Source organism: Labeo rohita, chromosome 18 (genome assembly GCF_022985175.1).
Source record: "Labeo rohita strain BAU-BD-2019 chromosome 18, IGBB_LRoh.1.0, whole genome shotgun sequence".
NCBI lineage: Eukaryota > Metazoa > Chordata > Actinopteri > Cypriniformes > Cyprinidae > Labeo > Labeo rohita.
In genome coordinates, this window is record NC_066886.1 from 4875970 (window position 1) to 4948058 (window position 72089).

Here is a 72089-nt window from a genome sequence, read left to right on the forward strand (position 1 = left end):
AGGTGCGTTGCTGTGTTAAGAGTTTAGAAAAAGTACTTTAAGTTTTGGTAAATGCTTGTTAGCAATTGAAAAAAAATGTAATTTCCTGACCTACTGTGAAGAAATCGCTATGTAAAACGACGCTTCTTATTATATTTATATATTTGTATATTTAATACGAGACCTGGTTAACTCTGTATTTTTAAAGAATCAGTTGAGTGAATGATTCACACAACTGATAACCAGGAGTAACTGAATGAATCAGTGATTCAAATGAATCTTTTGAAAGTGACTGAGACTCTGATTCTGCCTGAGGTTTGGAACAACATGAGGGTGACTAAATGATGACAGTATTTTAATTCCTTTCTAACTATTGCTTTATTTATTATATGGATGATTATACAACATATTGCAATTTATGTTTATAAACAATGTTTGTTTTAAAATATTTTCCACGGTTAGTTCGTAATAATTACACTTGAGAGGGATATCTTGTGTGTTGTGTGCGTGTGTGTGTGTGTGTGAGGGGGAGGGGGGTTGTGTCGGTTGTCACTGTTCTCTCGGTGCACGCGCACTGTGTCCGACTCTCGCTGGAAGTTTGAGCGTCTCGAGCTCCACGGAATTAACGGCAGCAGCACGAGCGCGTTAAGCTGCGCGGGGCCGCGAGCGGATTGTCCACCATATCACCGGGAACATGAACATGGCACTGAACAGGTCGCCCTCTGCCACGGGTGAGTACCAACCCTGACATTCCTGGGTTGTTTGTTGATGTTGTTGTTTGTGCGCGCTTGCATTGGTTTCTCTGAGCCAAAGGGAAAATGCATTTGGTATCTGTGCAATTGGCACTTCCATAAATTGGCTTGTTTGATTATCGTTTTATATTAAACTGTTGCAAATGCACGCATGTTATTTCACGTACTCGCGCATTTATAGTCACTTAGTCTGAAAACTGAACATTTGAGTGGCACCAAACTGGTCGTTCATGTTAATTGCAATGAGGAGCGAGCTATTATTTGCCCCTTCAGATGGGCTATCACACTTTAACACTCGTTAACGTTCTAACTAATTGTGTTAGAATTCATCCTTTTGCTTTGGAAAACAATAAGAGGGCTCAGTGTGTTCGGAGGGGGTTTGTATAATTAGCTGGGGCAATAAGCTGGAGCTATTTCAAGCGCCATCTGACGCCATGTGTTGTTTTATCACAACAATCAAACGCACTTTATGATCTTTTTTTCTTTTTTTACACTGACGACAGAATGCAAATTGTGATTTGATATGCACAAATAGACTGGTGTGATGCATTGTTGCAGTCAGGTGGTGTAAATGCGCTTAGCTTTCTCTAAGAGTCATGAATCCCTGTGTTTGTTTACCTGAAGGCATGAGGCATATTTAAGTGACGCTTTAGTCAGGTGTGAGAATATTTCAAACGCGTCGCTGTTTGTGTGATCAGAGTCAGTTTTACAGGTTTTGTGCATTGACGCACAGCCTTCAATTATGTCGCTGTCCTTGGTGCTGAAAGGTTTTTAGCCTCTACTTTTAAATGGATGCGCTCTCTCTCTTTCTCTGAATTCCATTTCAATTTCAAGCAATTCAGTGGCATGATTGTTTTGCATGCAATGTTATCAAAGCACACACACTAAAAACTGTGACATGCATAATAAAAGAGGGGAAAGAACAAAAAGATGCAATGGAAGACTTTCCGAAAAATAGTAATAGACATTTAAATTAACTTGTGAATATCTTGTTCTAACAGAAAATTGGAACGGGGCTCCCGAGCGCATGCGTGTTTCCGCTGTGAAGAGTGAGTCCTCTTCAATGCAGAGCGAGAAACTCCGCTGTCTTGCCCGCGATATCTCTGAACTGGGCCAGCAGGGCACGGCCAGCAGCGGGCACGATGCCAACGACATTGCTGAGGATACGGTTCGTGACTTCTGTTGTGTAATGCAGGATTTAAGATGAAATGTTGTTGATTATCAAAGACAGGTATTATTTTTTAGAGCACTTAAATTATTAACTAACATTATTGCAGTAAATAATCGTTCTGGTAAGATTGTATTAAAATGTTCGGATTGAATATGTTATGCATATTGCATCTTCTTAATAGACCCCATGCAGTACCGTCACAGACCCCCAGGGGTCAAGTAAGGTGACATAAGAAAATGCAAATATTTTGCAGCTGTAAGCTGGTGGGTTGGAGCTGACTAGAACAGATTTCTAGACATTGCCATTGACCATTGAAAAATTCATATCACTGCAGTTACTGTTTCAGAATTCATTCTTGAGTAGAGGAAAAAAACTTCCCAAGATCCCAACATGCTTCGGTGGAACCTTCAATGTGTTTTCCACATAAAATAAAAAAAATCTTATTTGCATTAAGACTTATATATATTAATGATTAAAAATGGAAGGAAAGTCTTATCTGCATAATTATAATATTTATACGTTGTTGTAATGACATGTTTTATTTTTATGTTTTATTATTTTTTTATGTTTATTTATTTATTTATTTATTTTTGCATTTTTGGCTTTATGTATATTGGAACTGGGATGGAAGTCAGTAATCTCACAATGCAAAAACTAATTATTTGCATTAAGACTTTTAAATTATATATATTTTTTATTTTTTAATCATTAAAAATAAAAGGAAAAAATCTTATCTGCATATATTTATACATTGTTGTATTTTTTACTTTTTTATTTATTTTTTATTTATTTATTTATTTTTTTTTTTGCATTTTTGGCTTTATGTATATTGGAACTGGGATGCAATCAGTAATCTCACAATGCAAAACATACATTATTTGCACTAAGAAGTTTTAATTATATATATTTTTAATGATTAAAAATGAAAGGAAAAAATCTTATCTGCTTAAATTAAATTTATAAATTGTAATGAAATTAATCTATTTTAATTTATTTTATTTATTTCCTTTTTTGCATTTTTGGCTTTATGTGTATTGGAACTGGGACCACCAATCAGTAATCTTACAATGCAAAAAGATAGACTTTAATTACATATATTTTTATTTTTTAATGATTAAAAATGAAAGGGAAAAATCTTATATGCATAAAGTAATTATTTATACATTGTTGTAATTAGATTTTTTTTTTTTTTTTTGTATTTTTTAAATATTATGTATTTATGTATTTATTTATTTAATTATTTAAGCATTTTTGGCTTTATGTTTATGGGAACTGGGATGCAAGTCATTAATCTCACAATGCAAAACATATGTATAAGAAATTGCAATGCAATTATTTGCATTAAAACTTTGATTAAAACTTTAAAAAAATTTAAATTATTAAAAAAAATAAAAAAAAAAAAAAAAAAAAAAAAAAATATCTGCCTAAATCAAATATTTAGATGCTGTATTTTAATATTATTGTTTAAAATTATTTTATTTTATTTTTTTCTGCATTTTTGGCTTTATGTTTATGGAAACTAAATGCAAGTCAGTAATCTCACAATGCAAAATATAGTTTGCAGGGTGGAGCCCACAGATAAAGATTTCTATATTTTGCCACTGACCATTGAAAAATCCATATCACTACTGGACAGTTGCAGTTTCAGATTGCATTCACAAATGAATGAAGCACGTTCCAAGATCCCAGCATCCTTCAGTGGAACTTGCAATGTGTTTTCAATGCATCACATTGGAAAGCATCTGCTAAATTTTTTTTTTTTTTTTTTTAAATCTAATATTTCTGCATATATGCAGTAAACTGTCATTGCTTTGTTTTCTTTACAGTAACAAGAATTATTAATTCATTCATAAATGTCTTTATTTATTTATGCTTGCTTTCTAATGGGAATTGGGGTGCATGTCATGAATCTCATAATGCAAAAAAAAAAAAAAAAAAAAAATCACAAAATATCTTTTTTCAAATCAAGGTTTTGATTTTTCTTTTCTTATTTGGGGTAAAAATATTATCTTATATATTCTGAATGTAATATTTTTGGAGATCTTTTTGTAGTGTGAAGAGAACATTATGCAAACCACAATGTCAGTTTCAGCTGGTGGTCTTATCCACTAATTTGCAAACCACATGGGACATCCTAGTTATGCACCTTGCTCAAAAGCAGAATTCAAATCAAACATGACTATGACAGGAATCATCCGACTGCTTTGAACTACCAGCCAATCAGTGGATGACCCAGATCCTCAGTTTTTTTGCTGAAACTGCCAACTATACGCTATGCGGCTTTGAGAGAGCTCCAGGAATCTGTAATTACAGCTTTCACTGTAGAGTCATGCAGATGTGTCTAGATGTTACTGAGCTGAAGAATGCTTGTGTGTGTTTTCAGGAGGAGCCAGGCCCTGGTCCAGGAGGAGGGCTGTGTTTTGCAGACGGCCGCAGAAGAGTGGACTACGTTCTTGTTTATCACTGCAAGAGACGCCAGTCCCAACACCGCCACTCGGTTGTCTCTAATGGAAACGTGCCGTCTCAAAGCCCCACCCCTTCGCGCAGGAGTACGAAGGGTGATATTTCAGAGGCGGTGCTGGAGGCGGGGCTTGCGACAGAACCCACCAATGAACTACAAGATAAAATCAGGCAGGAATTTGAAAGAGGACTTCAGGAGGAAGGCTTGGAGATCGAACATGACAAAGAGGTTTGTGTTTATGTGTGCATGGTTATGTTCAGAATACTAGAATACTAGCATTAAATACTGCCTGCTATATGTAAGAAACAATGCATTATGCAACATTTCAAACAGTAGAATAGTAAATTGTTGTCATATGATCTCTGAACCCCTCTGCTCACAAACGCTCACAAAGGCTGTATTTATTTGATCAAAAATACAGTAAAATCAGAAATATTGTGAAATATTATTACAATTTAAAATTACTGCTTTCTATTGTAATACATTTTAAAATGTAATTTATTCCTGTTATGCAAAGCTGAATTTTCAGCTTCATTACTCCAGTCTTCAGTGTCACATGATCCTTCAAAAATCGATCTAACATGCTGATTTGCTGTTCAAGAATATTTTCTTATTATTTGAAATAGAAACAATAAATATTGTTACATATAAATGTATTTTTATTGTCACTTTTTATCACTGCATCCTTGCTGAAAAAAGCAAAGCACTTCCCAAGATCCTAACATGCTTCATGGGACCTTCAGTGTGTTTTTTAGCATAAAATAAGACAATATTATTTGCATTAAGACTTTTTACTGTTTATTGATTAAAAATGAAAGGAAAAAAAAATCTTATCTGTGTAAATTAAATATTTATACATTGCTGTAATGAGGTTTTTTTTTGCATGTTTATATTATTTATTTATTTATTTATTATGCTTTTATTTGCATTTTTGGCTTTATGCATATTGTAATTGGGATGCAAGTCAGTAATCCCATGATGCAAAACATACATATTAGAAATTATTATTTGCATTAAGACTACAATTATATGTAAAAATGTAATTTTTTAATTATTAAAATATACTGTCTGCATGAATTAAATATTTATACAATATGATGAGAAGGGTTTTTTTTGCATTTATTTATTTATTTTATTTATTAATTTATTTTTTGTTGCATTTTTGGCTTTATGCATATTGGAATTGTAATGCAAATCAGTAATCTCACAATGCAAAACATACATATAAGAAATTATATGTATATATAAAATGAAAGAAATCTTATCTGCATAAAATCAATATTTATACATTGCTGTAATGAGATTTCTTTGCATTTTTTATTTTTATTTATTTATTTATTTTTAATTATTAAAAATGAAGAGAAAAATCAATCTTTGCATAAATGAAATATTTATGTATTTTATTATAATTTTTTAATGATTAAAAATTAAAAGAAAAATCTTTTCTGCATCGACTAAATATTTATACATTGTTGTAATTAGATTTTTTTATTACTGTATTTACATGTATTTACATTCATTTCCTTAAACAAAAACTGACCCAAAACTTTTGAACAGTAGTGTATTTAACTTTGCATGTGGTGTCCAATTATCATCTTTGGAAATTAAATAAGCTTGTTTTGCATTTATTTAAAATCCATTTTGTGTGAAATGTCTTAATTCAATTAGTCTGATCAGATAATGAACAAGCTGCTTAAAACAGGCCAAAATATGCTAAATTAGTGTGAGAACCATAGTAGTATGCGATTCTGAACAATAGCCTATGTGTGTTCTTGTCTACCCATGCATGTCTCATTTTCCTGTATCATCATCTCATGTGTCGAGCCATGAATAATCAGGCATGAGCTCAGTTTTGAGTGTAACACCAACAGAATGAACACAATCAAGAGATTCCCAAGGTGACCTTGGAAATTAAGAACTGGAGACCCAGTTTAGAAAAGCCCAAACCCTCGCACACCAAGGCAAAGTCTATCTTTTGTTGAAGGGGGAGCTACTTTTCATTTTCAAGCGATTTTAATACTAGTTAACAGCTGCCAAAAAGCATTTTTTGCTTTCCTGCAATGCAGCGGTAGTCGCCCCCCGGGAGTATATTTGCGACAGATGCAACTGTGGTTGTCACAATAGATGATCGGTTCCCCCTACATCATGGATTTTCCCAAGTTGAAGCAGGGAGAGCTTAGTATTTCTGAATAGGAGTAGATTGGTTGACTCATACAGCTTTTTTCCACAAAAATAGCTTATAGTCAGGCAATACCCTCATGAATCCAAATAGAGTTCCTATTATTATACAGGTTTGAGAACACCTTAATATACACTACATGCTCATGTGTGAAGAAACATCTAGATATTTCAACCTATTTTGCATAAAGAAAATAAAGCCCGTTTTAAGGACCATTATGATTTTTAGATTTTTTAATTAATTGGCATAAATTGAATTTAAAACAAATTCTACCATGATGCAAAACATGATGCTTTTTTGATATTGCATAACTAGATATAATAGTAGATTAATTTTAAGATGCAACAACATCGTTCCTATGTCTGATGTCTGTATAGATTGAAGTTGGCCCTAGGGTTCATTTTAGCAGGAAAGCTGTGACGTGGGTGTACGTTTGATTGTTGGTGGTGTGATGGTGGTAGATCAGTTGTGTTATGTTAGTGTGGATTAAATTTGAGTGCTGCTGTCTCCAGCCGAAAGGCAGATTATGGTTGATCCTCATTGCCAGAGGTGTTTGTGTTTAATGTGTTTGTGTGTGTGTGTGTCATTCATCCACGCTGAATAAGACCATTTTAGGAACAGCTGCTTCTTAGACTCTGTGTGTGTGTTTGCACCTCTGCTTGTGTTAATCAAGGCTGCTAAATCACCTTATCTTGAACTAAATTTTCAGTTGCAAATTGACTGCACTATTCAAGGGTGCTTTACTCTTTTTCTTTCAAGATGAGAACGGTCCGGTTTACCCGACTCCACGTTCCCTGGTCCGTCCTCAGTCGTGAGGCAGAACTTCTTAAGATCAGAGTGCCGACTAAAAAGGTGAGCTGCTATAAAAGGGAAACAGACTGATAAAAAGATTGCCATTTGAGAATAAAATCTAAAGATGTCTTAGAGCTTTAATGCAGTGAGAAATTCGTGACTTGTGAGGGTTATAAAGCTCTCGGGGACCTAAGTGAGTCTGGTCTGTATCACATCCTGATTCCGTTTAAGCCTTGACTTTCTTTAAAGGGATAGTTCATCCAAAAATGACAATTCTGTCATTTTTCTGAAACTGTTGAATAAAGTCGTTATTTTTGTTTCTCATAGCTTCTTAAAATTACAGTTGAACCACTGAAGTCTCATGAATTATTTTAACGATGTCCTTACTACCTTTCTGGGCCTTGAACGTGTCAGTTACATTTGACAATCAAACTTACAATAACCTTGTGTTGCTAGTATACTACCAGTCAAAAGTTTTTCAACAGTATGATATTTTGTGTTTTTTAAAGAAGTCTCTTCTGCTCACCAAGCCTGCATTTATTTGATACAAAGTACAGCAAAAACAGTAAAAGTTTGAAATATTTTTACTATTTAAAATAACTTTTTTCTATTTAAATATTTTGTAAAATGTAATTTATTCCTGTGATTTTTTAAAGCTGAATTTATAGCATCATTACTCCAGTCACACAATCCTTCAGAAATCATTCTGATATTCTGCTATTGAATAGTATAGTGTATAAAGCTTTTTGTTTCAGTTAAATGCTGATCTTTGGATCTTTCTATTCATCAAAGAATCCTGAAAAGATGTACCCAACTGTTCTAAATATTGATAATAATAATAATAAGAAGAAGAAATGTTTCTTGAACACCAAATCAACATATTAGAATGATTCCTGAAGGATCATGTGACACTGAAGACTGGAGCAATGATGCTGAATATATTCAAATAGAAAACAGTTATTTTAAATATTACATTTACAAATTTCAAAATTTTACTGTTTTTGCTTTACTTTGGATGTAAATCTTTATATATATATATATATATATATATATATATATATATATATATATATATATATCTTAACAATTTTAAATTGTAGTAATATTTTACAATATAACTATCTTTGATCAAATAATTTTAGCCTAGGTAAGCATAAAAGAGTTCTTCCAAAAAAAAAAATATATATATATATAAATTTAATTTATTGAATAAACTGATTACCGCAAATGTATGTATTTAAATTCTGATGCCTCACAGATGTATTTAAATTAGCTTTTGTCTCTAATTATAAATGTAACAAAAAAATTCTGCTATTCTAAAATATGTAATGTTTATTTTTTGATCAATATCTTGAAAATAAAATATAAAGTTTGACCCATTTTACTAATGCTGAAGTCTCAGGCTGTCACACTGCAACTCATGGTCACTTGTAATGCAGGTATAACGTTAGGATGTTTCACACCGTATGTGAATGATTTAGCATTATTCAATAACTCTGAAAGCAAATCTGAAAGACCAAAATGTTATATATATTATATACATATAAGTATAATAAGTTTTACTGCACTGTTTAACGGTTTCAGAAAAATAAGCTAATGTTGATGATAGAAACCAACACGTTCTCACTCCCAACTCGTCCATGGTCAGGACCCTTTGGCATCACTTTTTGACGCTCAAGGTACCCCTTTAGCGCCAGTTTTGGATGTGCAGTGTCCTCCATTGATTTCAGTTGTTTGCCTTAATTTAATGATTTGCATGCATTTGTAAAAATATTACTAAATTTATATAAATGTATACTTTTATTGAAGCACCTAAACCCACCCTTATCTTAAACGTACCCACATCTGAACAATATAAAACACGTAACAGGCAAATATAAGTACAGTCACAGGTATTGCAGAAACTGACCATAAACAAGCAGTATAAAAACATCACAAACAAGTTGTGTTGCATTCCGAGTCTTCTGAAGCAATATGATATCTGTATGCAAAGAAGAAAGTAAAACATAAGGTTTTAATCGCTAAAAATTATCCTGCTCCGTTAACACGCTCACATCTCATTCAAAAAGATGCTCTCGAACATTAGCATGATGCAATCGATCACGAGACACACAAGAGCCAGTGGCATTTCACAACCAAGGCTGACGTAATGCTTCCTCTGGCAGACGGCCTTTCTTGGATTTATTTACACACAAACAGACTGAGCTTTACAACTCTATTCCTCTCACAAATCAATCGTTTTGCCTCGGAAGACTTGGAATATTAATACTTTTTGAATAAATTACAACTGTAGCTGTATCTGCGAGTTATATCTTGTCTTTTATTGACAAATGGTAGGTTTAGGGGCAGAGGTTGGGTTACGTGCTCATAAATGTGTAAATAATGAAATTTAAATAAAACTTGTGACTGTTTACATTGAAAAACCACACCCTAACATATATGCAGTAATGGCAATATTATTACCCAATGTATAATTTAATGATGACGATGAAATTCCCAGTGCCTTTTGTGTCAGCATTATGATGCCAAGGGTTTCTTATTTAAAGCAATGAAGGACCCTAAAAAATGATGCCAAAGGGGTACCCTGTGCATCAAAAAGTGATGCCAAAGGGTCCTGACCAAGCGTCAATATATGACGAGTTGGGAGTGAGAACGTGTTGTAGTAACAGTGAAACTCATTCCAGTGAGAGCCCAATGTGCCAATCCAAGCTGTAAAGACTCCACAGTCACTCCAAATATGGACACTGGCACAGCCCGTGAGTGTCATGTTTTTGGTGTTAAGAGCTTTGGCTCCATCATGATCTTTGTAAGTGCTCTGGATTGGCGCGGTCTAAGAGGAGTTGTAATGCCAAAAGTCAATTCACAAAGTCTGAGCACTGCAGAGAAAAAAGTGATCTGATTACACGCTCAGCAACCCGATTACTTGTCAAATGTTTTTAAATTCCTGCAATTGGCATTTGTCATATACGCTGCGTAGTAAAATGATTGTTACATTTATAGATGTGGCTTTTCCTTTGCGGTTGTGAGTTGTATTAAATGATATCACCTGATAATGGTGGATTAGCTGTTGAGACATATGGACTCACATGATGTGCTTTGTTTGCCTTCAGAACAAGATATTTCTATTCCACACATGTGGTGTTAAATCGTCTGACCCCGATCTCAACTTCTAGCATGTCTCGTCTGTCTGTAGCTCTGGATGTAAGTGGATTAATCTCTGTTTAATTTCAGTTCCGTTATGGTTGTTTTTCCAGACGTATCAGCTGAAAGAGAATACGGGGCTCATGGGCGTATTAAGCTCGTTTTGGACGAAGATCAATCAGCCGTTTCAGCCGGGCGTCCCGGAGCCCCAAGACCCACGCACAAGGGTGCTCACCCAGCCGTTCAGCAGAGACAAGCTACACCTGTGAGTGCCAGCATTCGCAGACAGCCAGACTGTCATAAAAGAGCATTTACGAAAAGCAAGCCCACGCGTCGGCCTAATTGGTTTTCTTTAATTTTGCAGATTTGATATAAAGTCGAAAAACAGCTTGTTCAGCAATGCAATACGAGGTCGAATTGTAAGTATCGGTAATAATGAAACAATGATTATACACAAATTTTAAAACACCCAGAGATGAAAACTGTTGTTCTAAAGGTTTGTTTATCTGTGGAACACAAAAGGAGAAATTTTGCAATGATGCAATGGTCATTTTTCCTCATACAGTCACAATGATTGAGGGCTGGCTCTTTGAAGCTGCACAAATTTGTGCACAAATACCATTTGTGCCATACAATATCAGACAAAATTACGTCTGTATTCATTTCCAGTAGGATTTTAACCTCTCTGATGGGATCATTGAGTCAGTGAATTGGATGAATCAAGAATGAATCATTCAAATTGGTTTTGTCAGCCAGTTCGCTGTAAAGAACTGACTCAGAAAGAACAATTTATGAACTGGACATCACTGCATAGCTCATGAATGCACATGAACATGCCCGTTACGCATCTTTTGACTCATATAGGCCATTTTTACAATACTTTATGGTGCTTTTTAGTCATTTCAGAGTCCACATTTATTATACTGCAATAGTGACTAGATAGAAATAGATTAAAAAATGAAAATTCTGTCATTAATTACTCACCCTCATTGTGTTCCAAACCTGTAAGACCTTTGTTCATCTTCAAAACACAACTTAGGATATTTTTTATAAAATCCGAGAGCTTTCTGACACATTCAAGCGTGTCAAAGACTGATACAGAAGAGAAGAAATTGTCATTATTTTTGTTTTCTTTGCACACAAAAAACTTTTCTTGTAGCTCCATAAAATTACGGTTGAACCACTGATATATACATTGAATTTATTAAATAAATTGTTTCCTGCAAATGAATGTATTTAAATTCTGATGCCTCACAGACGTATTTAAATCACCTTTTGTCTCTAATTATAAATGTAAAAAAATTCTGCTATTCTAAAATATGCAATGTTAATTTTTTGACCAATATCTTAAAAATAAAAATTAAGTTTGACCCATTTTACCAATGCTGAAGTCTGAGTGTGTCACACTGCAACTCATGGTCACTTGCAATCAGTTTTGGGTAAGTTACTCTAAAAAAGTAATTAAATACTAGTTACTAATTGCATCTTCAACAGTGTAATTAGATTACTGTACAAATTACTCTCTCTGAAATATATATATATATATATATATATATATATATATATATATACATGAAAAAGTTCTATTAATTCATTCAAATAAATAATAGATAACTACATAAATTCGTCTGGTCACACTTGAGATTAGGGTACAATTCTCAATATTAACTAAGTACTAACTATGAACCAACTATATTTTTGCCTCAATATATTCCTAATTACTGCTTATTAATACTTTGTAAAGTAGTTGTTGAGAGAAGAGAAGAAATTGTTGAATAAAGTCATTATTTTTGTTTTCTTTGCGCACAAAAAGTATTCTCATAGCTTCATAAAATTACAGTTGAAACACTGATGTCACATGGACTATTTTAACAATGTCCTCCCTCCTTTTCTGGGCCTGAACATGTCGGTTGCATTGCTGTCTATGTAGGGTCAAAAAGCCCTTGGATTTCATCAAAAATATCTTAATTTGTGTTCTGAAGTTGAATGAAAGTCTTACGGGTTTGGAACGACATGAGGGTGAGTCACTAATGACAAAATGCTCATTTTCAGCTAATCTATCCCTTTAAAGTTTCATTTTTGGGTGAACTATTCTGTTAATGTATGCTTTTTTATGTATTATTGTTTTATGTTCACAATCTTTCATAGGTTTATGAAATTCTGAGGCGTACAGCCTGCACTCAGACCTGTCAAACTATGGGTACGTTCCTGAAGAGTCACACTAAATGTGTTAATTTATTACTAGTATACTAGTGCAAATACAGGGTGGGTCATTTATATGGATACATCACACATCAAACTTATTGGGAATTTCACAAGAAAAACAATGGTGTGCTAGGTTTTAACGTAACTTTATTCTTTCATGAGTTATTTACAAGTTTCTGACCACTTATAATGTGCCACAAACAGGACGTTAATATCACCAACCATTCCCATTTTATTAAGGTGTATCCATATAAATGGCCCACCCTGTACATTTACATATTGTTATATGCTTAAAAATAGCCTGCAATTTTGGGTATAATAATGCACTTTAATTGTGTGGAAGTAGAGCTGAGGTTCAACTAAAGCTATACTGAAGTATACTTGATTGTGTTAAAGTGGAACTATTGCAAGTATACTTCAGGAACAATTTAAATATCTTGCATTTAAAGACTGATACTATACAGAGATCATACAATCCTTATTAAAAGTGATATTAAAACACAGTTTAGGCATAAAATTAAAAAATGTGCATTGTTCAATAAATATATACTCCAAATAGTTTAATTATAATTTTATATCAGTAAGTCTTAAGTAATATGTCAATAAATAAAATATAAATTATTTTAAATAAATTATGGCATAGATTTTTTCTACTACACTGTAAAAAACAATTTGTTGAGTCAACTTAAAATAATTTGTAACCTGGCTGCCTTAAAATTTTAAGTTCAGTCAATTCAAAAAAAGTTCATTCAACTTGAAATGTTAAATTATACTAAGTGACAACTTAGATATTTGAGTTGAATCAACTTTAAATTTTAAGGCAGCTGGGTTTCTTACCCACCTGTTAAGTTTAGCAAACACAAATATCTGAGTTGTTACTTAGTACAACTTAACATTTCAAGTTGAATAAACTTATTTTAGTTGACTGAACTTAAAATTTTAAGGCAGCAGGGTAACAAATTATTTTAAGCTGACTCAACAAATTGTGTTTTTTATTTTTTACAGTGTAGGGTTTTACCTACAGATATTCAAATTCTCTCTCTTTTCTGTCTCAGGTATTTCATCATTGCTAGCTAAAGGGGTTTATGATTCTGCCTTCCCGCTGCATGATGTAAGTGATTCATTGTACACAGTTTAATACAGATGATTTGTAATTCGTCTGTTAGTTCAATGTAAATATGTGATGAGATTTAGACAGAGCTCTGTGTGTGCTGTCATTGCTGCAGGGAGACTTTGACAGCTCAGAAGATAAAGAGCATCGCAACGACAGACAGGTAAGTCCTACAGCTTGCTGCGATTGGACAGCAGCGTATCAAACAGTGACATTTAGGAAAAGCGTGATTGATAAAATGGCAATAAGCTGCTTATTCCTGTAAGATATACTATACTTGTGTGTCTATTCTAAGAAGATGCAAAGAATATGTTTTTTAATAAAAAAACTGAACTGAGCGGTATTTCTGTGTATTGCAGATGTTGCATGAGGAATGGGCCAATTATGGAGCATGTTGCAAATATCAACCAATGGACCTTATAAGGTATCAGACATGATGTACATAACTAGCATCTGGTTCTGTGAAAGATGTTATTCAGTACACAGATGGTTATTCACTGGTTCTTCTTTCTGAGAACTGTCAGGTGTGTGTGCGTTTGTGTGTCTGTGGACTGCTATAAATAGTTCTTAAATCTTGTGGCTTGTCGAGGAGAGGTGTGTCACTTTTCATTTTCAAGATTTTCACCTGGCTGGCAGGTGATAAAACACCTGACAAAAGTCTCATTCTGCCCACCCCAAAATGCTTATCAAACAAGCACAGATGATTACATTTTTCAGGATAATAAACATTATTAAATGACCTACAACTTGCTACAACCCAAGCTTAAATGCAGATGCTTTGCATCTGGTGAATTTAATATGCCATCTGGATATCACAAATATTACATACATGTACACTGTATAGCATGCAAGCTGTGAATGGCAAACAGTACAATACTAAGACTACTTAGTAAATGTATTACTTGTCAGTTGGCTCACACAGAGTCTGCAAACTGACATTTTCTGAGCTGATTATGGGAAATGGCTCCGGAATATGGGATATGGCAGAACGTAGCTACTGTTGCTGAAAGCATAATCAAAATAGCCAAAATATTTTAGGTGACATATGAAAATCTGACTTTTTCCATGTTTACTGGGTTCCCAGTGCATATACCAACCCAGAAAATATGAAAAAGGAAAACACAGTAACTTTGTTTTGGTAAGCTTTTTTTGCAAGCATGTGAAAAAACAAGCACAACATATTATGCTCTGCCTGTGACGTAAAAAGGGGATCTTATTATAATATCACCGCCCCTTAATCTGCACGCTTCATGCCTAACATTGCCCCTTAGCTGTTTTAAATTTCTTGTAAACCACAGCTTCTTGGGGTCTATTGCTTTATTGAAAGTTTAAACTAATATGGTTTAAAATGCATGATTTCAACGTGATAGATATGATAATCACTACCAAACAGATGTGTTTTGAGAGTGTCTGTACGAGTTTGAAAGGCACAGCCCTATTCTTAAAAAAAGGGGGCGGGGAGCAGCAGCTCATTTGCATTTAAAGAGACATGCATGAAAAATGGGCACAGACACATTCTGGGGACACCTGAGACTCACATATTGTAAAAAGGGCCATAATAGGTCTCCTTTAATAATGATTTTATATAGAAGAGGTGGAGGATGTGATCACATTCCATGTCATTTTTTGAAACAGCATTTTTTGGGTTGGTGTTCGGTAGCGGTTTACCCTGTCAAATCTGTAACAGTTCAGTAACCCGTTTACCTGCATTTAACAGGAAGTACTTTGGAGAGCAGATTGGCCTGTATTTTGCCTGGTTGGGAGTGTACACACAGCTGCTGATTCCAGCCTCGGCTTTAGGAGTCGCAGTATTCCTGTACGGCTGCCTCACCGTAGACACCAATGTGCCCAGGTAAACACTTTTACATTTTTGATTTCTATGTTTTTTTAACAAACAAATATTTGTTTCAATCCCCTAATTGTAAATCTAACCCTCAGAGATGTTCATTAAGACTTTATTTAGAGTGTTTAAGTCTTTTTCCTTGTGGAAAAATATTCAATATTCCTTGTGGGAATATTGAAATATGTTTTCTTAATACAAGCTAATTGCTTTAGCTCAAAGCTACAGTAACTCTAATCTGTATTTAAAAAAACAACATTGATTTATTTGCTTTATTAAGCCTTTTCTAGCAATGTTTCATGAGTTTTTTTTTTTTTTTTTTGTTTTGATATATTTTGTGAGACACAAGTGAAAACATAATTTTTCAAAGAAAATAAATGTTTATGCATCGCAGCGATTTTTTATGACATAATCAATCATTCATTTCTCCCTCTCTTACAGTCAAGAGATGTGTGATGAGCGTCTTAATTTCACCATGTGTCCTCTATGTGATCGTGTGTGTGATTACTGGCAACTGAGCAGTATCTGCAGTACGGCGCGTGCCAGCTATCTGTTTGATAACCATGCCACCGTGGGCTTCGCCATCTTTATGTCCCTCTGGGGTACGAGCTGTATGAATATGTGCATTTGATGATAAACTATGTGTTTACTGTACATTTATAATATATTGAGAAGAAATAAGGTGGTATAAAGTGGAATAGATAGTCTTGTGATAATTGTGCGTGTGTGTGTTTGTGTGTTTAGCGGCAGTGTTTCTAGAACACTGGAAGAGGAGGCAGCGATGTTTACAGCACAGCTGGGATCTGACAGGCATGGAAGACGATGAGGTGAGAAAAGTCCAAAGCATTTTAGAATACTAGAAACATGATCAAAGTTGCGGAACATCTTTAAAGGGGTCATCGGCTGCTAAGTTCACTTTTACATGTTGTTTGAACATTAATGTGTGTTGGCAGTGCATGTACAAATCTACCCTATAATGAAAAAAATCCATGCATTGGTTTTTAATTAATGTAAAAATAATATTCCCTTTTTCAAATCGAGCCATTCTCAAATGCCTGTTGTTGTGGCGTCACACCGACAGAGGCCGCTCCCACGATAGTTGATTGACATGAGCGTTTTACCTCAGATCAGCTGTAACAGTCCGACCTCTTTGTTTCGATGCCGGAGCAGGGATGTAAGTTAGACAAGTATATCTCTGATTGAGCGATTGAGGTGTTATGTTGCTGGATGTAATAATGAACATAGTGGTCGTCATTTACTCCTGACATCTGAGTAGCTGAAGATGCAGTAGATTACGTTTGTTTGTGAAGGGAATGCGCCTTGAGAATTTGAACCAAAGTATATTATAGACTTTTCATTAAGACCCTAAAGAATCATATCAACTTGTGGAAAATGGACATCCGATGACCCCTTTAATATTTATTATTAAATGGGTGCATCTCTAAAATATGATTTTAAAATGTAAAACGTATTCACATCTGTGATTGCATCATTAATTCTAAAAGGGACATTGCTGACTGGACAAAAACTTGTTTGTGCACGATCTGTCAATATCGTGCAATATTGCAGTTTAAAAGAAGTGTATTCTATTTTAATGTATTTTAAAATATAATTTATTCATCTGATGCAAAGCTGAATTTTCAGCATCTTCAGAATTTTTCTGTCTTCAGTGTCACATGATCCTTCAGAAATCATTCTAATATGCTGATTTGGTGAATTCTAATAATTCCAAATTGCAGTGTTTCACTATTAAAATAACAGCTGTAAGTGCATCTATTCAGCAACCACAATCGCAGACAATACAGTCAAGGTCTCATGACAGAGCACAGACAGGCTGAATGACACTTTCATTTAAGATGAACATCTCACACGGAGATTGCTAAACTTTAGCTTTCTTGTCTGTCTGTGTTTTCATATCATCATCTGTGCTTCTGTAATAAAGAGTGAGTGTGTATGCATGGTTGCCAGATTGCAAAATAAAGCAAAAAACTGGGCAGAAAATGTATCCTGTTAAAGGATTAGTTCACTTGCAGAATAAAAAATTCTTTTTACTCACCCCCATGTTATCCAAGATGTTCATGTCTTTCTTTCTTCAGTCGAAAAGAAGTAAAGGTTTTTGAGGTAAACATTACAGGATTTTTCTCTATATAGATATAACTTCAGTGGGGATCAATGCATTAAAGATCCAAACTGCAGTTTCAAAAGGGCTCTACATGATCCCAGTCAAGGAATAAGGGTCTTATCAGTCATTTTCGCACATTGGAAACATCAAGCACGGTTAGTTCTTCGTCTGTGTACTTTAGTTCAAAAAGTTACGGTAGGGTAATAAAACTCAAAAATCTTATTTTCTCCTCCAACTTCAAATTCGTCCTACATTGTTGTTTTATCTTCTTTTTGTAAAGGGTGTTTGACTTTCTTTGCATGTTCACTTTGTAAACACTGGGTTGGTACTTCGGCCTACGTCATGCTTGACCTTTCCACCGTGACTATGTAATGCGTGAAGTGGAGCTAGTGCAAGACTAGCATTTGTGGTTAAAAAGTATATTAATGTTAGAAAATGACCAATTATTTTATAAGATAAAACCCTTATTCCTCGTCTGGGATTGTGTAAAACCCTTTAAAGCTGCAATTTGAACCTTTAACCTGTTGGCCACCATTAAAGTCAACTAAATGGAGAAAAATCCTGGAATGTTTTCCTCAAAAACCTTAATTTCTTTTCGACTGAAGAAAGAAAGACATGAACATCTTGAATGACATGGGGGTGAGTAAATTATCAGGATTTTTTTTTCTGGAAGTGAACTAATCCTTTAACAGAGAAGCTCTGATTTGGGGATTTGAATTCTTGATATCTGGCAACCATGCACATGAAAGTTTGCATAGTACAATGGTCTGCAATAATAGTTTGCCTTCTTTTTTCGACGATAATAAAAAGAGATTTAGGTATAGTTTTTTATTTTTTAAAATACATTTTGGTTTCATCTTTTTGCATTCCGTTGATACAGTCACAGTTATCATTTATCGACCTTATTGTCATCTCATCAGAACATTTTTCGTCATAGTTTTCATTAAAGAAGTTAACTAGGGTGACCGTTCGTGCAATTTCTCCTGGCCAGGATTTATATATACAGTTGAGTTCAAAAGTTTCAGAATCTACAATATGTTAATTATTTTACTAAAAGAAGAGGAATCATACAAAATGCATGTTATTTTTTAATTAGTACTGACCTAAATAATATATTTCACATAAAAGATGTTTACATATAGTCCACGAGAAAATAAAAGTTTAATTTATTAAAAATGACCCGTTAAAAAAAATTTCATCCCCTTGATTCTTAATACTGTGTTGTTACCTGAATGATCCACAGCTGTGTGTTTTTGTTTAGTGATAGTTGTTCATGAGTCCCTTTTTGTCCTGAACAGTTAAACTGCCTGCTGTTCTTCAGAAAAATCTTTTAGGCCCCACAAATTCTTTGGTTTTTCAGCATATTAGTGTATTTGAACCCTTTCCAGTTATGACTGTATGATTTTGAGATCCATCTTTTCACACTGAGGACAACTGAAAGACTCATATGCAACTATTACAGAAGGTTCAAACGTTCACTGATGACTCAGAACGAAAAACCATGCATTAAGAGCCGGGGGGTGAAAACTTTTGGAATTTGAAGATTAGGGTAAATTTAACTTATTTTGTCATCTGGGAAACATGTAAGTAACTTCTGTAGCCTCTGAGGGGTGGTACTAAATGAAGAAATATGATATTTAGGGAAAATAAGAAAATTGTACACATCTCCATTCTGTTCAAAAGTTTTCACCCCCCAACTCTTAATGCACTGTGTTTCCTTCTGGAGCATCAGTGACCGTTTGAACCTGCTGTAATAGTTGCACATGAGTACCACAGTTGTCCTCAGTGTGCAAAAATGGATCGGATCTCAAAATCAGTCATTGTTGGAAAGTACACAAAAATACTGGAAAACCAAAGAATTTGTGGGACCTGAAGGATTTTTCTGAAGAACAGTGGGCAGTTTAACTGTTCAGGACAAACAAGGGACTCATGAACAACTACCACTAAACAAAAAACGCAGCTGTGGATCATTCAGGTAACAACGGTATTAAAAATCAAGAGGATGTAAACTTTATAAATTCAACTACTATTTTCTCATATGTAAAGATCTTATGTGAAATATCTTATTCAGGTCAGTTCTAAGTAAACAATAACATGTATTTGTTAGATCCCTTATACTTTTGCAAAATAATTAACATTTTGCAGATTCTGAAAGGGGGATGTAAACTTTTGACCTCGGCTGTATCTTTTTTTTGGCATGTATGATCACCCTAAATAAACACTATCACCTATGAACATCAGCAGAAACTCGTACCAACACATTTCATAAAGCATTACGAAACATAATCCTACATAATAGCCAATTCTCTCTAGTGCAGACTCCAGCCTGCTCTTCATTATGTTTATCAAAATTCATACTTTCACTGTTCTTGAGGGTTTGAACCGTTCACCTGGGAGCTGATTCAGTCTGAACTGTGTGTGTGTGTTGTGTAAGGGGTCGAAGATGGTGGTGTGTATGTGTGTGTGACAGGACATGTGTATGTAATGAGATTGTGTTCTGCTTAAAGCATTGAGCTGAGTGGATGAAGGACTGCGCTCTCAACAGGATGCCATGGAGATCATGAGCGACACGCTAATGTGAACGATAATGAACTTCAATTACCCCGCATATTAAATAGTGTAAATATGTGTGTCTAACTCCATGTTTTCTTTGCTTTCATGCTCACCGATAGGAAAGGGCTGAGGTAAATCTATCTCTTGCTCTCTTTCTCTATCTGTGTTTCTATATGGTTTCCGACATGCTCAAATGCACAGCGTATTTGTCGCTCACACTTCCCCCACTCTCATCATCGCTCCATCTCCCTTTGCGTTTTTCTGCACAGCAGGAGGGTCAATTTTGCATTGAAGTGTATGGTGATGCTGTTTGATGAATCAATTTTGAATACGTAGGAAGAAGGGAGATTTACAGTGGATTAACATTGTAGTAACCTGTGTGTCAATGAATCCTTTATTGTGATTTTACGCCATTAACCTCAGTGCCATAATCCTGACCGCAATGTTCTTGCCAGATAATCACAACCTTATTTGAGACATTGAAAATGCTGCTTGAAACACATTTTATGTCATAAATATATCAGCTTAAGCATTCTCTGTTGAACATGCAACTACGTACCATGCTTGTACAGGATATTGGTCCGATAGATTGTGTCTACAGCACTGTTTTACATATTAACCAGAAAAGCCCTGCGGGTTACGTGCTTTTTAATGAACTTGCAGTTTTGCACCATACTGGCGTCTTTGCCTCAAGACAAGAAAACGCTTTAATGCGGAACCGAGATAATTATTTCTATTTGTGCATGTGTTTGTGAATCCTGTTTCTATGGAGACCGTTTTGCTTATGCATGTCTAAGGAACTGATGTTGGATTTGCTGCTTTTTCACATCTTTGGAGTGCTTGATCACTGAGTTTAAAGTATGTGTATGTGTGTGTGTTTGTATCACAGAATGAGCTACGACCAGCATATGAGGACTTCCTGCTTAAGAAACAAGAGAAGAAGGCAAAGAATAAGAAGAAGGAAGAGGTAAAATGCACATTTTAAAACTATAAGGTTTTAACCAATGAATTTCCATTATCTTCCATAACATTTCTAATTGACTGAAAAACATTTTTTTAAATAAATAAATAAAATAAAAAATACAGTAAAAATACTAATATTGTAAAATATTGTTACAATTTGAAAGAAGTGTATTCTATTTTAATATATTTTAACATTTAATTTATTTCTGTGATGCAAAGCTGAATTTTCAGCATCATTACTCCAGTCTTCAACGTCACACAGTCTTTCAAAAATCATTCGAATATTCTGATATACCCATAAAGTCTAATAATTATATTATAACAATTTTAGTTTATCCAGTCTATTATTAAATTTCCCATTAGGATTTTAAAAAAGAAATAATACATTTTATTTATAAATAAATAAATAATATATTATTTAAATTTAATAATTTGTATATTTTCTGTAATGTGTAATATTTATAGTAATTTTTTAATGAATAACTCTAGTAAAAAAAAAAAAAACATGGATTTTTATTTTGAATATATTTAAAAAAACTAAATATAATATAAAAATATTTTGTCAATTACAATTTTAATTTGTTTAGTAGTAGCTTTATTTTTAAAAATTAAATAAATTATTTTAATGTAATAATTTGTAAACATTTTTATCATATATAATAATTATAGTCATTTTAATGAATAACTAGTAAAAAACTTGAAATGTCTATATATATATTAATAGGAAGTCTGTAGGAAAGTCTATAATAATTTGGGTTTGTCTAGTAGGATCTTACTTTATTTTAATTTAAAAATATCAAATAATAAATAATTTTTAATTTAATGATTTATATATTTGCTTATAATATATAAGTACAGTAATGTTTAATGAACAACTCTAGTAAAAATTCTTGGAATGTCATTAGGAATTTATTTTTTATATAATTTATATTTATTTTAATTTAATATTTGTCTATTTTTTGTAATTTATAATAATTATTGTAATTTTAATAAATGAAATCTCTAGTAAAAAAAATCTTGGAATGTCATTAAAAATTTTAGTTTATCCAGTTTCTTATTAAATTCCCATTAGGATTTAAAAGGATTTTTAGGATTTTTTTATTATTATTATTATTATTATTATTTTTTTTTTAACACACATTTAATATATGTGCTTTTACTGTGAGGTTCTTTTCAATCACTATTAATCACTATTACCATCACTATTATCAATTCAGGATCTCAACTCTTAATTTTCACTTTAATTGAATTATTGCCTAAAAATGCACTGAGCTGAAATACCCGGAATACCTCACAAATTTTTCCAGGTAGATGTAAGAGACTGAGTGTGCGTGCGCAGTGCTTTTAATCTGTGCTCTGTGTTCTAGCCGGACGCAGGAACGGATGACAAAGGAAGAGAGAAGCTACTGTCAGCTAAAGGAGGACAGTCGCCGGTGAGGAGGGGGGAGATAATTTGAGAGTTTACTGTGTGTCTGTCTAGGAGAGAGCAAGCTAATCAACTTAAGCAGAAGAGGCGGGGCTTCAGGGATAATGCAGTTAGTTCTCAGCTGTCAGTCATCGAGTGGTCACTGCGCTGACCTCCGCCAGACCCCTCCTGCCCACCCGGCTCACATCCGACTTTCTCCTTATCACGCCCCTCATTAGCACTCTCATATCTTTTTCTTCTCATTATCTGACAATTTAATTAATTAGATAACAAATGACTCAGGACAATGTTGGCGCTGTGTTTTTCCCGTCTGAAATGAGCAGTTCGGTCGCAATTTCACTTGATGTGATTTTGCGGATTTCTGTTACCGTCATTGTGCCCTTGTACGTAGCGGCGCATACACACGACACACGTATGCGCTCAAACACTGTCTGCGGCGTACACGCTCACTACACACGGCACTCAAAGCAGATTACCTCTCTGGGTATTCCACACTAGATTATGCAGGATTAGAGTCAGAGCTGGATTAAAACGCGCAAGTTAGAATGGTGTCCTTCCTCTAATCAAAGACACATGTTCGCTGTGTATGTGCGTGTACCTGAGAGAGTGTAGTGTTTTAATTCAGATTTCATGCATGCGCGTCGGGGGGAGGGTTGGATCCGTGCTGTTCATTAACTTCAGCACCTCAATCAAATCACTCGTACTTAGTTTCAGTGATTAGTTTGTTCCAAGGCCAAAAGTAGTTCCTGTCTGATGCACAAAACCTCCACAACAGTTGTAGATTTTATAAATTAATATTTAACTGTTTTTAACTTAAGAGCTACACTATATATTGAAGGCCAAATGGTCAATATTAGCATATTTTTAAAGATGTGTGGAATTTTTTAGGTATAAGCAACCAACTAATAGGTTGATTTAACAAAAAATGCTAAATACTGTGGTGTTTTTTTAATGAACTTAACTAAATATTAAAAAAATAGATTTAAAAAATGTGATTACAAGTTCAAAATTTATAATTTTCTAACATTACCTTTTAAAATTATTTACTTTAATGTAATTCTATTTTTGATGTTATTTTATGTAATTTATTTTTAGTCATTTTTTTCTTTTTTTTCCCCAAAAGCAGTTATCATATTAGCATAATATTTTTCCAGAAGCATATAAAAATTTTCAAAGATGTGTGTCATTTTTTTTAGTTATAAGTAACCAATTAATAGGTTGGTTTTACCAAAATGTTAAATACTGTGGTGCTTTTATTTATTTATTTATTTATTTATTTTCCAAAATCCATTTTCTCATATTATTATTAATTATTTATTTTACAATTAACACATATCATATTAGCATCATATTTCAGCTGTACACTATAACGTTTTGATGCCATATGTAAAAAAATCTATAGATGTGTATCAATTTTTAGGTATAAGTAACCAATTAATAGGCTGATATATATATATATATATATATACATATATATGTATATATATTAAAAAAAATTGATTAACAGTTAATGTAATCTGATTTCCTAAAATTACATTTTAAAAGTCTTTTTTATTATATTTTATTTAATTTTTTATTTATTGTATTAATTTATTTTATTTTTTCACCAATTTTTTCATGTTATTTCATCTAGTAATTAATTATTTATTTATTCCCCAAAAGCAGTTATCATATTACCATCATATTTCAACTTTACACTGTAATGTTTTAATGCCGTATTAGTCCAGAAGCATGTAAAATTTTTTAAAGATTTTTTAAATATAAGTAACCAATTAATAGGTTGATATTACCAAAAATCTTAAATACTGTGGTGCTTTTAATGAACTTTAACTAAATATTTAAAAAAAGATTTTTTATTATTTAAATTTAATTTTTATTTAATTAATTAGTTTTTTGCAAAGTTCACCAATTTTATTTTCATGCTATTTGATTTATTAGTTTACTTTTAGTTTTTTTTTTTTTTTTTTTTTTTTTTTTTTTTTGCAAAAGCAGTTATCATATTAGCATCATATTTCAACTAAGTAACCAATTAATAGGTTGATTTTACCAAAAATGTTAAATACTGTGGGGCTTCTTTAAAGAACTTGAACTAAATATATATAAAACATATCAGAGATTCATTTAATCTAATTTCCTAACATTACATTTTAAAAGTCTTCATTTTAATTTGATTTATATATTTCATTTTTTTTGTGTGAAATACAACAAATTTTTTCATGTTATTTTATTTATGAATTTATTTTTAGTTTTTTTCTTTCTTTTTAAAGCAGTTATCATATTAGCATAATATTCCAACTGTACACCATAATGTTTTGTCATAATGTCATATTTGTCCAGAAGCATGCAAAAGTTTTAAAAATGTATTTGTCATATAAGTAACCAATTCAATGGTTAATTTTATTAAAAGTTTTAAATACTGTGGCGCTTTTTTAATGAATTTTAAGTAAATATTTAACAAAAAAAAATGTGACTAAAAGGTCATTTAACCTAATTTCCTAACATTACATTTTAAATGGATTTAATTTTATTTTATTTTAAGTAAATTTTTTTGTGAAATCCAACAGCGTATAATGACCAGTCTTAGGGGCTGTTCACATGCACCATCCAAAAAAAAAAAAAAAAAATTATAACGAATAATAATTATTAAAATAATCTACGAGAACAGGTAAATCGGTATAGTTATAGTTATTGTTCTTGGCATGAACAGACCTTTATTCTTAGTTTTCTGTTGTTTGTTTCTTTTTTTCTGTTTTATTTTATTTATTTATTTATTATAAATTTTAATTATATTATACATTTCATTATTTCATTAAATATTATTTATTTTTATTTATTATTAGTTTTTTCTCTCCCCCCCCCCCCCCCAAGTAGTTATAATATTAGTACATTTCGGCTGTACACTAACATTTTTATGCTAGATTTGTCCAGAAGCATGTAAAAATCCTAGAATAAATTCTAGATTTAGTTTAAACATTGATATTCTGTTTAAAAGGACTCCTGTTTCTTGAAGATCCAACTACCTGCAGAGTTCACTTTCAACCCTGATCAAACACACCTGTCTGTAATTATCAAGTGCTCCTAAGTGTTTAATTAGCTGGTTGAGGTGTGTTTAATCAGGGTTGGAGCTGAAATCTGCAGGCACAGTAGGTAGAGCTCCAGGAATGGGATTGGGCATCCTTGGTATAGACTTACAGTATTGGCCATCATATTGGATATTGCCATTACATACTGTAAAAATAACAATAGCTTATCAGTTTCAGACAAAATGTGATTACTGATCTCCAGTAGCTGGTGTATTCACAGCTGACATGTTGAGCATTAAAGGAGAAGTCCACTTCCAGAACAACAATTTACAAATAATTTACTCACCCCCTTGTCATCCAAGATGTTCATGTCTTTCTGTCTTCAGTCGTAAAGAAATTATGGTTTTTGAGGAAAACATTTCAGGATTTTTCTGCATATAATGGACTTCATTGGTGCCCCAAATCTGAACTAAAATGTAGTTTAAATGCAGCTTCAAAGGGCTCTAAACAATCCCAACTGAGGAAGAAGGGTCTTATCTAGCGAAACAATTGGTCATTGTTTTCGAAAAATACAAATTTGTATACTTTTTAAGCACAAAAGCTTGTGTGGCACAGACACTGTGATGCGCGTCCAAGGGTCGTTCTTGAACGATTCGTTCATTTTGAATGAATCTTTAATGTATCTCGGGAAGAACGAGTCGTCTCGGGAAGTGATTGGTTCAGTCGCACATGCGCAACATCCTATTAGGTTCTGTACTGGAATTAGTTCACCTGTTTCGAGTCTTCGGGTTTTCCGAGTCGTTCGTTCATCTTATGGGGCCGTCACGTGATGCTGATTTTGCTAAAATGAACGAAATGACTAGAAAAAAGATTCAGCAAAATTAACTACCTACGTTTAACAACTACTTCTTCGATCCACCACAAGTTCATCGTCTGTGTACTCCAGCTCAAAAAGGTAGAGTATGTTGAAAAACTCCTGACTTACTTGCACTTTCTTAGTCTTTGCGCGTTTACTTTGTAAACACTGGGTCTGTGGTTCCGCCTACCTTTTGATGTGATTCAATAGTATGTGAACGCACATACTGTGCTACACGAGCTTTTGTGCTTAAAAAGTATACAAATTTTTATTTTCCGAAAACAATAACCGATCGTTTCGCTACATAAAACCCTTCTTCCTCAGCTGGGATCGAAGACTCAAAGGTCCGAGTTGGTAAAATGATCCGAACTTCCCATCACTACTATGAATCATGTCTAAGTTCATCGTCTGTGTACTCCGGCTCAAAAAGGTAGAGAATGGAGAAAAACTCCATCTCATTTTCTCCTACAACTTCAGAATCGTCCGACATCGTTGTAGCTTTTTGCTTGTAAACAGCATTTCACTTACTTGCACTTTTGTTAGTCTTTGCACATTCGCTTTGTAAACACTGGGTCTGTGGTTCTGCTTACGTTCCACGTGACCTTTTGACGTGATTCAGTACGTAGTGTCGTGAATCTCAGAGCCTGTGCTACATGAGCTTCTGTGCTTAAAAAACACCTTAGATGACAAGGGGGTGAGTAAATAATTTGTGAATTGTTGTTCTGGAAGTGGACTTCTCATTTAAGTAACATCCTGTTGTTCTTGTAGCTTGCCTCCGAGTCTTTGTCATGGACAGACCGGCTGCCAGGATACTGCATCAACATATCCTCTATACTCCTTATGGTGAGTATCTTTCCCCAGAAGACCATTTGTCACAGTGTTTCTATCATCAAAACTCATATTTATCTGTTTTTTTCAGGTTGGGGTCACGTTCTCTGCCGTATCTGGAGTGATTCTCTACCGCATCATTGTGTTTGCCGTTATGTCAATGAACCCTGATCACGAGGCCAAGGCTAACGTGCGTGTAACCGTGACAACCACCGCCGTCATCATCAACTTGCTGGTGGTTCTGGTGCTGGATGAGATCTACGGCGCTATAGCGGCCTGGATTACAGAGCTCGGTGTGTGTGTGTGTGTGTATGTGTGTGTGCATTTACATGACAAAAGATGAAATGTGTTGCATTCAAAAAATGTTTGGGTGACTCTAACCAAGGAAAGATCATGCATTACTATTATAAATGTGATGTTAATGTCATACTTTCAGAGATTCCAAAGACTGAATCGACATTTGAGGAGCATGTGATCTTGAAAGCTTTTTTGCTGAAGAGCATGAATGCATTTGCACCTGTCTTCTATGTGGCCTTCTTTAAGGGCAGGTAAAATGGCATCCCATTAGCATACCCACCCAAACTAATGTGACGTTCCGTCTCTGTTGCGACCAGTGATAATTGGATTATTATAATGTACTCTGTTGTTGTTTATCATGTCCAGTGTGTTGCAGTGTAGTTGTGTGCTTGCTGTAGTATTGTGTTGTGTGTACACTAGTGGTGTCTATAATGTATACTGTAGTGTTGTGTGTCTGTCCTGTCTACTCCATTTTTGAGAACGTTATCTATGTTTGTCTATATTGTATATATCACTTTGAAGTGAGCATTTGTTTCATAGAAACATTTTTATATATTTAAAAAAAAAATTGTTGACCTAAAATCATGCAACACAGAGAAACAAAAAATATAACACTTTACAATAAGGCTCCATTTGTTAACATTAGTTAACTACACTAGTTAACATGAACTAACAATGAGAAATCCTTTAGTAATCTTAGTTAATATTTCAACATATACGTTATAAGATTGTTATAAAGTCAAAAGTTATGTATTTGTTAATATTACTTAATGGACCTGAACTAACAAGTATTTTTATTAACGTTACCAAAGTTTAATAAGCACTGTGACAAATGTATTGCTCATTGTTAGTTAATGCATTAACTAATGTTAACTAATGGGGCCCTATTGTGAAGTGCTAGCAAAATATGATACTCTAGAGTAATTTTATACATATATATATATATATATATTATATATATATATATATATATATATATATATATATATATATATATATACTTAATCATTTTGTTAACATGAACTAAGAATGAACAGTACTTCTACAGTATTTATTAATCTTAGTTAATGATAATTTCATTAATTATTAAAATCACAAGTTTTATTTGTTATCATTAGTTAATGCACTGTGAACTAACATGAACATACACTGAAAAACTGCATTTTTTTATTAACTAACATTAACAAAGATTAATAAACAGTGTAATGAATGTAATGTTCATTGTTTGTTCGTGTTAGTTAATACATTAACTAATGTTAACACATGACACCTTATTGGAAAGTGTTGGTAACACCTTTAAAGTAAAGTTCCATTTATTAACATTAGTTAACTACACTAGTTAAGATAAACTAACAGTGAAAAATCATTCAGTAATCTTAGTTAATTTTAAAAAATTGTATTTGTTAATATTATTTTTTTAACAGACCTGAGCTAAGAACTATTTTTTAGTAACATTAACGAAGTGTAATAACCATTGTAACAAATGTATTGGTCATTGTTAGTTAATGCATTAACTAATGTTAACTAATGGAACCTTATTGTAAAGTGCTGTCAAAATATGATACTATAGAGTCATTTTATATTTATATGGTAACACTTTACAATAATATTCATTAGTTAACTACAAGGTGCGTTTTTATAGCATTAGTTAATGCACTGTGAACTAACATGAACAATGACTGTATTTGTATTAACTAACATTAATAAAGATTAATAAATAGTGTAATAAATTATAAACATGTTTGTTTTATAAACAAGTGTTACCCACTTTACAAAAAGATTTCATTTGTTAACATTAATTAACTATATTAGTTAACATGAACAATCATTATATTAGCAATTATTAATGTTAGTTAATATTACTAATACAATTATTAAAATTTAAAGCTGTACCTATTAACATTAGTTAATGTACCTTGAATTAACTAACATTAGAAAAGATTAATTCTGTAAAAAATATATTATTCATTGTTAGTTCAAGTTAGTTAATGCATTAGTTAACTAATGGGACCTTACTGTAAAATGCTGCCAAAATATGACACAGTAATTTTCTATTTTTTTGGTAACACAATAGTAATACAATAAGGTTTATTAGTTAACATGAACTAAGAACTAATACTAATACTTCTACAACAGTTGTAGTTATGTTAGTTAATGTTTAATTCAGCTTTTACTAATGCGTTATTAAAATCACAAGTTGTGTTTGTAAACATTAGTTAATGTACTGTGAACTAACATGAACAAACAATGAACAACTATATTTTTATTAACTAACATTAAAAAAGATTAATAAATAGTGTAATGAATGTATTGTTCATTGTTTGTTCATGTTAGATAATGCATTAACTAATGTTAACAAATGATACCTTATTGTAAAGTGGGTAACATTTGTTTGTCAAATTAACTATATTAGTTAACATGAACAATAATTATATTAGCATTCATTAATGTTAGTTAATATTACTAATACATTAAAATTTAAAGTTGTTATGTTAACATTAATGTATTGTGAATTAACAAACCTTTTAATTAACATAAAAATTATACATTAATAAATGCTGTTCGTTGTTAGTTCATGTTAGTTGCAATAACTGATGTTAACAAATGAGACCTTTTTGTAAAATGTTACGTTTTTTTAATATTTTCATTTTATTTTTGTATATATATATATATACTTATATGTATGTACTATATATTACTTGTTAATGATGATCTTTTATATAATTATTGTATACTTTATATTTTATATAAGTATTGAGACCTATTTTGTGCACTTGAACATGCATTTTTCTCAAAATTATTTGTACCTCATTTTTTACCCAATTCAAAAATATATAATCATTTTATTAATATATTACTTTTTTTCATGTCTAAATTTCTAGATGCAAATTATAGTTCTATAACAACCTGTTTTGTGGTGTCTGTGTCTTACATGTAGTGTTGTTGTGTGTCGTACATATACACAATTGTGTTGTAGTTTACAGTGTAGTGTGTCACTGTGTAGTATGTGTGGCTTTAGTGTGTAGCACCAAAATGCTGAATTTCTGGGTTACATGGTTTAATCCAGAGAATAGCAGCGTTGTTTGCATTTCAAAAAATCCTTCATAACTCTGATGTGCTAATTTAGGTTTGCCGGTCGTCCGGGTGACTATGTTTATGTCTTTAAGGATTTTCGCATGGAAGAGGTAATTATTAAAACGATAATATGTTTGTCTTCAGCGTTTAAGCCTAATGTAACTAACTATTGCATGTACATGTGTTTTTGTTCTAGTGTTCTCCAGGTGGCTGTCTTATTGAAGTGTGTATTCAGCTGGGAATCATTATGCTGGGAAAGCAGCTCATTCAAAATAATGTGTTCGAAATTGCCATTCCGTAAGTGTTTTACACACACATGCAAAGTCTTCCCCGTAGTCCTCCTTCTAATTTTCTTTGATTCCGCAACATACCCTCAGTATATTAGAGGAAGCCCCTAACTCTCTTGTTAAATTAAATTTTAATTCTTCACACTGTTTAACATTACCAACACAGTGCATGCTGAGTGGATGGAAGGAAGTGTTTAAAATGACACAGGTAAATCTGTTGACATTACAGAAAGCTGAAGAAGATGTATCGCACGTATAAAGAGGAGAAAGACGGATCGGAGGATGAAGAGGATAAGGATTCTAAACGAGAACCACAGCGCTGGGATTTGGACTATGATCTGGAGCCATATGAGGGTTTGAGCCCAGAGTACATGGAGATGGGTGAGTACCACATGCTCGAATGCTTCACAAGCTCAAATGTTGTATCGCTTTCATTGTTCTACTTCATTTAAGTCCATTAAATCCACAAAAACATTATTACTATGTGCTTTATAGTCAACATGCAACTTGAAAGCCTCATTTGGCTGTTTAATGGTAGTTTTGTAGCTTGAGTGTTACAGTTAGCAAAATGTTTATCTTAATACACATTGCTGGCTTTTTTTAATTGTTCACCCATGTACTTTATTCTTAAGATTTCTTTCAAATGTACAATTTTAACATGTGACAATATGACTGCTGTTTAAAGTTGCTTTAATAATTGTAATAACGAAATAACTTATAATATAATTGTTAGGCATTTGTACCAAGTAATGTATGTGCACTACTAGTCAAAAGTTTTTGAACAGTGAACTTTTTAACATTTTTAAAGAAGTCTCTTCTGCTCACCAAGCCTGCATTTATTTGATTTGAAGTCCAGCAAAAACAGTAAAATTTTGAAATATTTTTACTATTTCAAATAAATGTTTTCTATTTGAATATATTTTAAAATGTAATTTATTCCTGTGATCAAAGCTGAATTTTCATCATCATTACTCCAGTCTTTAGTGTCACATGATCATTCAGAAATCATTCTAATATGCAAATTTGCTGTTCAAGAAACATTTTTTATTATTATTATTATCATCATCAATATTTAAAACAGTTGAGTACATTTTTTTAGGATTCTTTGATGAATAGAAAGATCCAAAGATCAGCATTTTTCTGAAATAAAAAGCTTTTGTAACATTATACACAATACCATTCAAAAGTTTGGAGTTCATAATATTTTTTTTTTTAAATAATAATTTTTAATGATAAAAAATAATACTTTTATTTAGCAAGGATGCTTTATATTGATAAAAAGATGATGATAAAGGCATTTATAATGTTACAAAAGCTTCAAAAAGTTCTACTCAGCTTTTTTAAACATAATAATCATAATAAATGTTTTTTGAGCAGCAAATCAGAATATTAAAATGATTTCTGAAGGATCATGTGACTGGAGTAATGATGCTAAAAGTTCAGCTTTGAAATCACAGAAATAAATTACATTTTAAAATATATTAAAATAAAAAACAGCAAAAATATTTCAAACTTTTGCTGTTTTTGCTGTACCTTGGATTAAATGAATGCAGGCACATCTGCTCAATACAAACAAGTATTAGTTTTTCCTTTGAAGAGGTTGTTTAAGGAGGTCTGTGATGACTTTGAGGAACTGGGTTTGATTAAGGACACGGATCATTTATGTATGTGTGTGTTTGTTTGTCTGCAGTTATTCAGTATGGATTTGTCACACTCTTTGTGGCCTCCTTCCCGCTGGCACCAGTCTTCGCTCTGCTTAATAACGTCATTGAAATCCGACTCGATGCGGCAAAATTCGTCACTGAAATACGCAGACCTGATGCAGTCAGTGCTAAAGAGATTGGTATGAAATTTTGCAGTAAATATGTACAGACTTACTCATGGTTACACCTAACATAACTGTTATTTGATCTAATTCACACTGTCACATATTTATCTTCCCTTTCCCAGGCATATGGTACAACATCTTGAGTGGAATCAGCAAGTTTGCAGTCATTACAAATGTGAGTGATTGTGACTGTGTGAAACAAAATTCATATTTAGTTTCTGGCTTGTTTAGTATGATTTACACTGCCAGTCAAAAGTTTTTGAACAGTAAGATTTTTAATGTTTTTTGAAGAAGTCTCTTCTGCTCAACAAGCCTGCATTTATTTGATCCAAAGCACAGCAGAATATTCTTATTTAAAATAACTGTTTCTATTTGAATATTTTTAAAAATGTAATTTATTCCTGCGATTTCAAAAATAAATTTTTTAGCATCATTACTCCAGTCAAATCATTGTAATATTCTGATTTGCTGCTAAAAAAATGATTTCTGAAGTATCATGTGACACTGAAGACTGGAGTAATGATGCTGAAAATGTAGCTTTGATCACAGGAATAAAATTACATTTTAAAATATATTCAAATAGAAAACAGTTATTTTAAACAGTAAAAATACTTCAAAATTTTTGCTGTATTTTGGATCAAATAAATGCAGGCTTGGTGAGCAGAAGAGACTTTTAAAAAGATTTTTAAAAAAGACTTGTGTCTCATTGCATGTATAGATTTTAAGGTTTTTCCTCTTTCTACCTCTCTTTCCCTCAAGGCATTTGTAATCTCCTTTACGTCTGAATTCATTCCTCGGATGGTGTATCAGTATTTGTACAGTGAGACAGGAACCATGCATGGTTATACCAATCATACACTGGCTTATTTCAACACAAGCAACTTTAAATCTGGTACTGCCCCGCATGACACCGACTTTGACAGACAACTTCGTATTTGCAGGTACACACACATAACACACTCATGAACTCTGCTAGCCTACATTATCTGATAACATTCTTTCTTCTGATCAACAATTTATCATCTTCACAGATACAAAGACTATCGAGATCCACCCTGGTCTCCTGAGTCTTACCAGCTTTCTAAGCAGTACTGGTCTGTGCTCGCTGCACGCCTGGCATTTGTAATTTTTTTCCAGGTCAGTCTTTGTTAAACTGCTTTTCTTATCATTCAGTGAACATTGCAGGTTAAATATATAGTAAGCTCTATTTACAATTAAAAAAATTGTCTTGCTTGTGCAAAATTGTTGTGTCATAGCCATGTCATCCTAGTATCATTTACATCCATGGAATTATACAAGGAAGGGTTGTAATGTAAATATCCCTAAGGCATTTTCATGAATTTATATGTACATATAATCTTTGCATGATAAAGGTAAACAGCTTTAGCTTTCATTCCACAATGAGGGGGGCTCAAACTCTGATTTCCCCTTCTTTAACCTACAAGTAGGAGATTAAAATAGAGCTGAAATAAATAAATAAAGGTGGAGGGGATTCAGCAGTGGCCTATTAACCATAAATTTGACTGACAGATAAGATGAAAATTCCAACAAATGGTGTTTACATAACTAATGCTTAACCAGAAATTCAAAAATTAAATTCCCCATGAAAGTTAGCTAGTTAGAGCTAGTGTGCTCCAAAGCAATGACAAAATTCGAATTTAGAAGATATAAGCATTCAAACCTTACAGTCTCTAACTTCCACCAATATGGATCAATGATTTCGATGACATCACCCTGCACTTCAGCTTCTCATCTAACTTTCTGTCCAATGAGATGCTCTCTAGAATCCGAAAAGTCCTGCCCCCTGTACACTATAAACAAACACTAAAGCTGTGGCTGAAATCAGTCACTTGTTCACAGAAATAGTATTTTCTGTACAGTTCATAGCACATAATGCACTATATAGGGAATAGGGAACAATTCAGACAGTGTACTGTAAATATGACACCACAAAACAGAATGCTATATTTTATAGTGATATGGATGAGATTGTGGGTTCTATACGCTGTAAAATGTGGCTTTACCGAGCTCAGGGGCTCTGGTCCAGGCTGTGAAATAAACTAAACGCTATTGGCTATTTTATATTTTATATACATTGGCTATTTTAAAAAAGGAGGCAGGGCTGCCTGATACATCCCACCCTGTCTTACTGTTTCAGTTGAAATGAAGTCAACACTTCACCTTTAAATTCTTAAAGTAAATAAAGCTAGCTAAATGTCCTTTAAATTGAATCAATATTTAGACATTTCATAAGTATACATTTAAATCCATCTTCTAATTTTTATTTTATTAATATAAATATGTGACACTGCATCACAAAAATAATTGGAAATGTGAGCTTTCCATTGATGTATGGTTTGTTAGAATATGACAGTATTTGACTGAGATACAACTATTTGAAAATCTGGAATCTGGGGGTTCAAAAAAATAAATTGAGAAAATCACCTTTAAAATTGTCCAAATTAAGTTCTTAGCCATGCATATTACTAATCAAAAATTAAGTTTTGATATATTTACTGTAGGAAATTTACAAAATATCTTCATGGAACATGATCTTTACTTAATATTCTAATGATTTTGGCATAAAAGAAAAATTTATAATTTTGACCCATACAATGTATTATTGTTGGCTATTGCTACAAATATACCTGTGCTACTTAAGACTGGTTTTGTGGTGGTTTTTGACAATAATATGCAAAATAACAAAAATGTGTCAAACTTTAACAGGCCAAATTTTCTAAATAGTTTGAATTAAATCTGGTCATTGTAAAAAAAAATTCTATGGTTTTTGTTATTGCTGGCAAGATTAAAATGCTTGGACAAAAAAAAAAAAAAACATTTAACTGACAAGATTAAAACTGCCCACAAACTTACACTGTAAATGCATTGTTGTACAAAGGTTTTCTCATGTTCTTGCACACTGAGAGGCAAATGCAAATTACTTAAAGGTATAGTTCACCCAGAAATGAAATGATTTACTCACCCTTATGTTGTTCCAAACCCGTAAGAATTTCCTTCATCTTCAGAACACAAATTAAGATATTTTTGATGAAATCCAAGAACTTTTTGACCCTACATAGACAGCAACGGAACCGACACGTTCATTGCCCAGAAAGGTAGTAAAGATATTCCTAAAATAGTCCATGTGACATCAGTGATTCAACCTTCATTTTCTGAAATCACATTCTACGTCAGAATGGTGTCTCCTGCGTTAGCAGCACCACACGTATGCGTCGTGGTACTCTTGTGAACACACAACGAAGACTGATACGGAAGGGAAGAAATTGTTGAATAAAGTAGTTGTTTTTGTTTTGTTTGCGCACAAAAAGTATTCTTGTAGCTTCATAAAATTACGTTTGAACCACTGATGTCACATGGACAATTTTAATGATGTCCTTACTACCTTTCTGGGCCTTGAATGTGTCAGTTGCATTGCTGTCTATGCAGTAAGCTCAGAAAGCTCTCGGATTTCATGAAAAATATCTTTATTTGTGTTCTTATGATGAGAAAAGGCCTTATGGATTTGGAATGACATGAGTTTGAGTTATTAAGGACAGAATTGTTATATTTAATTCCAAATATTCCTATAAAATAGAATTGAATGTTTGATTCTATATGTTATTGTGTTGTAGAACTTGGCCATGTTCCTCAGTATGCTGGTAGCATGGCTGATCCCAGACGTGCCTCGTTCTCTAAAAGAGCAGCTGAAGAGAGAGAAAGCACTCCTGATGGATCTTCTGCTCACCGAGGAGACAGACAAGCAATGCACCCAGTCACACCCAATGACACCTACCAACAATGATGTTGTCATCAAGGATCTAGAGGAAGGATCACCGGAGGAGCTGCCTGTCTGCAGTGGGGTAATGCTAAGCCAGTCAGACGAAGAGCTGAAAGAACTTCGGGTGACCAACGGAGAGGAGGAAGAGCTTGAGGAACAGCCCATTGCATCCACCAGTGATCTACCGGATAGACCTCAACCTTCAACCTGTGAAACTTTCAATACAACTTCAGAGTCCCTGTCTAAGATAGCCTGCCATGATGAATCACCCACCACGCCTTCAGCGTGTTCAAATCAGTCCATTCATTCAATCAAAACTGGTTCGCTATCACGGCACCGAGAGTTCGACTTAAATGGACCTCCACCTCGAGAACCAAGTTCCAGGGCTAAGAGCCGTTGCCGAACCCTTCCGCCAAGGCATGGAGGACCTGAAGCCGAAGCGCATGCAACCAGATCAAGCCACTCGACCACATTCACACATCTCGACCATAAAGTCCCTCCATCTCCTAGCGAGCTCACCCGGATGCTTCCTAGAGGACCATCTAAAAGCCAAACATCTGTCTCGGATTCACTGGATTCAGAGCTTGGCCATTCCATAGCGCTTCCTCGCCCACCATCAAAACCGGAGCTTGCAAGCAGCCTTTTGACAGTCCTGCCACGTCCTCCTTCGAAACCAGAGCTTGTGGGCAGCCAGTCAACGGGACTACCAAGGCCTCCCTCCAAACCAGAGCTAATGGGAAGCACAACGAAAGGGCTTCCGCCTCGTGATCCAGGCTCGAAAGTTAAGGCCCGATGCCAGACTCTTCCTCCGAAGCATAAAGGATCAGAGACTCCAGGGGAGCCGAAGACCAGACCTAGTCACTCCACCACCTTTACACATCTCAGTCAACAGATTCCCCCATCGCCCAGCGATCTCAAACGTAACACTCCCGTATGAGTGTGACAAGAAGAAGTGGAGCAACTTCTCAGCACCTTGCATCCGATCACCATTCTCAGTGCCAGGCAACCCATGCCATCAACAACTCATCTTTGTCTCACGAGCATCTTCAATAACTTTGGATGTGGATCAATTGTTGATGGCTTGGTGGAGATTCATGGGTTGGTTAACTAGGGGGACTTCTTTTGCACAGAATCACCAACTTTATTGGAGGACCAAGTGCATGGCTTGTGCATTCTAGTATTGTTCTGGAGCCATTTGGCTCGATGACTCTTAAACATTGTCTTATACTGTGACTTGCCATTCTCTCTTTCACATGTAAACTCCTGTACAGACATACACAGATATATACACACACCAAATCTCATTAACCTGACCTCTTGAACCAGAACAGGGGAGAAGAGAGAGAGGCTTAGGAATATGGGCCAAAGGGCTTTGCAGTCCATGCCGATGTGTTACTCAGCAAGTGGAACTTTCATTTCGTGGTGTTGTTCTCTCATGAGTTTTGCTAACATGTACTTACACAGAATAATAACTAAATGTGAACTTATTAACACAATACGTCAGCTTCAGAATGAGCCAACTTGTTTGTGGAATTGTCTTTTTGTCTTTGGTGGAAACATCTGTAGTGTCTCATTCACATGGCAAGTTAGCACGTAGCTTGGCAGCACGCTCATGATAAAGAAATGTGATGTTGAAATGGATTCAAAGCCAATTACGTTGTACATTGCAAATACACTAGTATTTTACATAATCCCATTTAGCACTATGCTAGCACGGCTAAAGCTAAAATAAAGCATGCTTTATTCACTGTGAAGAGGTTTTCAGGGATTTAGACCCAATTGTCATTTTCAAAGTTCAATGAATGCATACAGGCCATGTTCGCACTGCCAAGTTTTTGAATGCATTTATCAGTGTCAATCCTATAACTCCATACAAGCAATAGTTAATGTCTCACAGCTGTAATCAAGACAGATGTATGCCAGCGCTTTTGCCTTTTCTATTTTTCAGCAAACTAATTTTAGCATACTGAGATGTATTGGCGTCTGGCAATTCTTAATGCGTCATTAGTTACTCTGTGTGTACAGAACAGGATTAAGGGATTAGTTCACCCAAAATGAAAATTATGTCATTGTTTACTCACCCTGACGTTGCTCCAACCAATATTGGTTTCTTTCATCCCTGGAACACAAAATAAGAAATTATGTCCTTCTCTCTTTGATCTAATAAAGTGAATGGCTATTTGCAGTCGAGGTCTAAAGTTTACATACACCTTGCAGATCTGCAAAATGTTAATTGTTTTACCAAAATAAGAGAGATCATACAAAATGCATGTTACTTTTTATTTAGTACTGACCTGAATAAGACATTTCACATATAGTCCACAAGAAAAATAATAGCTGAATTTATAAAAATTTCTCTGTTCAAAAGTTTACATATGCTTGATTCTTAACACTGTGTTGTTATCTGAATGATCCACAGGTGTGTTTTTTTGTTTTGTGATAGTTGTTCATGAGTCCCTTGTTTGTCCTGAACAGTTCAGAAAAATCCTTCAGGTCCCACAAATTCTTTGGTTTTTCAGCATTTTTGTGTATTTGAACCCTTTCCAATGACTGTATGATTTTGACAACTGAGGACAACTGAGAGACTCATATGCAACTATTACAGAAGGTTCAAACACTCACTGAGGCTTCAGAAGGAAACACAATGCATTAAGAGCCGGGGTGTGAAAACGTTTGACTTTGAAGATCAGGGTAATTTTAACTTATTTTGTTTTTTGGAAAACAGATAAGTATCTTCCGTAGCTTCTTAAGGGCAGTAATAAATTAAAAAATATATATATTTAGGCAAAATAAAAAAAATGTACACATCTTCATTCTGTTCCCCGGCTCTTAATACATTGTGTTTCCTTCTGGTGCATCAGTGAGCATTTAAACCTTCTATAACAGTTGCATGTGAGTCCCTCAGATGTCCTCAGTGTGAAAAGATGGATCTCAAAATCAAATACACAAAAATGCTGAAAAACCAAAGAATCTATGGGACCTGAAGGATTTTTCTGAAGAACAGCAAGTGGTTTAACTGTTCAGGACAGACAAGGGACTCATGAACATTTATCACTAAACAAAAAACACAGCTGTAGAGAAACACAGTATTAAGAATCAGGCATATGTAAACTTTTAAACAGGGTAATTTTTTATAAATTCGACTATTATTTTCTCTTGCGGGCTATATGTAAACATCTTTTATGTGAAATATCTTATTCAGGTCAGTATTAAATAACACATAACATGCATTTTGTATAATCCCTCTTATTTTGGTAAAATAATTAACATTTTGCAGATTCTGCAAGGTGTATGTGAACTTTCAACCTCAACTGTATACTTTACAAACTCCAGACAACTCATATGCCGTATTCTGAGGCCAAACAACAGCTTGTGTGACAAAACTCAAACTATAAAAATAACTGGAGTTGACAGCTGTATTAAGCTGCAATGTGAGCATGGCCTCTGTGTATTAAAGTCTATGTGGAATGGCAGGTGTGTATGATACGCATTGTGCTAACAGGGATGAATTAGCTAAGAACAGTTACAAACCAGCGTTCAAGTAGAACATTCACGTCCATGTTATTTCTAGAGGTCTTGAGAAACTCTGACAATATTTTGATATTATAATGAAGAAAAAAACATGATTACTGTTCATAATAAAAAGTGGAAAGAAAGAAGTTTCTGTTTATTATTTAGTATCCTCAGGCTAGATATTGCATAGAATCTGTAGCCTGGAGGGGGGAAAAGCTGTTTTGTTAGAATGCACTGCGACTTTTGAATGGCTGTCAATGGAAAATACACTTTTGTGCCTTATGATGTTGTAGTTACAGCAACTACCAGCAGGGGCTTACTGGATCATGCTTGACACAGTGCTGTATACTGACTCTCTAAATGGTGTCTAGTCGTCCACCACTAGATGGAGACAACAGGCAAACCTACACAAATACACAGTGAGGCCTGGGACACTACTGAGACAAAGAACTAGGACCAGAATCAACTCATGCATGGACTAGTGAGTATAGGTGGGGCCAGTGATTCATACACCGATTTCTTCTGTCCTGCATTACCACATACAGAACTTTCCCCCAGTATAAATCTTTCCATTTACGTTTAATCACTCAGCAGACACTTAAAAGCGACTTAAATGCGTTAGAGGACTACTGGAGATTTCCTTTATCTTTATCTTCCTTTTTCCATTGTGCTTTATCTATTCAAAAATACGCATGTTCTAATTAAGATTACACAATATCTAGTAGGAGTTCAAAGATCCCGTTTTTCAGTTTCAGTTTGCGCTATAGGAGTTCTAAGAGTTTTCTTCAAATAAATTTCTTACATGGGCATTTTATCTGATTGCTAAGCATAAAAACCCAAATTACAGTATGTGTTCTAGAAGATCTAGATTTTCGTTTGTTTTGTTAGAATCCTGTAAAAAAAAAAAAGATTAAATTTTCACTTGGTTCTAAATTAAGATCCTGTACACATTCCCACAGGATTTTTTCTCAAGTATATGCTTTCATACCAAATCACTCACAAGTTAACCGAGAAGTTTTCCTGTAATTCAGCTGGTAAAACACGACCTGAGCAACCAAGGTCACAGGTTTGATTCTCACCGAATGCACACACTAATTAAAAGAAAAAAACAACATAAAGCTTTACCACACTGTAAGTCATTTTAAATTAAAGCATATCTGCCAGGAGCATAAATGTAAGTACTAAAACAATGACCGGCAAGTATAAATGTCACAACAAAGGGTACATTTCTATTATTCAACCTGTGAGTTATTAACCTGTTTAGGGCATGCAATATTTCAAGGTTCATGTCCTCTCTCTCTTTCCATCTAACTCGGCTTTTCTTTGACTATACCTGAGGTGATTGTGGCCCCTCCCACATATCCAGTTCTCTGGGCCCCTTTCAAGACACACACTCTCAGGCGGTTCAATGAGCTCTTTGTGGGGGGTTGAGGTATGCGGTGAAAGTGTGTGTGTGTGTGTGAGAAAGAGAGAGAGAGAGTTTGCTTGTTCTGTTAGTACCTAGCGGCTTCATCAGGACTGGGCACAAAAGGTGTGTGAACAGAATTACAACAGAGAGAGCAGGAAAACAGGAGGAGGAAAGAAGAGTGTGTGAAAACAGGAGAAAGCAGGTATGGATGCATTCGTTTTTATTTGGCATGTCAGTCTTTGAGACGTTATGTGTCTGTTTGTCATGGTAACAATAAACAGTCACGACTTACTATAAGCTATACTGCATTCACTGATAAAACACTACTTGAATCAGAGTATTTTGCGTCTCTAATACAAAATTAATTTGATACTATTCTTTCGTTGAGCTGTCGGTTTTCCAGACTGGGTCACTTGGACTTAAAAATGGGTCTGAATGACTTTATGTAAGTCCAGATCCGTACTGCACTCGGATACTCCCAGTTATACTCATAACTGGCTCTCCTTAGAGCTGTTCAAACATGTTTTGAACTTTTTCACACATCGTTCCTGCATGTTATTGTACATTTCAGTATTCACATTTTTTATTAATAAAGCCTCGAGTGTTTCTGACACTGTTAACAGTCAGATTTTCTTAGTTGAAAAAAGCCTCAACTTTAGGGTTCTGAAGGACTAAACTTCTAGTCCTGAAACTAGTAAACAGAATTTTCTCGTAAATTTCACAGGTGTCTGTGTTCGTTAGTCTCTATTGTGTATTGTGCTCAGGTACGTATCTTATTACAGGAGCTACCAGTCAAAAGATTTTGGACAGTAAGATTTGTAATGTTTTTTTAAAGAAGTCTCTTCTGTTCACCAAGCCTGCATTTATTTGATCACAAAAACAGCAAAAGCAGTAATATTGTGAAATATTTTTACTGTTTAAAATAACTGCTTTCTATTTGAATATATTTTTAAATGCAATTTATTTCTGTGATCAAAGCTACATTTTCAGCATCATTACTCCAGTGTCACATGATCCTTCAGAAATCAATCTAATATGCTGATTTGCTGTTCAAGAAATATTTTTTATTTTTATTATTATCATCAATATTTTAAAACAGTTGAGTACATTTTTTCAGGAGTCCTTGATGAATAGAAATATCCAAAGATCAGCATTTATCATAATAATAATAATAATAATAAATGTTTGAGCAGCGAATCAGAATATCAAAATGATTTCTGAAGGATCATGCGACTGGAGTAATGATACTAAAAATTCAGCTTTAAAAATCACAGGAATAAATTACATTTTAAACAAACAGGTATTTTAAAAAGTAAAAATATTTTGAATTTTACTGTTTTTGCTGTACTTTGGATCAAATAAATGCAGGCGTGGTGAGCAGATAAGACTACTTTTAAAAGCATCAAAAATCTTACTGTCCACAAACTTTTGACTGGTAGTCTGTCTGTCTGTATATCTATCTATTGTTCTATTGTTCTGTCTTTATCTATATCTGTCTGTAAGCCCTATAATCTTCAAGGCTGTCAGGCCTTTTCAAAGTCTGTTTTGACAAACTTCTCTTTTCTAGTTAAAAATAACAGTTACATGAATTTATTTGCATGTCCCTTCATTCAATTAATTTTTTGCTCTGCTTTCTTATATTTGAATTACAGATTTGAATTCTAATTCTGCATCGTTTGCGATTTAAATCATCATTTCAATCATAGCTTTCCATTCAGTCTTCTATATTATAATTTTTTACTGTCATTGTGTCTATGTGTTTTTCACAGGGCGATGCTTAGTGAGTGGTTTTGGTGGGATCGGCTCTGGTTACCGAGGCCGGTGACATGGGCGGACCTACAGGACGGTGAGGGGCGTGTCTACGCCCGTGTGTCCCATTTGTACATCATTTTACCTGTAGCAGTCATGCTGCTAGGCTTAAGAGCTGTTTATGAAAGGTACACACACAAGCTAAATGTTCAGTGTTAATTTACAAGCTGGTTTTTGCTGATTAGTGCTGGTGGAATTGTAAAGTCATGCTGTTCATCAGAAAAACTGAGCTGGTAAAGCCAGTTGGTCAAGGAAGCTTAGTGCTTAAGCTAATTAATAAGTCTGGTGAGAATGGCAGCATTCATGTGCTTATAATTGTTGAAGGGCAGTGAACGTCTAGCAGATGAAGGTGTGACTCTGTCTCGCTGTCTCTCCTTCATTCAACAGACTGATCGCGGTGCCACTCGCAGAGGCTCTTGGGGTTAAAGACAAAATTCGCAAGAGAGCGTCACACAACCCTGTATTGGAAAAATACTACAAAACACACTCTAAGCATCCAACACAGGTAACCCCAAAACACATTTTAATGCATTTCTATAATGCATTTAATCTCACTAATTGCATTTAATCTTAAAACCTGTTCAGATCACATTCCACTCTAAGTTTTGTGTAAAAAAATGAAGCCTATTTTAAGAAACTTTACATTATGATATTATTTCCCCCCCAAAAAACTTTTTTCCATTTACTCTTATTAAAAAAAAATATATATATATATATATATATATATATATATACAGTGGGTACGGAAAGTATTCAGACCCCCTTAAATTTTTCACTCTTTGTTATATTGCAGCCATTTGCTAAAATTATTTAAATTCATTTTTTTCCTCATTAATGTACACACAGCACCCCATATTGACAGAAAAACACAGAATTGTTGACATTTTTGCAGATTTATTAAAAAAGAAAAACTGAAATATCACATGGTCCTAAGTATTCAGACCCTTTGCTCAGTATTTAGTAGAAGCACCCTTTTGATCTAATACAGCCATGAGTCTTTTTGGGAAAGATGCAACAAGTTTTTCACACCTGGATTTGGTGATCCTCTGCCATTCCTCCTTGCAGATCCTCTCCAGTTCTGTCAGGTTGGATGGTAAACGTTGGTGGACAGTCATTTTTAGGTCTCTCCAGAGATGCTCAGTTGGGTTTAAGTCAGGGCTCTGGCTGGGCCATTCAAGAACAGTCACGGAGTTGTTGTGAAGCCACTCCTTCGTTATTTTAGCTGTGTGCTTAGGGTCATTGTCTTGTTGGAAGGTAAACCTTCGGCCCAGTCTGAGGTCCTGAGCACTCTGGAGAAGGTTTTCGTCCAGGATATCCCTGTACTTGGCCGCATTCATCTTTCCCTCGATTGCAACCAGTCGTCCTGTCCCTGCAGCTGAAAAACACCCCCACAGCATGATGCTGCCACCACCATGCTTCACTGTTGGGACTGTATTGGACAGGTGATGAGCAGTGCCTGGTTTTCTCCACACATACCGCTTAGAATTAAGGCCAAAAAGTTCTATCTTGCTCTCATCAGACCAGCGAATCTTATTTCTCACCATCTTGGAGTACTTCAGGTGTTTTTTAGCAAACTCCATGCAGGCTTTCATGTGTCTTGCACTGAGGAGAGGCTTCCGTCGGGCCACTCTGCCATAAAGCCCCGACTGGTGGAGGGCTGCAGTGATGGTTGACCTTCTACAGCTTTCTCCCATCTCCCGACTGCATCTCTGGAGCTCAGCCACAGTGATCTTTGGGTTCTTCTTTACCTCTCTCACCAAGGCTCTTCTCCCCCGATAGCTCAGTTTGGCCGGACGGCCAGCTCTAGGAAGGGTTCTGGTCGTCCCAAACGTCTTCCATTTAAGGATTATGGAGGCCACTGTGCTCTTAGGAACCTTAAGTGCAGCAGAATTTTTTTTGTAACCTTGGCCAGATCTGTGCCTTGCCACAATTCTGTCTCTGAGCTCTTCAGGCAGTTCCTTTGACCTCATGATTCTCATTTGCTCTGACATGCACTGTGAGCTGTAAGGTCTTATATAGACAGGTGTGTGGCTTTCCTAATCAAGTCCAATCAGTATAATCAAACACAGCTGGACTCAAATGAAGGTGTAGAACCATCTCAAGGATGATCAGAAGAAATGGACAGCACCTGAGTTAAATATGTGAGTGTCACAGCAAAGGGTCTGAATACTTAGGACCATGTGATATTTCAGTTTTTCTTTTTTAATAAATCTGCAAAAATGTCAACAATTCTGTGTTTTTCTGTCAATATGGGGTGCTGTGTGTACATTAATGAGGAAAAAAAACGAACTTAAATGATTTTAGTAAATGGCTGCAATATAACAAAGAGTGAAAAATTTAAGGGGGTCCGAATACTTTCCGTACCCACTGTATATATATTTCATAATAAAGTATAATCATAATAAAACATGAATAAATAATTTTCTTATATAAATCACAATAAAGAATAATTAGCAGGCGAAATATAACTGGGCATGTTTTTGTAGATTTCCTTTCAAGAAAATATTTAGCAGTACAGTGTAATAGTATGCCTTATAATAAGTTGTTCTCATTAATTATTATAATACATTGGCAATACATTATAATACAGCCTTAAATATAAACTACGTAATGCATTAAAACACATGATTGAAACAAAATTTTCTGTTTTAAAATGCATTAGAGTAAACAAAGAAAAAAATAATGTCCGTACACTGAAATTACAGATCCAAACGATTATTTTAAAAAAAAATTTGGAGCTACAATTTCAGTGTGCAGACATTTTTTTTCTTTGTTTATTATGTGTTACATTTTGTCCTGCACCTGAACCTAATTTTGGTCATTTGATTGTGCACACCTTTTTGCACATTTACAATGCAATAAAATTTATAATCTCACAACTTATTTATTTTTTATCATTTATAAATTAATTAATATTTTTTATACATTTTATTATATTATTTTAGAAAATGTAATGTTATTTTGTTTTAGAATTTATATATATATATATATGAATTTTATACATTTATAATTTATAAAATTTATAAAAGCAGGCATATGTCCTATTTACCAGTATAGGTTGGGCCAGCACATATTGACACAAGAAGTTTATGTGTCTTGTAATGTTTGTGTATGGTGTATGTCATGTACTTAGGCAGGCAGTTAAGTATAATTTAAACTTTTTTTTTTTTTGTTTTGTTTTTTTTTAGAATTGTTTATAATGTACTTAGGCAGTGACCATTATTTAATTTTTTTATATTATTTATAAATTAATTTATATTTTTTTTATTTATAATTAATTTTTTTTTATACATTTACATTTTATAAAATTTATAAAAAAGGCATATGTCCTTTTCCACAGTATACAGTAAGTTGGGCCAGCACATATTGACATATGAAGTCTATGTGTCTAGTAATATTTGTGTATGTCATGTACTTAGGCAGATATAAAAGGTCTGTGTAAAAAGTTGGGCTGGTCGGAAAGGCAGGTTGAGCGCTGGTTTCGCAGACGGAGGAACCAAGACAGACCTGGATTACTGAAGAAATTCAAAGAAGCCAGGTATATTTACACACACTAAATAAACTTACATGATTGACTCATTCGTATTTGGCCATATTTGACCTTTTAAAGGTTTTCAAACATGTATGTCTGTTATTAACAAGAGTATTTCCTTGCTCTAGTTGGCGGTTTGCCTTTTATCTGTGTTCGACTTTCGGAGGCGTGCTGGCTTTATATGATGTAAGTGGTTTTTTTTGCTGTATAATAGAAACCTCAGACTGTATCTGAACATCTGAATGACCTCCAAACAGCTGCGTGTATGTATGTGTGTGTGTGTGTGTATGTGTGTGTGTGTGTGTGTGTGTGTTACAGCACATGCAGAGATTCTCAGGAGAGACCTTGAATCAGCATGTGTGTTTGTGAGAAATGCCTGAGGGGTAATTAGTAACATTTTCCCACCTGTGAACAGCGCCATGCTGATAGAAAGATCCACAAACGGGCACAACAACAGGCATAGACAGGCCCTGCACACACCCAAATAATCACACTCATATTAAATTGTTGTTAAGACAAGCATCACTATTACTATACTACAGTATTAAATTTAAGCATGTAATCCCATATAAAAATAACTAGGGTTTTAGGTAGAGAATTATGGGTGGGCTCTTTTTAATTGAGTTTTTAATAACACATACATTCATTTGTTGTTTTTAAGAACCTATAATTAAACAATTTCACAAGAGCAAAGGTGAAGGTTATAACAACTGAGTGGCCTATGATATTACTTTTATACAACAGTTCAATAAACAAGGAGATAATGTTGAGTAACTTACATTTTAGACACAATATTGACAGTCACTTTGAGTATTTTTGCTCCACCAGCAAAGTCTTTTAATCATCCGTCGAGTATCTGTGATTAACACACTGTGGCGGTGTTTTGTTCATATTAAATGAATCAATGTTTTGAACGAATCTGTTGATTCAATTGATTCATTGATTCACTCACTTGTCGCCACCTACTGGCGTAGCGATGCAACTTGAAGAAAGAGTCACTGAAAATCTTCATCGCTAGATAAACGAGTATCTTAGTGTTTCATTCCTATTGAATGAATCGGTGTTTTGAACGAACCTGTTAATTCAAATGATTCATTGATTCACTCACTTGACGCCACCTATTGGTGTAACAATGCAGTTTGAAGAAAGAATCACTAAAATCCTCATTACTAATACACAGACCAGTATCTCTGTTTTATTCATATTAAATGAATTAATGTTTTGAACGAACCTGTTGATTCAAATGATTCATTGATTCACTCACTTGTCGCCACCTACTGGCGTAGCGATGCAACTTGAAGAAAGAGTCACTGAAAATCTTCATCGCTAGATAGACGAGTATCTTAGTGTTTCATTCCTATTGAATGAATCAGTGTTTTGAACGAATCTGTTGATTCAAATGATTCATTGATTCACTCACTTGTCGCCACCTACTGGCGTAGCGATGCAACTTGAAGAAAGAGTCACTGAAAATCTTCATCGCTAGATAGACGAGTATCTTAGTGTTTCATTCCTATTGTATGAATCAGTGTTTTGAACGAACCTGCTGATTGAAATGATTCATTGATTCACTCACTTGACGCCACCTATTGGTGTAACAATGCAGTTTGAAGAAAGAATCACTAAAATCCTTATTACTAATACACAGACCAGTATCTCTGTGTTTTATTCATATCAAATGAATGAATGTTTTGAACGAATCTGTTAATTTGAATGATTCAAAGATTCACTCGCTTGACGCCACCTACTGGCGTAACGATGCATCTTGAACAAAGAATCACTGATGGCTTCTACAAATAAATACATAACTTCTGAATTATATTCTTTTGTGCAACGGAAACCATGGTTTTATGTCATTTTTGTTGCATATTTACAATGCATTAGATTGTTTAAACATGAATTAGTTTATAATTGTTTAATTTATCTTTTTTTAATAAATTTATAAAAACAGGCATTTGTGTCTAGTAATGTTTGTGCATGTCATGTGCTTAGGCAGTAAGCATAATTTAAACTTTTTATATTTTATAATTTTATAAATTAATTTATTTTTTACTTATAATTTATATTTTTTATACATTTATAATGTATAAAATATATAAAAACAGGCATATGTCCTATTCACCAGTATACGTTGGGCCAGCCCATATTGACATATGAAATATATGTGTCTAGTAATATTTGTGTATGTCATGTACTTAGGCAGATCTGTTGATTCGAATGATTCATTGACTCACTCACTTGGCGCCACCCACTGGCTTAACGATGTAACTTGAGGAAAGAATCACTAAAAATCCTCATTGCTCCATGTAATACACAGAGTTAAATATTAGTGTTTACTTTAATTTAATGAGATTATTTGGTTCTAAAAATAACCTCTGAATTATATTGGGTTTTTTATTTTCAACAGAAACCATGGTTTTATGATCTACGGGTAGTGTGGGCAGGATTTCCCAAACAAGTAAGTGTGAACTATGGACCTATAGAAGAAAAAACATTATTCGAGTCTTTTAAAAGCAAAAACGAATATACTGTACATAGCACAGTGAAAACTAGTCTGAATTTGCATGTTCTGGGAGGGTTGTGTTTGTGCAAGCATGTTTGTATGGCAGTTGGTTGGTTTTTAAATATGTTTGTTTTGTGTGTGTGTGTGTGTGTGTGTGTGTGTGTGTGCAGTCACTGCTGGACTCTCAATACTGGTATTACATCATTGAGATGAGTTTTTATGGTTCTTTACTGTTCAGTGTGGCTGCAGATGTAAAACGTAAGGTAAGGATGCACTATTTTCATTACGTTATAAATATTTCATGTTCTCTAAAACATAAAATATTTCATGTTCTCTATAAGCATGCACTCATTCAACTAGCCTGAAGGTAGCACTGCTAATAATGTAATAAAACAGTCAGCAATAATTTATTTAGTTCAATGCATTAAAGATTTATAAATTGATGATTTGCATTCATTAAAACTCCATTTAATGGAATTTGTAATAATTGAAAATTTGATATGAAAATGAAGTTGCAATATCTTAAGAGATATGTGTCTAAGTATAGGTTATGGAGCTCTATATCTCTCTGTGTCAATTTGTAGGATTTTAAGGAGCAGTTGATCCATCACTGGGCCACGCTAACACTGCTGTCCTTCTCCTGGTGTGCCAACTACATTCGCATTGGGACACTGGTCATGTTGGTGCACGACACATCTGATGTCCTACTTGAGGTGAGAGAGAGATAAATAGTTAAAAAAAAAGAGTTAAACGTCTTAAAAGGAAGCATAGATTAGAATGATCAAATCAGCATATTAAAATGATTTCTAAAATATCAGGTGACACTGAAGAATAGCGTAATGGTGCTAAAAATTTAGTTTTACATCACAGAAATAAAGTATATTTTAAAGTATATTATTTTAAATTGCAATAATGTTTTACAATATTTACAGTTGAAAAAGTTTACATTCACCTTACAGAATCTGCAAAATGTTAATTATTTTACAGAAATAAGTAACCGACCTGAATAAGATATTTCACATAAAACATTGTTTACATATAGTCTACAAGAAAAAAATCATAGTTGAATTTATAAAAATGACCCTGTACAAACGTTTACATTCACTTGATTCTTAATACTGTGTTGTTACCTGAATGATCCACAGCTGTGTTTTTGTTTTTTTTTTGTTAGTAAGTGAGTCCCTTGTTTATCCTGAACAGTTAAACTGCCCACTGTTCTTCAGAAAAATCCTTCAGGTCTCACAAATCCTGTGGTTTTCCAGCATTTTTGTGTATTTGAACCCTTTCCAACAATGACTGTATGATTTTGAGATCCATCTTTTCACACTGAGGACAACTGACGGACTCATATGCAACTATTACAGAAGGTTCAAACGCTCACTGATGCTCCAGAAGGAAAAATGATGCATCAAGAGCTGGGGGGTGAAAACTTTTGAACAAAATGAAGATGTGCACATTTTTCTTATTTTGCCTAAATATCATATTTTTTTCATTTAGTACTGCCCTTCAGTAGCTATAGAAGATAGTAACATGTTTCCCAGAAAACAAAATAAGTTAAATTTACCCTGATCTTCAAATTCAAAAAGTTTTCACCCCCTGGCACTTAATGCATTGTGTTTGAAGTATCAGTGAGCGTTTGAACCTTCTGTAATAGTTGCATATGAGTCCCTCAGTGTAAAAAGATGGATCTCAAAATCATACAGTCATTGTTGGAAAGGGTTCAAATACACAAAAATACTGAAAAAAACAAAGAATTTGTGAGACCTGAAGAATTTTTCTGAAGAAACAGCAGGCAGTTTAACTGTTCAGGACAAACAAGGGACTCATGAACAACCATCACTAAACAAAAAAAAAACACAGATGTGGATCATTCAGGTAACAACACAGTATTAAGAATAAAGTGTATGTAAACTTCTGAACAGGGTAATTTTTATAAATTCAACTACTATTTTCTCTTGTTGACTATATGTAAATGTCTTTTATATGAAATATCTTATTCAAGTCAGAACTAAATAAAAAATAACATGAATTTTGAATGATCCTTCTTATTTTGGTAAAATAATTAACATTTTGCAGATATTGCACTTTCTTGACTTCAACTGTGTGTTTTTACTGTATTTTTGCTGAGTGCAAGATTCGTTCAAAACCGTTTAAAAATCTTACCAACCCCAAACTTTTAAATGTCATTATATGCATAGGGTGTTTCGTATTAAAAGTTGTCGTTATCTGTTTCTCTAAGTCTGCTAAGATGTTTAACTATGCTGGATGGGAGACGACCTGCAACAGTATCTTTGTGGTGTTCACTCTGGTCTTCATGTTAACGAGACTCATCATCTTCCCTTTCTGGTAAGTTTGTGACAGAGGTAAATAAGTATAAGATTTTCTGGTTACGTTTGTTAAATTGTATGTGTGTGTTATGTGTACAGGCTGATCCACTGTACATGGGTGTATCCTCTTGACCTGTTCGAACCCTTTTTCGGCTATTATTTCTTCAACGTCATGCTTGTGGTGCTGCTGTTATTGCACGTGTTCTGGGCTTCCCTGATCCTCCGCATGGTCAAAAAGTTTATTTTTGGCAAAGTGAGTATCCATTTTTTTATACAAGATAACTAATAACGCAATAAACAAACTAGTTTATTAAAAATAAATTTGTAAAAACATACAAGCAGACTAAATGCACAAGATTAATTCTCTTTCATTCTCTTCAGATGAAGGGTGATGAGCGCAGTGATGAAGAAGAGGATGAGGAGGTTTCTGAGGAAGACTACACACCCACCTACTCTAATGGATCTGGGAATGGACTGTCTAACGGCCATTGACACAAAGGGAGAAGTTCCACAAATAGACACAAACAGCCTTTTGATGCCATGCATGCATATATGTCCATATTGGACACACAATTCATCTGTGAATTTTCTTTTTTACATAGCCTTTCATATTAAGGTTTGTATATGTACAGATATTATGATAGATAAAAAAAATCAATACAACTTAATACTCAAGTTAACAGTTGTTTTTAAACATTAATTTATAAATTAAAACTTCTTAGCATGTGCCAATCCAAATAGTAGTTAAAACTATCCAGATGAACTTTCCTATGCTCATCAAGGCTGCATTTATTTGATCAAAAATACAGTAAAAATGGTAATATTGTGTAATATTATTACAATTTAAAATAACTGTTTTCTATTTGAATATATTTTAAAATGTAATTTATTCCTGTGATGCAAAGCTGATTTTCCAGCACCATTACTCCAGTCTTCAGTGTCACATGATCCTGCAGAAATCATTCTAATATGCTGGATATTCTGCTCAAGAAACATTTATTATTATTATCATTATTATTATTAATGTTGAAAATAGTTGTACTGCTTATTTAAAACAGAAAATATTTGTAACAATATGAATGTCTTTACTGTCACTTTTGAACAATTTAATGCATCCTTGCTGAATAAAAGTATTAATCTTACTGACCCCCATTTTTTAATTGTACTCTACACTGTGTTATGCAATATACAACACTGCATACTATGAATATGAATAGTAATATATAGTGACAAACACTATTAACAAACATAATTCAGAAAGTGTCATTCTATAAACAAGGCAGATGCTCTCAGATATTCCACGTAGCTCTCAGATTGTTAATGTATTCTTCATCATCAGGGATTTCAATACTCAGACCCTCATAATAGTCTTCAAAGTCAGCGTAGGACACAGTCTTGGTGACCTTTCCTGCTTCCCGTACGAAGGTCAGGAAGTCAGGGTTCGGACCCGCTTCTGTCAGCAGTTCAACATGAGAATGGTATATATTCATAAACATCAATCATCAATGTGGTCTACGCAGTAATATTATTCTATTAAGTTTGTTGCAAGAGCTTCCTAAGCATGTCTGTTAAATGAACTCTATACAGCCTTTTTGTAAATGAATACGGAAGTACCACAGGTTTAACACTCAGCATTTGTCATGAAATATTGACCGACACTGAATAAACATAACTACAATACTGCTCCTTGTAAGCTGAAACTAAATGTTCAGTGGCTCACCGAGTGCTGAGTCAGACTTTTGTTTGCCTCTATAGAATTTTTCAATATCGCTCAGGAAGATGGAGCCGGTTTTATTTGGGTCAAGCTTTACATAAACCTAAAAAAAGAGAGAGATCCAAACATTCAAAACAGCAGATAATGGCCAGAATGGAAACTCAATAAGTCACAGAGCTCAATGGCGTCCTCTGGAGGACAAAAGTGGTCCAGCTGGTCTGTTACCTTCAGGAAGATGGCTTTTCTGTTCTCGCTCATCTCCCCGGTAACGGCACGCATCACGTCAGCGGGGTGCACCCGCCCCTCCGCACGCCGACTCACAATCCTCCACACCGCCTCGAAGTCCTGTCACACACGGCACACGCTAATGTAACGACTCACGTTTACATCATGTTCTACATCAACACAGAAAGACAGATAGATAAAATCTACTTATAGCTTGTTTTGAAATTAGCTTTTAGATTTTTAAATATGTCTTGTGAGGTTGTTAGGAAGTATTTTATTTCTCTTAACCTGCTGAGTGAGGCATTGCTGGTCCATCAGAGATCGTCTGAGCAGCTCTTTTTGCTGAATACTGTCAGCCTTTAGATCAAAGTTCTGCAGATCTCGTCCTAGACTGATCAGGGTTTGGACCGCACGTCCCCTCAACCTATCACGTACTGCACCTGCAAAAAATTCACCAATGAGAGTGCATTCCAATTTAAGCATTCCGTGACGGGTTAATATTAATGTGGCCCTTAAAGGGACAGTTCAGCCAAAAATGAAAATTCTGTCATTAATTACTCTAATGTCATTCCAAAATCATAAGACCTTCATTCATTTTCAGAACACAAATTAAGATATTTTCGATGAAATCCAAGAGCTTTCTGACCCTACATAGACGACAATGCAACTGAAATGTTTAAGGTCCAGCAAAGTAGTAAGGACATTGTTAAAATAATCCGTGTGACATCAGTGGTTCAACCGAAGGAGAAGAAATTGTTGAATAAAGTATTTGTATTTTAATATTTTTATTCTTTGGACACAAAAAAGTATTCTCTAAGCTATTTGGACTATTTTAATGATGTCCTTACTGCTTTTCCACGCCTTGAACGTGGTAGTTACGTCGATGTCTATGCAGGTCAGAAAATTACAACAGTGACTCAATATGTTTTTAAGTTTTTTAACTTGGCAGGACATATTAAAAATATACTTATCATGGTGCAAGATTAATAAATTTGATTTCAAAGTGATTTCATTTCAGTTTGAATTATATGTACAAACATAAAAGAAAAAGTCTTTAAAAGAAATGGATACTTTTATTCAGCAAGGATGCATTAAATTGATCAACATAAAGATATTTCTTTTCTAATTTGAATTTAGAAATTTTATTTCAAATAAATGCTGTTCTTTTGAATTTTCTATTCATCAAATAATCCTGAAAAAATGTATCACAGTTTCCACAAAAATACTGGCTTGGCTGTTTTCAACATTGATATTAATAAGAAATGTTCCCTGAGTATCAAATCGGCATTTTAGTATGATTTCTAAAGGATCATGTGACACTCAAGACTAATTCTGAAAAAAAAAAACGTTGAAAACGTTTCAAATTTAATATATTAAAAAAGAAAACAGTTATTTTAAGTTGTAATATTTCATAATATTACTTTTAATGTTTTGAACATATAAATGCATCATTGGTGAACACAAGAGACTTCTTTCAAAAACATCAACAAATTGGCAAATCATGCAGTTCTGATTAAATATTTTGACAGCTCAAATTTCAACATTAAAAATGACATCACCTCATAAACAGGTTTGTGTGGGTGAGAAACATTCTGGATGAATATTTGTGCATTTTAATAAGTAATGTTTATGTGTGAGGAAGGCTTGTGTTAAGTATTAACCTTGAATTTCCTTCAGAGTGTTTCCACTGTTGATTTCCTCTTCAGAGAGATGATGTAAAGTTTCCCCAGACTGAGTTCTGTGCAAAAGAAACACTCTGAGTCCTCTCACTTGCGCACACGTGTGTGCGTGTGTGTATATGTAAATGAGTGATACGTACAGCAGGGCTCCCTTGGCTGTATCATCCACATCAGTAACTCTGAGGGTCAGACTCGGCTGCTGTCTCAGACTTTGGGGGAGGTGTGGGCCGTCTGTACAGAAATGAAGCTCTGCACCCTGGGTGATGTAGGCAGGGTGTTAATGAATTAATATTAGTCCGTGTGTGTGTGTGTGTGTGACAGATGATGAGTGTGTCGAACCTGTGAGATGTCCTGCAGGCAGTACGGCCTCCCTCTACTCAAATACACACCACGCGTGATAAAGGGCAGTGCATTCCATCTGAAAGAGTTTTCATGAACAATTATCTTTTCAGACACCTAAATGTGGAGAAAAACTATGTGTGGGACATAGTTATATAAATGCAAATCATTAAAGCAGAACTATTATGCATCTTTTTACAATATGTAATATAAGTCTCAAGTGTCCCCAGAATATGTCTGTGAAGTTTCAGCTCAAAATACCCCACAGATCGTTTTGAAAATGCCCATTTTGAGTGGTAGCACAAATATGCTGTTTTCATGCGTGTCTCTTTAAATGCAAATGAGCTGCTGCTCCCCGTCCCCCTTTTCTAGAATAGGGCTGTGCCTATACAGCTCATACCTCAGATACTCTGCCAAAAACCAAAAAACATCTGAAATCATGTGTTTGAAAGTCATATCAGTTTAAAATTCTAATATAGGGTTTTCTGAGTGTTCTCTTTCATGTCTTATTGCGCTTAAGATGTCAAATACACACAAGTTTGTAAAAAACACACAAGTTACAAAAACAGACTGTGTCTGTGAAGATAAACAGCTGGGAAAGAAATTTCATGCTTATATTAGATCTGTGTGGCAGCAGCGTAATACAGGCTACAGTAAACAAATCAATAAATCCACTGCTCTCTTGTCTTCCTTGAGTCTGGGACCGATTACAGCACTTGAACACGGAAAAAGTCAGATTTTCATGATATGTCAGCTTTAAAGCCTTACCTGTTTTTACCAAAATTTCGGTACTCATACACGGTCAGTGTTCGGTCACATGTGAAAAAGAAGCCAATCAGTTTCCGACATGCCTCACGTCCACACCTATATATCAAACACAAATGCGAATTACAAAATAAAACACTAAAAATGGCTGAAAGTAGGTGAGTAGCTGTGACTACCTTGATGAAATCCTGGCTTGAAAGCAGAGCTTGTTGGATAAGATGTTCTCTGTTAAAGACATCTGTGTTTTTACCCTGTAGACATAAAATGAAAACCTAAATAGCTCAAATCACAGTTTTACTAAAGAGAGCAAAATATAAGCATGTGAATGGGTGTTTGTTTGTATGGTGGTAACAAACTAGAATGCACTAGAATGGTTCTTTGCCACACTTCAGATTCAACAAAACCCTTCCTTTTTTCAGTTTCTTTCTGTAAATATAACTTATGTTTTTTTAGATGAGTTATTGATGTTGAGTTTCTAGTAGCATTGTAGATAATTGCAATGAAACACAAACAAACAGCAGCCTTTAAAAATTATGGATTTGTGGTTCAAGACAGGATCAGTGAAAATTATGTCGAATGAGTCTGTAATTTTAGTTTTACTGTGAAACTGAGGTTCAAAACCATTGCTTTAAACAAGTTCTTTCTTTCTTTCTTTCTTTCTTTTTCCTTCTTTCTAAACACAGCAGTTCTAAAACTTTTTTTGTTTAGCTTTTTTTGTAAGCTAAACCTTTTTGCACTTAAAATATTTACTCAAAAACCTCAAAATACTTGAAATACCTTATATACTCGAAATAAAGAGTTTTAAATTAATATTTCAATAATTTAACACTTTTTCATGTTCACTGATTTCTGATGTCCTGATGGTCCTTGAAATACAGGTAAACAAATAAATTATTATTTTTTAGTAAATGTTTTATTTTATATTTAAAATTAATTTTTTATTTTAAATACATAATTTTAGATTTTAAATGAAATTCTGAAAGAAAATTTCCCTGCAATTCCCTGTCAAATCCCAACAGTTTGATTTTATCTAAAGCAGTAAAATCAGTTTACATATTTATTCCAGTGTTTCCAAGTATCATTACTTCAGTGTCACATGATCCTTCAGAAACCATTCTAATATGCTGATTTTTTATCAATGTTGGAAGCAGTTGTGCTGCTTAGTATATATACTTTTTGGAACCTGTGATACTTTTTTCAGGATTCTTCGATGAATAAAACGTTAAAAAGAACAGCATTTCACTACCGTTCAAAGTTTGGGGGCAGTAATTTTTTTCTATCTTTCTTTCTTACTGTCTTTCTATTTCTATTATATTTTGAAGTATATTAAAATAGAAAACAGTTATTTTAAATTGCAATAATATTTCACAATATTACTTTTTTCCCTGTATTTTTAATCAAATGAATGGAACTTTGATGAGCAGAAAAGACTTCTTTAAAAACATAAAAAATCTTACTGATCCCAAACTTTTGAAGGGCAGTGTATACATATATATGAACTGTATAATTTCCCTTTCAAATATTATGTTGGACTCTAACTGAAAACTTTGCTTTTATGCTTTTATGCAATTATATTTTCTAAAGATAATGTGAGTGGTTCTTGCAAAACTGGCCAGCACGATTATTTAATGCTTGTGGGTAGTTGCAAAGGCGTTTCTCTGTGGTTGTGAAGGTGTCCAGAGTGATTTTATGCATGCTAATATGCAGGTGCCAAAGTTTAAGATTAGTGGTTTGTTTAAATCAGTATGAGTGATAATAATAACGGTGCTTTCCTTAGAAAAAACATCTATTATGTATTAAAATACAAAAATATAAAAATGAAAATGTAAGTGGGGACGTAACCACTGTGACCTTCTCTGAATCCATGAGTATGAGACAGAAGGGGAGAAAGAGAGAGTTTAGTATCTGAGTCATGTACATGTGTGGGTTTTACTTAGTGTGGTGAAGAGTTCTCCTGTAGCGTGGTGGGACACTCGTGGGACTGACAGACACAGCATTCTGTTCCGGATCGCTAATGACAGCCCTGCGTGAGCATCAGAGAAACCTCACGATGTTATTACTCACCACAAACTGAGAACAAAAATGGAACAGAGAGAGAGAGAGAAAGAAAGAGAGAGATACGGACCTCGACAGCTGATCCACCATAACCTGCTCAATTACTGCTTGCAGTTTCCTGTCCTCTGTAAGCTCCTCCTACTCACAAACACATAAATATATCATCCAATCACATGAAATGCTCACATAAGTCTTCTGGAGCATATAACAAACACCCTCCTCCAGGGGGAGACAACAAACTCTGGTCAAAAACATGTAGCAGAAGATGTCTGGCCTGAATGGAGGTCAATGAAGTATATGCCATAATTGCCTGAGTAACTGCTTTTAAAATAAAACATCATAAATTGCTCTGGTGTGGAAATAAACTAAAATAAAATAAAATTTGTTATAAATTGTTTTTGTGTGGAAACATGACAAATGTGTGGTTAAAATAAAAATACGTTTAAAAAATTGTTATAAATTGCCTTTGTGTAAGAACATGACAAATGTATGGATAAAATAAAATTAAATAAAAAATTGTATAAATTGCTTTTGTGTGGAAACATGATAAATGTGTGGTTAGAATAAAATAAAACATCATAAATTGCTCTGGTGTGGAAATAAAATAAAATAAAATAAAATAAAATTTGTTATAAATTGTTTTTGTGTGAAAATATGACAAATGTGTGGTTAAAATAAAAATACATTAAAAAATTGTTATAAATTGCCTTTGTGTAGGAACATGACAAATGTATGGATAAAATAAAATTAAAGAAAAACTGTTATAAATTGCTTTTGTGTGGAAACATGATAAATTGCTTCGGTGAAGAAATAAAGTAAAATAAAATAAAATAAAATTTGTTATTATTTTTTTTGTGTGTGTGGAAACATGATGTGTGGTTAAAATAAAATAAAACAACATCAATTGTTTTGTGTGGAAATCAATAAAATATATATATTTTTAATTATATTAAATTAAATTTGCTAAAAAAAAATGTTTCTGTGCAAACATGATAAATTTGTGATTAAAATAAAATAAATAAATCAACATTCAACATGTTTTCAATGACATTCATTGTGGATTGAGAGGTTGGATTAATTTCTAGCACATTCATTATTGTTTTTGTCAACATTCACCGACTATACATTTCAGAAAGTGTTTCAGTGATGTCAGGGTGCTGTATATGATTTAATTTTAAAGTGAGAATGATCTGTCTTGATCATTGTGCTTATTTCAATGCTAAAGTTCGCAGAACCCACCGCATCCCTCATCCTGCTGTTTGGTCGTACAGTGTTGGTCTGGTTGTAGCTGGGTTGTGCTGTGTTTTTACATGTGAACTGGGATGAATCCAGGTTTGCTTTGTGACTAGACAGCGGACTTCTTTGTGTCTGGACTCTGTGGCTCAGCTGTAGTGATTCTCTGTAATCCACAGCAGACACCGGATTTTTAATTGCGTTCTTCATCTCTGTCGCAAAACACTGGGAGGGAAAAGCACAAGAGGCTTAATCAAAACACTGACTTGTAGTTATATACAGCAAAGTTATTACAGGTATACAAAGATGTATTATGGGGGAAAAAAACATGTTGGCTTCTGTGAGGAACAGACTGTAAGCTTTGAAACTCAAAAGCCTCATTCATTGTAATTACACTGGAGAAAAATAGCAGTACTTCAAAATCATTCTCCTTCGTTCAACAGAAAAAAAGAGTATGTTATGACAGGATTGCAATTTTTAGGTGATTTAGGATCATTTTAAATGAGCACCTGTTTTGATTGTGTGGAGGCTGGAGAGCCCCAGCTCATGGCTGTCAAATCTCCTGGGACAGTCTTGATAGCAGCATCCTTTGCAATTATGGCGAAATGCTGTTTAAAATGACATGTACATTAACAGTAAATGGACTCTGCACAATCAAATTAATAAACTTAACAGCATCATGTTGTTATCCCACCTCCTCCTCCGCGTCGCACAGGGTCTCTAACTTCAGCGCTGGAACTCTGTGAGCGATATTTAATTATTAAATAACTTGGATAAATAATTAATTAACAACTCATGGTTCTACAGATAATTACTATATGTGTTTATAAGCTTTTCTGATTTTTCTAAACTTACTCTGCTGGCCTCGTCCCGCGGTCAGCCCCAGTTATCGCGGTCTTCTTTAACGTTAAATTGACAGAATAATTACCTCAGGTAACGTTAACACCTGTTCGTTTAAAAAAGAAGGCATTACGCACTTACCTGCAGCGGACTTTTTTGTAAAAGTGAAGATTTTACGTTCGCTTTCATTATTAGTGGTGCTGTCCACTATTTATATAAATAGTTGTGTAAACAGTTCAAAATTAACTGGTTTTCAGACGGGCTTCACTTCCGCGCTCCCGTTGCTGTGGTGATTTTAAACCCAACACACGTGACTGTGCTCATAAAAGGATTGTGGGTAATGTAGTCTGAATTCTCAAACACATAATTCCAGCCAAATAAATGGAAAAATACTCTGTTAATGCATTTATTAAGACTATGATCATGAATGAGACTCTAAAAACTTGCATAAAAATAATTAGCATGTAAAGGTAAAAAAACAGTAAAATATGTAGTGAAAACAGGGTTAATCGCGATTAATCGTATGCAAAATAAAAAATTGTATTTACGTAATTTATGAGTGTGTACTGTAAATATTAATTATGTATATATAAATACACACACATGCATGTAATTATTTGGATAGGTATCATATAGATATATAGATATATATACATACATGAAGAGTTAATTTGCAAAAACAGATAACTCCGTTTTTATTCGTTTTGATAAATCTTATAAATCTTATATAAGGAGTTTAAGGTTTAAGGACCTTAAAAAAAACTCTCTCTCTCTCTCTCTCTGTATATATATATATATATATATATATATATATATCTCCATATATATAAATGCATGCACACACACACACACACAATTTGTATTATATATATATATTTTTTAAATATATACATGCATGTGTGTATTTATATATGCATAATTACATACAGTACATACACATGTATTATGTAAACACAAACTTTTATTTTGCATGTGATTAATCGTAATTAGTCTTTTGACAGCTGTAGAAATAAACCAAACTGCTGTAAGGACATAATTTTTAAATTATGCAAATCCTACCTTTTTTTTCCTGTAAGAGTGGGCGTGGCCATTTGTAACTTTTATGGGTCTGGCTTCCGGTCTCATCTGCATCCAGCTATTTACAGCCGTACAAAACAGATCGTTTTGCTGCTTGATATTGCAAATTGATGTGTCTTACCATATTATTTTAATGTATTGTCTTAATTATGAACACACCGAATTGTACTGCAAACAGTTTTACTGTTTACTGCACGTTATTCTTCTCCTTATTCCCTATTGCAGATAATGAACCGGAAGTCTCACCCATTGTCTTACTTAAGACATTTACGCATTTAAGTTCTTTTGCTTAAAAATTCTGATAAATCTTAAATAAACTGACATAAAATAACTCTACGTGTATTTTTAAAATATAGGACATTCTAAATATGAATGTGCTAAATATGTCAGAATGGCCATTTTTGATGCACGACTTAATTTACATTTGGACAAGCCTGTGAGCGCACGCGTGAACTTGTGCGTGAGGGATGAAGACAAAGAATCCCGCGCATCTAATTTTTTCGTGACATGGTGGGCGGTTCAGTTTTAGTCCTTTAAAAAGCCCCTGTACGAAGACAGACAGACAGACAGACACAGAAATAGAGCGACAGACAGAGAGGGAGCGAGAGAGAGAGTGGGCAAATCCACGGCACCATGACGCACAGGTCAGCGCGTCTCCTGCAGTGATGCTCCATTGACTCATTTAACCAGAGCGAAGTAGCGCAGCTCAGGACAGTCAGTCTCCTGCCATGGACTCTCTCGGCGGTCTCCTCTTACGGATATCGGTGCTTCTGTACGGCTCCTGTGGCGTTCTGGCGCTCCTGCCGGGAATAACGGAACCCGAGTTCATCCGCAGGTGTGTGCAGGCGCATAACACGCAGCGCTCACGCACCATTCCACCTGCGGTCAGTGCGCGTTCAATGGTAAGACAGGTGTTCGGGACGCAGGTATTTGATGTTTCGTTCTTGATAGCATTTATGTGTTCATCATCATTTGCGCAGTTAATCTTGTTTACATGTCATTAGTGTGTTTACATGTTTGTCTAAATGTTCCACCTTTGAAATGCTCATGGTAATATCTACGCTTTAGCAACAGCATGTCATTTTGTTTTTGTCCCAGAGTGTTTGATTTCAGTATAAAAAATATGCACAACCATCATTCTGGTTGCCATGGCGATGGAGAGATGTTTTTGTATGAGTGGAAAGGAAAGGCTCCCTATTGTGTGTGTATTGATCTGGATTTTTTTAGTAGTAGAAGAATGAAAAGAAAACAAAAGGTCTTTGTGATTGTAATGGTGCCTGACGAGGGTTCTGAAAAGATATTCTCAGATATCTCTTCATCAATAATAATTTAAAATGTGTTATTTATTTGATGTAATAACAGGTGTTATTTGAAATATTGTAAATATAGCATGCATATTCATTAATGCCTAATAATGAGCATATTAGTAATATATAAGCACATTATTGTAGTTAAACGTTCTGGGACAAATCAAATTTTAATGTCTCGTTCACACCAAGGATGATAACTATCGTGGCTATCTGTAAATTTTAGGGGTCAGGCTTCCGGTCTCATCCATGTCTAGCTAATTTGTAGCTGTACAAAACAACTTGTTTTGCTGCTTGATATTGCAAATCAATGTGTTTTACCATGTTTTATGTATTATCATAATTATATACACACTGGTTTGCAGTGCAAACTGTTTTACCGTGTACTGCAGGTAGTTATTCTTGTCTAGGGGATAATGAACCGGAAGTCTCACCCATAGGCTTACATCCACATTAAAGGAAAAGGGTGAGTTTTAATTATAGGTACGTTTGTATCATAACGACAAAGAACAAGTAAAAATCGTGTTAAGGGGGTTAAATAGATTTGAGGGGCTCAATATCACGTTTTTTGGGGTCACTTCAACCCGCGGATATGAACAACAACCTGCGGCAGCAGTGTTAAAACAGCCCAATTCCTCGGGAAAACGGCAGACTTGGCAACACTGTTTTCCAGGCGATGAACAGGATTGCCAGGTTTTCAGGGAGTAAAATACATGTTTTATTGGTGGGGTTCTCCTGGTAAAATTCGCATTCCAGGGCCTAAATATCATGTTTTTTGGGGTCGGTTCAACCAACGGACATGAAAAACAACCCACAATAACAGTGTAAAAGCAGCCAAATTCTGCGGGAAAACCACAGACTTGGCAACACTGGTGATGAATCACGAAAACACTGCCAGGCAATCAAAATCCATTTTGCTTTAACGAGCTCGAGCATTTAAAGTGGTAGACGACAAAACTGCAGTGCGCGTGATACTTTTCATTGTTGCGGACACTAATATAGTTATCTTTTTTGGTGAGAATGGGGCTTAAATATAAGTTTTAGTGCCGCTTGTTCATCTAATCCTGTCAGTTATATCTTAAATTCTGTCGTTAATTACTCACCCTCATGTTGTTCCAAACCCATAAGACCTTCGTTCATCTTTGAAACACAAATTAAGATATTTTTGATGAAATCCGAGTGCTTTCTGACCCTCCATAGACAGCAAGAGTCCTACCACAGAAACATAGTAAGGACATTGTTAAAATAGTCCATCTGAAATCAGTGGTTCAACCATAGTTTTATGAAGCTACGAGAATGCTATTGAGGGTCAGAAAGCTCTAGGACTTTATCAAAAATATCTTAATTTGTGTTTGGAAATGAATGAAGGTCTTACTGATTTGGATTGACATGAGGGTGAGTAATTAATGTCATAATTTTCATATTTGGGTGAACTATCTCTTTAAATCATATCTATGTTTAATTTAATTGATTTAGAGTATTATTTGTTTGTTTGTCTATAGTCCTGGGACAATGAATTGGCCAAAGGTGCCAGAGACCGAGCGAGACATTGCAAGGCCTCTCATCACCCTGGGCTGGCACATTTTGGGCACCCGCTGTTCGGGTGGATGGGTGAGAACATTTGGCTGGGGGCTCCATTTTCAGCCTTCTCAGTGGAGAACGCCATACACAGATGGAGCAAAGAAGGTGCTTACTCACTCAGAAATAACAACTGCTCACGCTTGTGTGGACACTACGCACAGGTATGTTTGGCTGTGAATATTTTTCAGTAATAAAAAGTTATTTTACCAGCCTTATGTATTTGTTCATGTATTGTATGTTTCAGTTAATGTGGTCTACAAGCTTCAAGCTGGGCTGTGCTGTAAATGTGTGCACTAAAGGAATCGAAAACTTCTCCACTCACCCAGAATCCACTATTTTTGTGTGCAACTATGGCGATACGTAAGTTAGACTTTATATTTGCACAAATAAAGCCAAATGTTAAAAACTAGGGAGATCAAGAAATTAAAAAATGTTTTTTTGTTATAATGCAGTGACGTAAAATAACCACTTTGGGTTTCCCAAAGCACCTTTCAGTGAACAGTTCTTTAAAGACCTTTTTTTTAGTGTGAAGAACATTTGAATAATCGAAAGAGTCTTTTTTGCGGTTTTGCGTATGTTAAAGGTTCTTCGTGGAATTATCAATGGCAATAAAGATCCTTTATTGCTAATAATGTGTATGTTTAGTACTATTATAAATATTATAGGGAAACATCCACCTTATGTCTGGAGGTTATGACTCTGTAAAATGTGTCATTTTCATAGTTGCAAAGATACAGATACAGGAAGTTCAATGCAGGTGAAAATATTACTATGTCTGCCTCTTGTGGTGATGTTTAGTAATGTTATTGTAACATGCTCTGTTACAGGGGACACGTTCATGGTGTTACTCCATATATAGCAGGTGTGGCCTGCAGCGGTTGTGGGTCAGAGATCTGCCGAGACAACGTTTGTAGTAAGAGGTTTTATATTAAAACATTACAGTAACACTCACAAAATAATCTGACACAATTAATAACTGGGTTTTTATCTTTCCACACCATTTGAAATATATATATATATATATATATATATATATTATAAATAATTACTTATAATATACCATTATATATTATTATATTATTCCACATTTACTGTACAGAGGAGCTACTGTATATCTACCAAATCTTACTCTTAAAATGACTCATTTGCATAATATAATGATAAAATGTACCAAAAATGGTGTAGAAGCAGTTTTCACTTAGAAATAGCTGGTAAATTTCACAACTAGTTACAATTAAATGGCAAGTAACACATTGAAATATATGTGAAATTTGAAATAGAAGAACTGAAATTCTGTTGTCTTATAAAACATACAAAAAAAACATTTTTTTTTACAGTATAGTCAGTTAAGTAATATATTTAGCTTGAATAAAACCAGTCAATTTAGATGTAATAAACTCAGAGTATATTTGGATAAATGCCAAGTCAATCACAGTATATATTGTTTCAAAGTAGCTCTTTAAACAGTCCTGTTTTTATATTTACAATATCTTAATCCTAATCTTTTATCATTTCCATATTTAAATCCACTTTGCATACACATCCCAGCATGACATCTTTCAAACCTACATCTTGCTCAGACATTCTGTGATTTCTCTTTTTACAGGATATGATTGGTTCCCTGGGTGGGACTATGGCCCACCCTCTTCAGCCTACAGCATTTCCTATTGGCTGAGTAATCTTGGACTGTGTCTACTAGGAGTTTGCTGGCTCCTCCACTTTTATGCAACACATTAATGTCATCCCTGTGTAACTGTTACGTCTTAAACTTGAACTTTAAAATTTGCATCTCTCCATAATTTCGTTATGGTTGGATATTACATTAGCAATCATTGAAATTTGATTATGAATAAGAAGAAATTTGTCTATAAGTATATATATAAAGTTTCCATTCTGCTGTGTGCAGATCATTTATTTTAGTTCCATATACACAGTAGGACTGTAAATGCATTTAGACAAACTGGAATTTTCATTTTACTTGTAAGAACGGCTATCATAAAAGTGCTAGTTGAATAAACTTGGGTTGATATTTTATACTCTTACTGCTTGTATTCTGTGTGATTTTCTTGCCCTCGGACTCAAAAAAGTGTGTTACAACCTCTCAGGATTATGAAGCGTGATTATGACTGTGTGTGATAGTGAAGATACACATCAGTACGGTGCCTGAGATTTCAGCTGTTGTGTGTTTCACACACATATAACCGACGTAGTCACGACACATTCCTGATGATTTTACAGTCACCATGGAAACGGGTGTACGTATAGCACACTGTAGGCCGTGAGTGAGAACAGTTATGAGTCACGAGTTACAAATTATGTTTTGAAGTAGTTGTGTGTTTATTTTTCTGAGTAATCAATCAACAGTGTTCTATTAGTACATGAATAATGTGTCATTGATGGGTTTATTATTTTAGGATGTCTGTACACCTGGGCTAATGACACAGAAAGATGTCAAAGATGAAAAATGAAAAATATTTTAAGAATCTCATTAAAAACGCATGAGTCAAGTTCTTAGACTAAAACTTTGTTTAAACAATTTTTGAAAGTTGCTTAATGATGGTCAAGTGTACCCATTAAATAAAAATCAATTAAAGTTTTGTTAATACACTACATTGTTAGTACACTACATGACATGAGTACATGAAAGAGTACACAACTTCATCATCAATTAAAAAAATACATATACAAGAATTTTTGAGTCATGAACAACATGTTTCTATTTTTAAGAACAATATTATATTTTATTTTATAATATTTTTTAATTATGCCAAAATCATAATTCATTCTTTGCTTAAATTGAAAAAAAATTGAGCTAAACAAACAAACAAACAAACAAAAATAAATAAATATATATATATATACACATATAAATTTTAATCTAATCACATTTTAATTGAAAACGTGATGATCACTGAAGAACTGTATTCACATCTTTAGAAATGGCATTTTTTTATATATTTTTGGAAAACCTCAGACCAGAATTAGGCTGAATGAGCTGAAGAAGTTACACAAACGAGTAAATGAGGAAAAAAAAAATTATATATATATATACATACATGCAATATATAAATTATAAAAAATATAAAAATATAAACAGAGCATATAATATAAAAATTCTAGAAAAAAAGAGGACAAAATCTTCATTAATTCATTTATTCACCAAGGATGTATTAAGTTAATAATTAAAAGTTTATTAAAAGTTCATAATAAATAATTTACATTGTTATAAAATATTTATATTTTGAATAAACACTGTACTTTTTAAACTTGTTATTCATGAAAGAATCCTGAAAAAAAAAATCACAGGTTCCAAAAAATATTTGGCAGCACAACTGTTGATATTATCCAACACTGATCATTCTAATAATAAATCTGCATATTAGAATGATTTCTGAAGGATCATGTGACACAAGACTGGAGTAACAGCTGATAAAAATTCAGCTTTTCATCACAGGAATAAATTCTATTTTAAAGTATGTTAAAATAAAAAACATTATTTTATATTGTAAAAACATTTTGCAATATTACTGTTTTTTTTTCTCTATTTTTAATCAAATAAATGCAGCCTTGATGAGCATAAGAGACTTCTTTAAAGACTATTACAAGTCTTACTGACCCCAAACTTTTGAACGGTAGTATATATATATATATATATATATATATATATCAAACAGGTAAATGAGGAATAAATAAATAAATAAATACATAAAATAAAATAAAACATTAATGAACATTAAACATTTACAGCCTGACTTGTGCATTTGCAGTATCCTGACCTCTTACCGCCTGTAATCTTATTTGTTTCACAATAGCTTCCTTGTAAATAAGCGTGTGAGAGAGACTGAAAGAAATGTTTGTGAATGTGGGCCAATCTCATTGATGTCACGCGAAATTCAACAGGCGCACAAGACAGAGTCTGATTCCTCTACACTCCGTCCTCACTCAGTATTTGCGGACTGAAGACAAATGACAGTTTCTTGATGGATTTTACAGCATAAAACTTTCTATAAGCATCTGTGTGTGGATCTAGGCAGCTGAGATTCTTCTGTTGAAGTGAGTGGAACTAACCAACTCTATTTTGACTGACTGCGGATCTACTTTTGGGTTTAAAAAGTCATTATGGTGTCATTTGGTACGGTATTGGCTGTGGTCACGCTACTTTCAATTATGCCAGTTCTGAGAGGAAGAGTAGAAAGTGAAACTCAACAAACTGGGACTCCGACCATGATGTTCAACATCCCAAACACCGAACAAACTGAAACACATGAGAGATTGGATGATGTTTTTTTAGATGAGACTTCAAACTTGCTCAAGGGTCTAGAGTTCTATGCTAGTGCTGATGATTTTTCTAGAAATGCTGTGGTTGAATCAACTAATATGTATTCAGTAGCTGATTCCATAACAGCCAGAACTGAATGTAATGAAATTAACTGTGAAGATGATAATATTGTACACAAGGGGCCTGAGATGGATAAGAACTTGAATAAGATGGGATGTGAAAGTGAATGCATAATTAATTCACTGGATAGGACCTCGTCTGATGGTTTGGATGATAACTCTAGTGGAGATCCAGTGGTCATCACACATCTCGGGCGAGTTCGTGGCCGTACTTTGGATAAAGCTCAGGTGTTCTATGGGATTCCATATGCAGACCCTCCTGTGGGGGACAAACGCTGGGCTCCTCCCGCACCCGTGACACCTTGGTCTTACATGTATGACGCCACATTTCCCCGTCCTGCTTGCATGCAGGTGTGTGTTGGTGAGTTCTCACGGATGTGTCCTCCTAAGGTAAGCCTAAGCTCCTAAGCTATGAAACACTCTGATCACATTTGCAAACCATCTACAAACTAGAACAGTACATTTAGACAATTATAGTATGTATTACATTACAGTACGTATTACATATATAACATCATGAAAGCTTGAGCGCCAATAAAATATTCAGTGTTACAGATGCTCATTTAGAGGTCTTTAAAAATAATTATCTTAATAATGTAATTTGTATAGGGACTCGAATATCAGGTGTTTTGACTTGGGTCTCTTAGTAACAATCTAGTAATTATCTAGCAATTCCCTAGCAACCATATTGCAACATGCTAAGAAACACTCAGAACACTTTATCAACCTCCTAGCAACTGACAACACCTACAGTAGCAACACCCCAAGAAACCACCCCTAGCAACACACAAAGAAAAACTCAAAACATGTCCATAACTGCATAGGAACACCCTAAGAAAGATTCAGAACACTTTATCAACCTCCTAACAACACCGTGGAAACCACCTAGCAACACTCTAGAAACCACATTGCAACATGCTAAAACACTCAGAACACTTCTGCAACCACACAGCAACACCCTGGAAACCATCTAGCAACATTCTAGAAACCACATAAAACAATCTAGAAACCACATAGCAACACAATAAGAAACGCTAAGAACACTCCAGCAACCGCATAGCAACACCCTGGCAACCACCTAGCAACAGTCTGGATACTGCATTGCAACATAATAATTTACATTTGATCAACCTCCTAGCAACATCTTGGCTACTACCTAGCAACATTCTAGAAACACACAAAGAAACACTCCAGCAATCACATAGCAACACCCTGGAAAGCACAAAGCAACACTCTAGAAACACATAGCAACTCACTAAGAAACACTCAGAACACTCCAGCAAGCATATAGCAACACCCAGGAAACCATCTAGCAACACTCTAAAAACCATATAGCAACACAATAAGAAATGCTAAGAACACTCCAGCAACCCACCTAGCAACACCCTGGAAACCACCTAGCAACACTCTGTATACCGCATAGCAACATACTAAGAAACACTTTATCAAACTCCTAGTAACATCCTGGCTATTACCTAGCAACACTCTAGACACACACAGAAATAAACAAATAAAAACTCCAGCAACCACATAGCAACAGCCTGGAAACCACAAAGCAACACTCTAGAAATCACATAGCAACACACATCAAGAAATGCTAAGGACACTCCAGCAACCACATGCCAACACCCTGGAAACCATCTAGCAACACTCTAGAAACCACATAGCAACCCAATAAGAATACTCCAGCAACACTATAATAATACTCCAGCAACCACCTAGCAACACCCTGGAAACCACCTAGCAACACTAGAAACCAAATAGCAACACACAAAGAAACACTCAGAACACTCCAGCAACCACATAGCAACACCCTGGAAACCACATAGCAACTCACTAAGAAACACTCAGAACACTTCACCAACCACATAGCAACACTCTGGCAACTACCTAGAAACCCCAGTTCAACAATCTAAAATGCTTAGAACACTTTAGGAACCAAATAGCAACACCCTGGCAACCACCTATCAATGCCCTAGCAATCACATCAGACCATGCTAAGTAAGTTATTAAACACTTTAACTGCATAGCAACACCTTGGCAACCACATAGCAGTATTAAAAGAAACACTCCAAGCATTGTAGCAACCACATAGTAACACACTGACAACCAACGGCATAGCATAATGCAACATGACATCAAAGACTCAGAACATACTGACAACTGCATAGCAACACCATAGCAACCACACATCAAGACAATTTAGAAAACCTAAGCAATGTAATATTGACGAAATTCATGCATTTCCACAGGTTAGTGAGGATTGCCTGTATCTAAACGTCTTTGTTCCTGTAAGCGTCAACCTGTCGTTGCCGATAGCAACACCCCTGCCAGTGATGGTATGGATTCATGGCGGTGATTTCATCGCTGGCTCTGCCTCCAAACCTCTATATGACGGCCGCTTCATCAGTAACTATAGCAACACAGTAGTTGTAAACATGGAGTATCGTCTCGGTTAGTCAATCTCATTTTCCATATTGGGGTACATGATGACATCTGACTGAGCCAGATCCTAAGAAGTTGTGGTCAATTTTTAGGAGCGTTTGGCTTCTTAGTCACAGGCAAAGATCCCGAGAGCTCCGCAGTGGGGAATTATGGGATTCTAGACCAGCAGGCAGCACTGCGCTGGGTCCAAGAAAATATTGCAGCTTTTGGAGGAGACCCAAAGAAGGTATCAGTGTGTTCGGGGGTGGATGAATGACGACAGTGTGGACATCTAATTACAGTATATTATATTTGTATGTGTGTAGGTTACTCTGTTTGGCGAAAGCGCTGGAGCCCAATCTGTGTGTCTTCATCTGATGATGCAGAGCAGCGAGTCTCTGTTTAGACATGCAGCCATACAGAGTTTACCATTCCCTTTGCCACTGAAAACCAGGTAAAACACACATAAAACACTCTTATTAAGCTCAGTCACAAAACTTAAGTCAGCTGTTTCACAGCCTAAGGCCAGTAAATTTGACATTAACATGCTGCTAATGAATATTCAACACATGAATAAAATACTTCATTTTGATTCAGCTGAACAAGGGGTGCCCAAACTCGGTCCTGGAGGGATGGTGTACTCCACTGCAGAGTTTAGCTCCAACCCCAATTAGACACACCTGAACCATATGA

General features: G+C 34.4%; 5 protein-coding genes across 8 annotated transcripts in view; 4 read left to right on the forward strand and 1 right to left on the reverse strand.

Moving 5' to 3' along the window:
• The first annotated feature begins 542 nt into the window (after window positions 1-542).
• LOC127180678 (anoctamin-1) lies at window positions 543-38400 on the forward strand. 2 transcript variants are annotated; one of them, XM_051134884.1, is made up of 27 exons: window positions 543-710; window positions 1733-1899; window positions 4286-4591; window positions 7302-7394; window positions 10589-10740; window positions 10840-10894; window positions 12624-12675; window positions 13736-13791; window positions 13907-13954; window positions 14151-14215; window positions 15509-15643; window positions 16073-16233; window positions 16376-16458; window positions 20426-20437; window positions 21196-21273; window positions 22637-22702; window positions 27343-27417; window positions 27494-27695; window positions 27839-27950; window positions 30827-30884; window positions 30971-31071; window positions 31291-31442; window positions 32752-32904; window positions 33012-33064; window positions 33649-33830; window positions 33921-34026; window positions 36522-38400. In XM_051134884.1, the coding sequence occupies exons 1-27, from the start codon at window positions 674-676 to the stop codon at window positions 37602-37604; spliced, it is 3843 nt and encodes a 1280-aa protein (XP_050990841.1). In that variant the 5' UTR covers window positions 543-673; the 3' UTR covers window positions 37605-38400. The 2 variants fall into 2 exon arrangements, with proteins under 2 accessions (XP_050990841.1, XP_050990842.1); XM_051134885.1 differs by lacking the exon at window positions 20426-20437.
• A 3149-nt stretch (window positions 38401-41549) lies between these two features.
• Window positions 41550-52849, forward strand: cers3b (ceramide synthase 3b). Its single transcript, XM_051134888.1, has 11 exons — window positions 41550-41790; window positions 43358-43525; window positions 43785-43902; window positions 46817-46935; window positions 47058-47115; window positions 49337-49387; window positions 49603-49695; window positions 50017-50145; window positions 51672-51778; window positions 51859-52012; window positions 52141-52849. Exons 2-11 carry the CDS (start codon window positions 43362-43364, stop codon window positions 52249-52251), a joined length of 1104 nt encoding a protein of 367 aa, XP_050990845.1. The 5' UTR covers window positions 41550-41790; window positions 43358-43361; the 3' UTR covers window positions 52252-52849.
• A 112-nt stretch (window positions 52850-52961) lies between these two features.
• On the reverse strand, window positions 52962-60882 carry caps2 (calcyphosine 2). Of its 2 annotated transcripts, none has more exons than XM_051134887.1 (16): window positions 60751-60882; window positions 60625-60668; window positions 60464-60509; window positions 60279-60377; window positions 59776-59994; window positions 58607-58674; window positions 58415-58504; window positions 56658-56732; window positions 56485-56580; window positions 55717-55795; window positions 55518-55633; window positions 55360-55436; window positions 53987-54138; window positions 53699-53818; window positions 53480-53576; window positions 52962-53209 (listed from the first exon to the last, which is right to left on the reverse strand). In XM_051134887.1, exons 1-16 carry the CDS (start codon window positions 60796-60798, stop codon window positions 53049-53051), a joined length of 1587 nt encoding a protein of 528 aa, XP_050990844.1. In that variant the 5' UTR covers window positions 60799-60882; the 3' UTR covers window positions 52962-53048. The 2 variants fall into 2 exon arrangements, with proteins under 2 accessions (XP_050990844.1, XP_050990843.1); XM_051134886.1 differs by having other exon boundaries at window positions 52962-53212.
• Window positions 60883-62123: 1241 nt separating this feature from the next.
• Window positions 62124-66616, forward strand: glipr1b (GLI pathogenesis-related 1b). Of its 2 annotated transcripts, none has more exons than XM_051134327.1 (5): window positions 62124-62612; window positions 64496-64735; window positions 64819-64934; window positions 65402-65487; window positions 66181-66616. In XM_051134327.1, the coding sequence occupies exons 1-5, from the start codon at window positions 62415-62417 to the stop codon at window positions 66309-66311; spliced, it is 771 nt and encodes a 256-aa protein (XP_050990284.1). In that variant the 5' UTR covers window positions 62124-62414; the 3' UTR covers window positions 66312-66616. The 2 variants fall into 2 exon arrangements, with proteins under 2 accessions (XP_050990284.1, XP_050990285.1); XM_051134328.1 differs by having other exon boundaries at window positions 62124-62588.
• Window positions 66617-68264: 1648 nt separating this feature from the next.
• Window positions 68265-72089, forward strand: part of si:dkey-30c15.17 (cAMP-regulated D2 protein) — a 7189-nt gene continuing 3364 nt past the window's right edge. The window contains exons 1-4 of the mRNA XM_051135896.1: window positions 68265-69362; window positions 71225-71426; window positions 71510-71643; window positions 71723-71850. Coding sequence (XP_050991853.1) covers window positions 68694-69362; window positions 71225-71426; window positions 71510-71643; window positions 71723-71850 — 1133 coding nt within the window. The 5' untranslated portion in view covers window positions 68265-68693. The remainder of the gene's footprint in view (window positions 69363-71224; window positions 71427-71509; window positions 71644-71722; window positions 71851-72089) is intronic.

What these genes read in the sequence shown, in the direction of transcription:
- cers3b (XM_051134888.1), top strand. Translation starts at nt 43,362, where the DNA reads ATGCTTAGTGAGTGGTTTTGGTGGGATCGGCTCTGGTTACCGAGGCCG. An exon ending in ACTCTAAGCATCCAACACAG is followed by an intron (nt 43,903 to 46,816) that starts GTAACCCCAAAA and finishes TCATGTACTTAG; the next exon opens with GCAGATATAAAAGGTCTGTG. An exon ending in GGGCAGGATTTCCCAAACAA is followed by an intron (nt 49,388 to 49,602) that starts GTAAGTGTGAAC and finishes GTGTGTGTGCAG; the next exon opens with TCACTGCTGGACTCTCAATA.
- glipr1b (XM_051134327.1), top strand. Translation starts at nt 62,415, where the DNA reads ATGGACTCTCTCGGCGGTCTCCTCTTACGGATATCGGTGCTTCTGTAC. An exon ending in GTGTGCAACTATGGCGATAC is followed by an intron (nt 64,935 to 65,401) that starts GTAAGTTAGACT and finishes GCTCTGTTACAG; the next exon opens with GGGACACGTTCATGGTGTTA. An exon ending in CTGCCGAGACAACGTTTGTA is followed by an intron (nt 65,488 to 66,180) that starts GTAAGAGGTTTT and finishes CTCTTTTTACAG; the next exon opens with GATATGATTGGTTCCCTGGG.
- LOC127180678 (XM_051134884.1), top strand. Translation starts at nt 674, where the DNA reads ATGAACATGGCACTGAACAGGTCGCCCTCTGCCACGG. An exon ending in ACGACATTGCTGAGGATACG is followed by an intron (nt 1,900 to 4,285) that starts GTTCGTGACTTC and finishes GTGTGTTTTCAG; the next exon opens with GAGGAGCCAGGCCCTGGTCC. An exon ending in GTGGCCTTCTTTAAGGGCAG is followed by an intron (nt 27,951 to 30,826) that starts GTAAAATGGCAT and finishes GTGCTAATTTAG; the next exon opens with GTTTGCCGGTCGTCCGGGTG.
- caps2 (XM_051134886.1), bottom strand. Translation starts at nt 60,798, where the DNA reads ATGAAAGCGAACGTAAAATCTTCACTTTTACAAAAAAGTCCGCTGCAG. An exon ending in CCTCCACACAATCAAAACAG is followed by an intron (nt 59,995 to 60,278) that starts GTGCTCATTTAA and finishes TTTCCCTCCCAG; the next exon opens with TGTTTTGCGACAGAGATGAA. An exon ending in GCCTGCAGGACATCTCACAG is followed by an intron (nt 55,634 to 55,716) that starts GTTCGACACACT and finishes TACATCACCCAG; the next exon opens with GGTGCAGAGCTTCATTTCTG.